We start from the raw sequence: 72,089 nt of genomic DNA on the forward strand, positions 1-72,089 counted from the left end.
ATTTTAGTTAGCGTGGAAGAAGATAAAAATTGAAAAAATTCCGCTTTCTAATGATAAAGTATCAAGGCCAATCGATGACGTGGTTGTTAATGTTCGCGATCAAATTATTCAACAAGTGAGCTCAAGAGAATTTTTTAGTATTCAATTTGATGAATCAACAGATGTAGCAAACATTTCTCAGTTTTCATATTCTGTGATATATGAATGCGACAGGGACAGTTCAGTCAAAGAAAATTTATGGTTTTGCAAATCAATACCTGGCCATGCAACTGAACAATGTCTTTTTGATTATTTTTTTTTGAAGCTACTAAAACCTGTAATATAAATTGGACAAAAACTATTGCAGTTTGTATACAAAGTATGATGGTGCAAAGGTGATAGCAAGAAAGAACAGTGGATTTCTAAAAAATTAAAAGATCGTCTTATATTAAGGGCGAAATCGACTTTCTTCATAGATATGCTCTTGTCACAAAAAATATGCTGGAAAATCTCAAACAAGTTCTTAGAAAAGCTTTAAAAATTGTTAATTTTATTAAAAGGGTACCATTATAAAATAGGCTGTTTGCTAAACTAAGCGATGAATTGGGGGGAGAAGAAAAATATCTCTTCTTTTCCATACAGAAGTCAGATGGTTATCGCAGGGAAAAAGTATTAACCCGGTTATTGGAATTGCGAGATGAATTAACAATATATTTTTAGGTTAAATAAACGTCAATCTTAATGTTTTTACAAAAAAATGAGAGTACATGTTACTGTTGGCATAATTAGCTGATGTAATTTCGCATTTAAACGACTTGAATATGAATTTGAAAGGATGTGATAAAAACAATTTAATAAGACAGACAAAATTCATGCTTTCATTAAGAAGTTTTATATCTCGATTATTCGCCTTCAAACAATAATTTTAATGTTTCCACTCACTTCCGAGAAAAATTTGGAGGAAGAAGACACTAGTATTCACCACAATTTGGATAGGATGAGGATATATTTGTGTGAGATAGAAATTCAGTTGGTGGAGTATTTACCGAAAGATAAAAATTATTTCTCGAAGAGATGGGTACTGAATCCATTTAGTGAAAACGTTGTTGCAGTTGCTAAGTTACCAGTTGAGATTCACGACCAGCACGTCGAAATGTTTTCCGATAAAACTACCATTCTCATTTGAAGATTTAGGTATGTTTTTCCTTGCCGTCGAAGTGAATGTGGAAATTTAGTTGCAGCAGCAATGAAAATATTATTCCCTTTCAACATGTCATACCTCTGTATGAAAAGGGTTTTTCATCTATGTTGCGCTAAAACTAAATATAGAATTATCTTTTATCATCTGTAAAAAATTGCTTTTGTGTGTTTCTAAATGTTTTTAACATAGTATGCAGAAGATCTCCACGTATGCAGAAACTTTTAAATAAAAATCATAGGCAACCACTCATTAGATAATCTTCTTTAGATGTGTACTTTATTATACTTTTCATAATACGCCTCCGAAACGTAAGGTATTACTTCAGAGGATGAATGAGGATGATATGTATGAGTGTAAATAAAGAATCTCAGATCGACCATTCCAGAGATGTGTGGTTAATTGAAATCCAACTACCAAAGAACACTGGTATTATCCATGATGTAGTATTCAAATCCGTATAAATTACATGTGTACTTATAAATGTTTATAATAAATGATTTCATTTATATTTACTTGTAAAGTTTTAGGCTAATTTCGGGGATTACAAATCCCAGGTTACGAAACCCCGGTGTAAGAAGTGGCAGGAATTTTTTTGTTTTTAACCGAGTCCACTGTTAGGTGATATTGCTTCAGAGGAGGAGATAAATGCTTTACAGCGTGTGTGAAAATGCCATGCCTGACCGGGATTCGAACCTGAGACCTCCGGATGAAAGGCCGAGACGCTACCACTCGCGTCACGGAGGCCGGCGCGAATTAAATTGATGATTTAATTTATATGATTTTTATAGTATCTGTGGGTTATTAACATAAAATATTCGGAATTATTGCTTTTTTTCTATTGCTGAAGCCATAACTTTAATGATTTTAGAAGAAAAATAGCATAACTATTAAGAATAACAATTTCTATGCCTTAATAATTATAAAAATGTGAGGTTTTAATTAATTTTTCGCTCTTTCTTTCAACAATTCATAAAAATAAATATTTATCTTCAAGCTAACTAAAACACAGAATCTGCTCAATAAGTGACTTGACCATCAGAGATTAAAAAAATGAGCAGTGTCTCTTTTTCATTCAAAAGTCTCCAGATTTCACTATAATATTTTCCTTTGTTTTCTTATTTGTGCTGTGTAAATTTAAAAAAAAAATCAATTTGAGTGCGGTTTTAATGAAATAGTTTTATCCATCTTTGACTTTGTTTCTGGATTTTGAAATAATACTTATCTTTATCTTAGAGCTTTCTTTTAATATATTTGGAAGTGTGATATACATTTAATTTACAGTGAAGTCAGCCCGCTTTGATGATCAACCTGCTTACACGTACATATTAATTTTTCAAGTTTTTAAATGTTATTTTTACGTAATATATTTTTAAATAATCACTTCGTGTCTATTATTCTTTTATCGTCAGGGTGTTCTAATTATTTTTGTATTTTCTAATTTGACCTTTATTTTAAAGTTATTAAAAAAAAGAACTGAATTTAAACTTTGTTAATTATTATTTAAATAATATTTTTATGAAACATATTTTGAACATAATTCAAGAGCAAGTGAAATAATTTAATAAAACTACTAGCTAAAGAATTTGCTGATGTATAAATTAATTTAAAAGATATGTTCTATTCGTATTGATGGATTAACTTGTCACGTAACAATTAAATCCACTGCACTAATTTAAAATTAAAATTCTCTGAAGAGATTATGTTTGTCACCTTTCATCATTATCATAAAAATCAATATTAAATTATCTGCTCAAACTAGGTCTTGCATCAATTCCGTCTTCGTTTCCTTCTAATTTCTTAAATAATTCATCTCCTCTCATTATATGTCATAGCAATTAGTTTTATTTTGCATTCTGAATTGTTCTGATTAAATTTTATAATTTTTAAAATTTTTTACCATTATATAGTAAGTATTCTGTCTGATTTGACTTAAATAATATAAATTTTAAGAAAAATTTATTAAAAAGTTTACAACAATTTAGAAAAATTGAAATCAGAATTCATTTGAGTTGCTGTTGTGTTTCCTTAGATTCTAATAGTGATATATCTTTGGTCTAATTTGTCTGAAATTAAATGAAATCAACCTTTTAATTTAAATTATGATTGAGATAGCATACAACAAAGTAAAATTATAAATAAAAAAAAATTAATGGGTAACGTAAATAGATATGTAGTTTCCAGCCCTAGAGGTATACGAAAATAATTTACCACCGGTACTCTTGTACTAAAGTTTTTAGTTGTAATATTAATTCTAAATTTGGGTATTATTCTTTATGTATTTTATTAGGCATGTTGTCGTAGATGTCATTTGGATCCATCTAAAAATGTATTCGAGTTATTTTCATTATATTAAGGAATACCATAACTCAAATTTTGGAGCCTTTTTTTTTCTTCTATCCTGACAGATCTCAATTCGATAAAGGAACACTGTCAACCAAAAAAAAGTTGTTTTCTAGATATCAGTTTAGATATCAGTTTTTTAAATTTTAAGAGATTATTTTCTATTAAGTCTTCTAATGTGGAGGAATATAAGGTATAAATCCTTTTGTCAGTACTCTACCCTGATCAAAAACTTTTTGATTTGATCGTTCTCATCCATTTTCTTTCTTATAACCTTTATTTCATCTTTTTTGGGTGAGCTTTGGGAATTGAGTAAGTAGCCGCCCAGTTTTCAATTTCTATTAGTGGTGTTTTTTTTGGAGGGTGAAATCTAGTATTTCTAGTATTTCTTTCCCGTTATCATAGTAGTAGTAGTAGTCCGATGATAGTAGTGTTCTACCTGCACCTAGTAACTGGAAAGGACACACATTTTAAGGAACTAAATTTGGAAGCGATCATCTGCTCTTATCGAACTGCAAAAAGAATCCTATATTCTATTCCGTGAGTTGTAAAACAAGGCTAAATTAGAGGATAATGACTTACTGCATGAATTATCTCTCCTATTCTTAAAAAAAAAACCTAATTTAAAGAAAGAAAATAACCTAATTTTTTCTTTTGAAGACTGCATGCGATTATTCTGTTTCCTTGACATGGATTTATGAAGATTTAGTTAATTTAGTAGTTTGTCTATTTTGATAATATAATTATGAATAATACACAAATAATATTATTATTATCTGAGATACCATTCAATATTTCTCTCACTCTTTTCCAGTTTACTCTCCGGAACCACCATAAGGTATTACTTCAGAGGATGAATGAGGATGATATGTATGAATGCAAGCGAATTGTAATCTTGTACAGTCTCTGGTCGACCGTTTCTGACATGTGTGGATAACTGAAACCCAACCACCAAAGAACACCGATATCCACGATCTAGTATTCAAATCCGTATAAAAGTTTAGTAAGATTTGAACTTTAGAACTGTCGACTTTAAAATCTGCTGATTTGTGATGACGAATTCACCACTAGACAACCCGGTGTGTTAATCATTCTTTATTTGAAGAATTTTTTTATTTTAATTTTAACGAGGTTTTTTCTGAAATATCCAATATATCTTTATTTTATTTAAGTGTTTTCTAAACATTTTAATTAAAATAAAGATTTTAAGCAACTATTTTACTACTAGATCTCTAATCCATAACAATCCACGTATTTTATTAGCAATAAAAATTGCATAACACAATGAAATATTTTGTATTAATTTAATAAAATCAGATTATATATGAAATTTCTACATGAATTTAATAAATTAAATTCTGTATGTAAACAATCTAACTTTAAACTAAGACCTTAATATGCAAAATTTGCATAGCTAAAATAAATTTCCAGAATATACAGCTGTCTCATAACCGTTGAAATTCTTTTGTAAATCACTTACCCAGCAGTTAATATAGCGATTGTTTTTTATTTTTTAATTTTCTGTTTAACCTTCGGGACAACCGTTAGGTACTACTTCACAGGATGAGATGAATAATTTGTAGCGTATGTGAAAATGCCATGCCTGACCGGGATTTTAGCGATTTTTTAAATTATTATTCCTCTTCTCCACTGGGCCGGACCTACAGTTAAATATAACACAGTCCAGGGGAGTGTCCTGTACTCCAACGAGCCTCCCCGACTACCGGCTTAACATCCAGCATGACAGGTCGGCCCGCCAGTCGGATTTTACTTTGCGCCCGTCTCAAACCCACAGAGTAGGATCCACCAGGTCCGGCTATGCCATCCCTGGGTCCCCTCTCCGGGAGCCGGGACTCGATCTTTAAGCCAGTGCCTCTAACGGGAACACCTTGAATGGGGCATCCCCGCCAGGACCCGGTCTTCTTCGCTCGGGAGTTCGAGAGTTTTCGTGCCTCATCGCTACCGCCTACCCGAGCAAGCATGAGCGAGCGGCAGCTCCGCAGGGGACTGTTCTTCATTCCCGAGCCCTCCGATCCTTAAACTGAAGAACCCTCGTCACGAATCCTACGACGATATCAAAATTCCTGGAGCTCCGCAACATGGTGTCGATGATGTTATCCACGCTGAGCGATCCGGTAATCGTCGAGCAAGCTAGGCGATATTCTTCCCAGTGAGAGTACCAGAACACCACGTGTTCCGGGGTATCCGGGTCGCCACAGTAGGGGCAGTAGGAGTTATCCACCTTTCTCCTACCACACAGGTAAGCGCAGAAGACCCTATGACCGGTCAGGAATTGCGTAAACCGGTAGTTCAGCTCACCAAACCCCTGACTGGCCCACGGCTTTATATCCGCGATAAGGCGGTGCGTCTCCTGTCCATGGTGGATACATCCCTTCTAGCTTGCCAATCTCGGAACAGGGCCACATTATGTTCCCCCTGGGCACTTCCCAGTGGCCTAATACTCAAGCCTCTGCCAGTTGCTGAAGAGGTGATTGCCCCGTGATCACCAGCACCGCCTCAGTCGACACCGAAGCATATGCTGATGCCACCTTGATAGCCATGCGACGCTGTACCCCCTCTAGAATCCCCCTGTTACGCCCCACGGCCATGGCTCTCTTCCAATTTTAGCGATTAGAAGATTGCTAAATAACCCAACCTAATTGGGTTAGAAAGCTTTTGTAACAATGTTCTTCCATCCCTTCAATATTTTGATTCTGTTCATTAATAAAGGATTACAATCAAAATATCTATTTTCCCGGCTAATAAAGCTAGAATAGCAATATTAAAGGCAAAAGTGTGATGATTACAAAAAGAGGGAACCCTGGGTTTTGCAAATATTTATATTTCTGGGTACAAATAGTTCACTTAGACAAAAAAACCATATTTATTTATATATGTCGCACTGCTTTTGGACATATATTTCAGGATTGGCAAAACGATTTTCTTCAAATTTGGCTCAAATATTTCTATATATGGGGCGTTGATCATATTAATATTTTTTTCAAAATTCGTCATATCACGAAAAATCCAATTTTTTATTTTCCTCAAAAGTATTTTAGAGAACATTTTATTGAAGCAAACTTATTTACCTTCAATAGATAAATAAATAATTCAAAACTTTTTTTTAATCAACCCCGCTTCTTAAAAATTGAAGTATATATTTTTTATTTACTCTATTTTTCTTCAGTTTAAATATTTTTCAAAAAGTTTTTGAAAATAAATACTTCATGAATAGAGCTACAAAAAGGCTACACATTTTAAAAAATATACATCCCAGACATATAATGTAAAAAAAATCTTAAAAATTATCTCTTTCTTCTATTGAAGGGGTTGTTAGATTTAGAGAAAATCTTACTTAAGCAAATTTGTTATAGGTTTTTCTGTATATGAATATTCTTTAGAAAAAGTTTTCTTAAAATTTATTCCCCAGCTATAAAATAAATATATTTTTGTTTTTTGGTTCTTTTAATTTCTATTATTCAAACTTTTTTCTTTTTTTATTATTTTTCATCACTTAAAGGGCTATTAAAATTAAAGTAGCTCTGGCACCTTTGTAACATTCCGTACCCAAATTAGTATAAATTCTTTTCGTTTCTTTCATATACTTTATTTTTTTCTAAAGTTATAAAGTTCAAAGTTATACTTAATTTTTTCTATTTTTTTTTATTAATTCTGTTTTAAATCTTTTTTTTAGGATCACTTCCTTAGAAATAAATTTTTCCATAAAATAAGAAAATCCCTGAAATAAAAATAAAAATTATTCGGAATTTGGGAACTTTGATGCTTAGTATTATTATTTTAGTAATTATATTTTCTATATATTTTCGAGACACTTCGTTTCTTCATATTAACTATTTCCTAAACATGTTAAAGCTTCGTTTAAAAATTACTAGGGTAGTTATGAAATTAAAGACCAAAAATAAATTAATTTTGAAATGTGTACATATTTAAAAAAAAACCTTCCAGAAAACTACTTACAAATATGTATGTAGCCTATGATTTTTTTTTAATAAAGGAAAATAAAATAAATGAACAAAAACGTGAAATTTACAACTTTCTGAAATTACACGGAAAAGAATACTTTATTGATACTAATATGGTTAAACACATGCCAAAACAAAAATCATGATGATTATTTTGTGCGTGACATTTAAGATAATTATCATGAAAATTAAATAATAAACGAAGGTTAAATAAAAATACAGATTAAGAATTTTTTTTTTAATGATATAAATGATAAAAATGAAATTATCAAAGGTATTCGTGATTTCAAAAGAAACAATTCATCCATATAAATTGACTGGGATACCTATAATAGGTACACTTGATTTCAGTTGTGGTAGTAACACACAATCGAAATGTCTTGTTTATTTGTATTTCTTGCCATCGCCCTTCAGGTAATATAAATAATACATATTATTTTTCAGTTTTTAAAACAAACATTTTTTTTTTAATTGCCTATTTATTTTTTGAGTAATAAAAAATTATTTTAAACTTTTTAACATATACATATATATCTATTCAAATAAATATTTACTGCTTACTTAATTATATTTCTTTTAATAATAAAAATAAAATATTATATAAGTTTTTATTAAAAAAAAGTATGTATTATATATATATATATATATATATATATATATATATATATATAGAGAGAGAGAGAGAGAGAGAGAGAGAGATAGAGAGGAGAGAGTTTTAACAAGTGTACTATGACAATAGAATCATTCACGTTTAATTTTTCTAGAAAAAATATTACCAATATTTGACAAACATTTATTTTTTCTGTATTATTTCAACATTGGTCAAAACAGTATACGAAACCATCGGATTCATATGAGATGTTAACTGTTTTGACAGCTGTGGAATAAAACTAGAATATAAAACTTAATCTTATTGTAACTGCTAAATTTTTTTTCTTCCTATTTTTATTTTTTATTTATTTATTTATTTTTTTTTTTTTTTGAGAAAAGGACTGTGCAATAATATTATAGAATTTGGAAATTAAATTGTTCTCAAAATATTTCAATTTCATTTTTTGAAATCAAAAAAGTCGTAATGATATTTTTTAATGAAAAGTATAATAATTTTCTTTAATAACAAATAAAAAAGAAATATATATATATATATATATATATATATATATATGTTGAAATAATTTTATTTTTTAAATGACACAAATTTTTCGTTAAATACAACTTAAAAAACTAGTAAGTAAGTGGTTAATTTTGTTATCGACGTAAAAATATATATATATATATGTATATTTATTTATTGAAACTTTTCGATCACCATTAAGAGTTAAAACTAATGCAGTTCTAAATTGACCTGAAGTCAAAATTTTAACATTTTATTCAACGTTCAGAGATAGTGTATTTTGTATTACTTTGATATCACATATATAAGTTAACGAAGAATATGTGAAATGAAATATTTCGGTTTGACGAATGTTTTTCAATAAATGCCAGAGAATGTAGATTTTATATTTAATAAAGGAAACAAAAATGCTTGTATTATTCTTGAAAGAAATTCTGAAATATTAATTAAAAATACAAGTAAAATCAGCCTGAACAATATAATAAATTTAAAAAAAAATTGTTTTAATTTATTTTTATTATTTACAAAGTAATTCAATTCCAAAAATCATTTTTTTTAATCAAAGAACTTTCCGTTTAATATTATATACTAACTTTTCTAAAATTAATAATTTGTAAAAATGTTAAGTGTTAAATTATTTTTAGCCACAATTTTAAAAGTAAATTCTGAGTGACATAATGATGATGAAGTATCAAACACTTAATACAAAAATCATTTTAAAAAATACCTTTTTTGATATCGTCAAAATAACTAGTAAAAAAAAAATCATATATAAATTTTAAAATGCATTCAAAGAAATACAGTCCTCCAAGGAGATTCCCTAAAATTTAATTGTTAATCTTTTTCAAAATAGAGTAATTTCTATTAATATAATGTAATATAAATCACTTCTTATCGTGGTATTTAACATTCTTATTAGTTCAGTAAGGAAGGAAAAGATAAACAAACTCAGTCATTAAACTTTCAAGGTAAATCTGGAATATGAACCAGAAATTAAGAATACTTATACTATTTTGAGCACGAGTGAATTGTATCAGGTGTCAAATCAATTATAATCTTCTCTTACAACACATAAAAGATTGACATTAAATAAAATGTTAATAATATCTAATTATGAAATCATAACCAGCAATAATAATAATGTATAGGGTGCAGATTTTCATAAGTTACTACGAAAAAACTTTTCTTTTGATAAGGTGATACGGCACTTTAATAATATATTCAACGTTGTGATAAGGAGAAAATAAAGGTTTTTGTCTATGAATTGCCACATCCTTTAAAAAAAAGTATTTAGATTTTTAAGTTGATAAGCATAATTTATAATAAATAACTGGAAAATTATAAGCTAATAAAACATTTTTTTCACATTACAGGTAGCTTGCTCATGCTCCTTCCCAGCATATGGCGGCTGTGGCTATAGCGGATATGGTGGATATGGCGGATTTGGCGGATATGGCGGATATGGAGGATATGGCGGATATGGCGGATATGGCGGATATGGCGGATATGGCGGATATGGCGGATATGGCGGATATGGTGACTACGGTTATGGCTTAGGCGGCTACGGTTACGGTGGATTAGGCTACGGTTATGGCGGTCTTGGCTATGGTTATGGCGGTCTTGGCTATGGTTATGGCGGTCTTGGCTATGGTTATGGCGGTCTTGGCTACGGTTATGGCGGTTACGGAGGTTTTGGCGGTTACGGAGGTTTTGGCGGTTACGGAGGTTATGGTGGTTTCGGAGGTTATGGATTCAGACCATTATGTGAAGAAATTGTTATCAAAGAAAAACCAAACGATTTAAGAAAAGTCGTTGTAGAAGAAGAATTCATCGTTCCAGTACGTAAACAATCTCGTCCAAGACCAATTGAAGTCATCGCTAACAGACCATACCTCTGCCACCCACCAGCATTAAGACCAAGAACAGTATGCAGACCAGTTGTTGTCCCAGCTTGCGCCCCAGCACCATGCGGATGCGCATAACAATATTAAACAAAAATTAATAAATCAAAAAGTAAACGATTTATAAACGGTCCATAAAAACAATCCATGTGTTTATAAAAAAAAAATTTTCAAAATTTTAACAAAATTTAATTTTGTTGGTAATTTATAAATAAATACACAATATTTCAATCAATAATTTACGTCTTCTCATTTTTTACACAAAAATGCCATCTATCACTTTATTTCTTTTATTATTCATCAGCAAACAAAAAAGCTTTGCAGGTGATTACTTTTTAATACAATCCAAAAGCTGAAATTATAATTTTTGAAAACCTTAAATTGGCAGCTAAATAAATTTCTTCGTGTAATTAATTGATTTAAACTGTCCTTATTCCGAATGTTATAACGCGCAAAAATTATGAATTTTTAATCATTTTTTTATAATTATATTTTATAAATATATATGAAATTTATAAATATATAAAAAATTATTAAAATTTTATTTCGAAAGTATTTTTGCGAGTAGAAATATTACATATAGTATAAAATTTATTTTTACAAAACGATTGTGTTGAAATATAATATTTGTTAAATATTCATTTATTCATTTAACCGTGATGGTACTTACAATTGATACAATCCATATCATTTCGTTGAATAAGGACAAGAATAAGGACATAAATAAATACCTACGAAGTCATATTTACAAAATGTTAATTTATTAATAACCCACCGGTCTAGTGGTTAACAGCTGATTTTTGAAGTCGAAAGTTCTATGATTCAAATCCTAAAAAAAGTTCGTTACTCTTATATGTATTTAAATACTAGACAGCGGATACTGGTGTACTTTAGTGGTTGGGGCTCAATTAACAGCACATCTCAGGAATGGTCGCCCTAAGTACGTACAAGACTACATCTCATTTACATATGATAAATATCATCCTCATCTCACTGGGTTGAGGCGGGGTTGCTTATTGTTCACTAGTTGAACAGATTGCAACGCACATATTAGAAAAAAAAAATTATTGATAACTTATCTACAAAATATGTAGTTTAAAAGCCTGCAGATCTCCGCGGGAGAGTGGCAGCGTCTCGGCCTTTCATCCGAGTTCGAATCCCAGTCAGGCATGACGTTTCTCATAATCTACTGGAATATGGGATTCCATTTCCATATTCCCATGTACAAGGTTCTCTGTATGTGGTGAATTAATGTATTAAGTAAAAAAGATTTATTCATATCTTTTAAATGATGATATTACATTATACATGACATTTATTAACCCGTATCATTAATACTTATAATTTACCCGTAATGAGATGGCCTGTAAATTACTAAGATTGATGGACGGTGTTCATTATTATAATTTAAAATTTGCTCATTAATTCCTTTAAATACGTTAACATAAAAAAATTGTTATATTTCTTATAAAAAATTAAAAGATTTGTTAAATATATAAATGCATAACCATAGATTACATTTTTTTTTGTTGAATTTATTATGTAAATAAAATTGATTTAAAAACATTCTATTTTAATATAATTATCCTACTTAAAATGCTTTTAGTTTCGTATATCTATTACAATCAGCGTGCTCCATATTATATCTCTTACTATTATTATAAATATTAATACATAATTTTTCGTAAATTACGAACCTGTTTGCTACGTAATAAAGAAAAGGGATTAAAAACAAGGAATATATTTTTATTTTAATAATTGGACAAAAAATAAAAGAAATACTCTAAGTTCATGATAATAACTTAGTGGAAATTTTGACAAAATATTAGTAATTATGAGCCATTGATTCGAATATTAACGATTATATTGCTTTTAAAATAATTATTTGATGTAATTAAATAATATAGTTACCCTTTGGGAATACCTTTTAATTATGTCGAAAGAAAGAAATATCAAATTTCAGTCATACGTTATAATCTGTTACAATCAATAATCTGAGATAGTTAATTTGGTTTTAACTTTTGGCGAGATACTAGTATTTTTCGGAAAAAGTTGAGGAATGCCAAAAATGAACTTGTTCATTTACACTTACAATTCAGAATAATAACTAGATTACACATAAATATTTTTATGAACTAATTTTCTTGATAAGAAAAGCAATGATTATTAATAAGATCTTACAGAAGAATTTGTTTATAGAAAAATTAAGAATAATGGGTATACGTCATCTATGTGTTCTATAAATTATTACGTAATAAACCACGTGTTTTATTAACCTACATTTATTTTAATAATCAAAGACTTTTCCTACTTTTATAGCAGGTATAATACCAAACAATACTGAATAATTACTTTTAAATAATTATTTAAAAGACAATATAACCGTAAGATTTTTAGGTTTAACCAAACAAAAATCTAGAAAAACTCACGACAGTGTTTTCTTATTTTATTTATAAAATAATATAACATATTATTTTATAACAGTTTGATATACAAACAGTTTAGTACTGAACAATTACAAAACAGTTTCGTATAGAGCACGTATAAAGGGATCTCAGACTTATTAAAATCCTTATCTATTCAATATAACAAAATCTTATATTTAAAAAAAAATTGGCTAAAACTATATTTTCAGTTTATTTAGGCGTTCTACTTGACGGATCGAGATGATTTCTTTTTTATTCCACTCGGAATGACCCACAAATATTTTATCAAGCGTCATCAGACCCCAAACTTGAGTCTCCTCTGAGAAATCTTCAAAAAATCGTCATTTATCCCTTAATTGAGGAAATTTCTGAAGTTATTACTCGCACGAAAATCACTTTAAAAGTCCGTCGAAAGGTTGATGACATATCTGCGGGGCATTCCGAGCAGAATAATGAAAAATCAGCCCGATCCGTCTAATAGGTCTATATAGTCTATTTCCCGAACGTCTGGAAATAGGTTTTTACCACGCATTTACCTGTAGTAGGAAAGGAAAGAGAAAAAAGGGAATTGGTGGTGAGATGTGTTTTAAATGAAATAGGGTCCGAACTACATTTTTTTAAAATTTTATTATTAATTTTACAAGTTGCGCGTCCTTATTCCCTTTAAAGTACTCGCCTCCTTATTTACACCCTTTTCTCAGCAGTGTTTCCACTTTTCGAAGCAGTCCTGGATAGATTCATTTGAAATAGCCTTTAAGTTCCTTGACAAATTTGCTTTAATGTCATCAATAGCCTCAAAACGGCATCCTTTCATCACTGATTTTAATTTTGGAAGTAAGAAAAAAATCGCAAGGAGCCAGATCTGGCGAATAGGGAGGCTGATGGAGGACAGTCATTTGAATTTTGGTGCAAAACTGACGAATTGACTAAGTTGAGTGTGCGGGCGCACTGGCTAGGTGAAGGAACCATGAGGTGTCTCGCCACAACGCTGGCCACATTTTTTTGGATTTCACGTAACAGAGATCATAACTTTGACATTGGGTCGAGACTGATGTGCTTTCTTGGGGCTTGGAGATCCTATGGCAATTCATTGTGACGATTGAGCCGAAATTGAACCGTCTCAGTGGCGTAGCCGTAAACCCAGCTTTTTTCTCCCGTTATGATCCTTTGCATGAATGTTTCATCCTAATCGACTTGTTCAACAAGTTACCAACAAATGTCCAATCAATCTTCTTTCTGCTGTTTTGTCATCAAACGAGGAACAAACTTAGCTGCAACTCGATTCACGTTCAAATTTTCACTCAAAATGTCATGACACGATCTAATCGAGAAGTTAGTTCACAAGTTTTGCAAGTTCACTGACCAATCGATCGGGGATTTGGACACATCAGATTGTTGATTTTCTGAACGTGTGTGTCATTAATTGAAGTCGAAGGCCTTCCTGGTCGAGGGTCATCTTCAATTGATTGACGATCAGTTTTAAATAGTGAAAACCATTCATAACATGGCGTACGACCCAGAGCATCATTTTTGTAAGCTTGTTTCAAAATTTGAAAAGTATCTGTGAAGGGTTTCCCCAGTTTCACCCAAAATTTTACGTTGTATCGTTGCTTCCGAAAATAGCACATTACAAAAATCACTACTAACACGTAAACACGTTGCATTTAAATAACTATAACATGAAAATTAAACGAGATACCAACAATCCAAGAACACATGGTTACAGAAGAGATTGTGCGGAACACAATGCTGCCAACCGAACGTCACTAAATATATCCGTGGGCGGGTAATTAAATATTTTCGTTTATTTTTTGAACAGACCTGGTAGTTATTACATTAGTTCGTAATAATAACTCCGCGGAGCAGCAAGGGGGCACTACTTAAGTTTTAAAACAGATGGTTGTACTACTTGTGTTTATAGACTTCAAATTACTCTTTTTCAATTTACCACAAATTGTTCAACTTTATAATGGTTGATACGACTTTGAACGTGCAGACCGTAATTCAGTGAGCAGCAACAGAAGCTTGTTTCATTTTCTATAAAAATATATCAAGACGAAGAGTATAGTTCCGACCGTCATTACAATCAAAGTAATGTAGTTTTCGTCAAATCAAAGTTAGTAGTTTTCGTCGTTTAAAGATTTTAAATAATGGCGAAATCGATTCATCAGGAGAACTGCGATATAATACAGATTCATAAATGTTAAGTTCTATTTTAAATACTGTAAAAATTATTTTATTTCATCGAAAAAATAATGAAATTGGCCGTAGGATTAGTTGAGTTGTCAAAACATAGTTAACTGATACATACAGTTTTGGATTATGTTTCAAAATATCTTTTAATTTTTATTGATTCCTTATGGGAAATATAAAACTTTTTATAAATTACTAAAATTTTTTTTTCTACAAGTTTTGAAACATATAAAATATGTTTTGTTATATAATGTGGACACAGCTCAAGAAGATTCTATGCTTTATTAATATATTAGGATAATGTTTTTAATTGAATGAATTATTCTGATTGTATTTTATTCTACATATACATTTCTTTATGCTTATCTTTATGTGATTAAAAATATTACTAAAAATGTTAGAATTGCAATTTTAGAATGGAATAATATTTTGTTTTATGCTTGTTTAATGACTTAATTGAGCGTAACTTAACAAATTAATTTATTATAGTTTTTTATTCAGTATTTTTCGATGAATATGGACGGCAAAAAACGAACTGCCAACTTTCTGATCGATTATTTTCATTTAAAAAAAATACTAAAAATATTTGCATCCCATGAGTTACTTTTGCATAATTTGTACACACGTACATATTTTCTTTTCCCCCTCACTCTTACTCACTTTGTTTATCTTATTCTATATATACCGGGTGATATTAAAATATGGTAACAAATTTATACTACATATCTGAGAGGTATTTGGAAGTAGAAAGAAATGGGGTTGTACGTAGTTAAAAATAATCTACATTATGTGGGTTTTTAATTTCTGTCCGTTATCTTTGATCCGCCAATTGAATCAAACTTAAATTATTTAATAGGAAGGTGGACAGACATATGATATATGATTTCGGTTTAAAATTTAACAAGAAAAACAATGGTGAAACCCTTTTTCTGTTAATGTCTTTGTTATTGAGCTATAAGCTTTCAGAGTTACAATGACGGAAAAATTGTGTTAACAATAAAATGAGGTAAAACGCGTTGCATGAACAATTTTATTTCATTTTACATCCATAATGCATACAATAACAAATTACAGTGTTATAATATCGATAATAATAAACAATAACAATAATTAACAACAAATTAAACGGCTATATCAACTGATATTATTTACTTTAAATATTACAATATTTATTTAAAAATTTTAAATAAATGTTTACGATCGTAAATTACTAATTAAATAAATTATGAAAGCATACCATACCATTCTACAATAAACGTTCAAAATGCTTCTCCTTTACAGCTTGGCAATATGCTAACCTCAAGTAATATCCGTCTATAACTTGTTGTATCATGTCTAGTGGTACACGAGCAGATTCGTCAATTATTCTTCTTTTCAATTCGTCAAAGGTTGCAGGTCTTGTTTTGTAAATATTATGTTTCAGGTATCTCCTCTAATCCAGAGGAGACAGGTCTGGAGACCTGGCAGATCTTCTACGGCTCCTCTACGACCTATCAAGCGATTTGGAAATTGCTCATTTAAAATTTGTCCTTAGATAATAATGAGGTGGTATCCCATCTTGCTGAAACCATATTTTATTATTTAATTCTTGCCCAAAATTTTCCCGGATATTTGGTTAAATCCTATCGATTAACAAGTTGCAGTAAGCATCTCCTATAAAACCGTCATTTAAAATAAAAGGCCCTACAATACAATGACCAACGATTCCCGCCCAAACGTTCAATTTCTAACGTGTTTTGTATGAGCTTCCAACATCCATCTGGTATTACTATCGCGCCAACATCGACAGTTTTACTTACTCACATGGCCATTTAACATAAAAGTTGCTTCATCAGTAAATATTATTGATTTAGAAAAATTTGTTTCTACGTTTACTTTTGCATTATAAATATCACAATACTCAATTTAGCGGTCAAAATCGTTTTCTGAAAGTTCTTGTACCAGGTGTAGCTTATAAGGGTAAAATTCATGTGTTTTAAGAATCTTTTGAACTGAAAGATAACTAATGTCATGTTGAAAAATAGCTTTCTGAATCGATGAATGAAAGTCCTCAATAAAGATCTGCGATACAACTAATGACTTTGCATCAGTTGTGGCATTGTTGGTCTACTCGTACGAGGAAAATTCATTAAAGTACCGGTTACTTCAAATCGCTGTTCTGTCTTGATCATAGTCGATTTACTTATTGGTTCTCTGTTTGAAAATCTATTATTAAATAAAACACATACCTCTTGTAAAGACCGAACTCTTTCACCGTACCCGAACATCATCAACAGAGTTATTCTTGCGATTTCACTTATAGAAGGCATTGTTATTTAAAGACTTAATCTTACCCTAATAAAGGGCGTATGTATGTGGGTCTGTGTGTGTATCTTTAGCTCAGGACCAGAAAGTACCGATCACTAGCGTAAAATCCCAATTCGTTAGTACATGTCTCGTAGTGGTCAGGTGTATACTTGTTATATTATTATATATCGATATATATGCGAAATATGTATTAATAATATATTTTTTATTTATGTAATTGTTTTTCTTCATAAAATTATGAAGTATAATCAAAAAGTAGGAACCAGAATGTACCGATCACTACCGGAAAATCTCGATTCGTATCAATCTCAAGAATTAAATTTCTAATTTAACTTTCCTTATATCGATTTTCGTCATTCAAAAAAAACATATTTTTACACAAGAGGTAATCAATTTTGGACACCTAATAATCCCATTCTGAGACGCCACCTGCCAGGGCAACCCGCCCGGAGGCCCTAGCTACGGAGGGCGTGCCTATGACATGCCTCTGCAACTAGTGTTTAATAAAACTAAATAAATGAAATTTTCATCAAAAAACAGATTTGATCCGTTAGGTACACAACGTAATTTATACTAGCACTATCAAATTTTACCATTACAAGTAAATTGAAGTAAAAAGGTGAAATGAGGAGTTAATGAGTTGCATCGTTTCAGCGTAATACAAACTGCATTGTAAATTTATTCAACATAATAACTGCATTGATTTATTCAACTAAATTTATAATACATTTTTAAGTATTTCCAGCTGATTTAAGTCATTTACGATAAGTAACAGATATCAACTGATATTAACACTGGAAATTAATTTTTAATTAGAAAATAAAATCAGCTAATATAGCCGAATAATTTGTTGTTGTTTAGTTAATTATTAATTATTATCAATGTTACAGCACTGTTAAAAGTTTGTTATTATATGCATTATGAATGTAAAATGCAATAAAATTGTTTATGCAGCGCTTTTTACTTCTTTTTATTGTTAACACGATTTTTCCTTCATTGTAAATTTGAATTCTTATAACTCGATAACGAAGACATTAACAGAAAAAGGGTAACATCATTGTTTTTCTAAAATTTTAAATTGAAATCATGTGTCATATGTCTCTCCTGTTTAAAAAAATTAAGTTTGATTCAATATGGTGCATTCAAGATAACGGACAAAAATTAATAACCCACCATAATGTATATATTTTTTTTAACTATGTAGAATCTCATTTTTTCTACCTCCAAATACCTCCCAGATATGTAGTATAAATCTGCTTCCATACTTAAATATCACCCGGTGTATGTATGTATATATATATATATATATATATATATATATATATATATATCCATTAAAAGGAAATTATCGTAAGATATATTCAATCACTAAAAGCGTATCAGAGATTAGTATCAGCAGATTATAAGAGTATTATAATCTAAATCATATAATCAAATTTGTTTTGATCAGTTCTCTTTTTTGTTTGGAAATTGCTGCATAAATATTTAATAAATAGTAACAGGGATAAGATAATTAATCAATTTATTTTTTTCTGAAATTAATGATGTCAATCATAAAATTAGTTTATAAATTAAACAGATTGAAGGTGTCCCTGCATTTTTTTAGCTTAAAATCCTATTAATTATGTTTGTGGGATTAACCTTTACTAATAAATATGGAGACGGAGATGTTTTTTATTCTTGTGAATTACTGTGTTATTTCAGGAGTGCCTTATGACTCATGACAAGCATTTTACAACCATTGATATTATGACAATTTACCTACAATTACAATGATTTCGCTAATATTTGATTAGCATCCAATAAGAGCAAAAAAATAAATAAAAACGTTTGCCACAACATAAAATTTTCACCTCTTCTCAAAATTTTTCTTCATGTAATTTTTTTAACGGTTAAAATTAGGAAATCTTGTTAAAACCTTTGAAAAACAGTTTAAAGAATGACTCATTCTAAATACCTTACATGAAAATATGGTTTCAGTAAATCTTCCTAGATCGATCAAAATAACTCATTTAGAGAAAAAAATTGTTACCTGGACTTCTATAAGTGAAAATGGTAAAGGGTCTTATAATAAACATAAAAAAAAATGCGTGAGCGAGGATAGTGGAGGGTTGATTTGAGTGTTTGAAAAAGGGTGAAAAATGGTATTATTGCGATTACCGGCGAAAGTTGACGTCAAAAAAATTTTTGGTTATTTAAGACCGAAAAGGTATACTATCGTCAAGCTTCGTCAAAATGAAATTACTTTTGTGAAAATTAAAAATAAAAAACGAAAAAACAAAAGATTTTTCTCGAAAATTTTGAGATTATGTTAAAAAGTGGCCTTTACAAAAGTTGTAGATTTTTGCATGATCTACAAATTTTCTATTGCAAAACTTTTTTTCAACTCTTAATCCCTAACCACCCAAACCAGCCCTGCACCACTTCCGCTCACGCATTTATTTTTTTTTTACGTTTATTATAAGCCCCTTTACCATTTCCACTTATAAAATTCCAGGTAAAAATTCTTTTTAAGTGTTATTTGGTTGGACTATTCTTTAACTTTATTGCAATTCTTTTATTAACAGTGCGTAGTTACTACATGATACTTTTAGCACTATTTAATAAATAACTGGACAAATAGATCTACTTAAATCTCAGCTTTATATTTTTACTAAGTGAGTAATCCCTTTTTATTAAGAAAAAATAAAATTAGTCAAGCGATTATCAAAATTTTAATTTCTTTTTGTGATGTCACAGTACAGTAAAAAAATGAATATTAAAAATAATTTTGTAAATATATTAAAAAAAGTAAATTATGTATATAATATATACAATATTATAATTTAAATTAAATATATATATATATATTTTTTTTTATATTTTAAAGGAAATAGCTCCAATATTCGGATTAAAAAATGTATTTTTAAAAGACAGAAATTATGATTAAAGATAAAAAGTATAATTTCAGGAGGATAAAAATAAAAATGGAAAAATTAGAAGAGTTGACAAAATTAAATATCTTAAAGAATGATTGAAAGCAATAGGAAAACGTAATATATTTTAAAACAAACATAAAAAATGAAAGTTAATTTATCAGATCTTCCAAAATACATGTAATTAATTAAAAAGTACTATCCATCAGTGCCAAGATATGAAACTGTAGTTAAAGCAGAAGCATTGCACTACAAAGAAAGAAATTGGCGATGAAGATGATTGAAAAAAGAAAGGAAAATTCTGAGGAAGATTCTAGAACTATTTAGAATAAATGTAAAATATAAAGAAAGAAGCAATAAAAATCTATTAAATTGAAGGAATACGAACAAATTTCAAGAAGAGAAGGTTAATGTTGTAGTTCACATTAATACAATGAATAAAGATAGATTAGTGAAGAAACTAGAAAACTAATTTTGAAAAACAGAAAATGGAGAATTTTGAAAAACAGAAAAGAGAAATCATCAAATCTGAATTAAAATAGAATAAAGAAAGAAAGAACATGTACTTAGAATGATAAAATATTGGGAAGAAAGGAAAAAATAACACCATAAGGAGAAATCGTAATTGCAAGCTTATACGTAGTATTATGAGACTAGAACGAATCCATAAAAAAAAGTATATTTGTTTTAAATAAAACTTAATTAATTAATAAAATAAAATTAAATAAAATTTACGATATATAATCAAATATGTAATTTTTTATTATTTTTTATTCCAAATTACATACTTTTACAATTTTTTTTCTATTAGGTAACATTTATGAAACAAATTGTTTAGTTAGTTACGTCAAAAAAAAAAATTATTTTCGTTATTATGTTACATAATAATTGAAATATAATACATAAATACAAATTTTTTGTTCTATTAATTAAAATAAGAAAAAAATAAGAGAAATAAGAAAAATGTATCACAAAATATTAACATTTCTAAAGTCGACTACAACATAACTATTTTTTCTATAATATGTAATAAATAATTTTAATAACAAGAAACATCTGGACAAGGGTTAATTACAGCAGAATATGGGTAATGGTAAGTGATTGGAGTGCTTGGAGTGTAAGGATATGTCATGCACGGAAAACATGGTGGTTTACATGGTTTACGGTATTCATCATTTACAATATCTTTTTCATTATATTTTTTATAATTTTGATTATAATCACAATCGCAACCATCATTGTCATCAACAACTACTGTTACTGTTTTACCAGGGGCTTGTTTACCATAATCTGGTTTTCGTGAAGATTTATACGATTTAAAACTTGATTTACCATCTGATTTACCTGATGGTTTTTTATAATATGGTTTAGGATATTGGTTATAACCTGGTTTCATCGGTCTAAGTGGTTTATATGGTTTTAATATTGACGGGCAAGAAGCTTGTTCTTCAACTACGAAGGTTTTGTAACATTTTTGTTCAGAGTCACAGTCGTCATCAGAATAATCTGCTTCACTATATTTTGGATAATTGGAGACGTAGACTTCATCATCATCGTCATCATCATCGTCATCATAATAGTCGCATGGTCGTGGTCGTGGTAGTGGTAGAGGTGGTGGTGGTGGTAGAGGATGTCTTATCAATTTTTCTTTGCACTTAAAGCAGCAAGAGGTAGAAACCTGAAGAAAAAAAAGACAGAAAATTAATGCTAAATGACTATACGGTTATGTTATTATATGATTCTATTACTATTTTAAGAGTAATTATTCGATCTGGCTTTACTGATAGGCACATCCACAAATAAGCATACTGTATGTTCACTAAAAGGACCCTTGGTAACTTTTTGGGTCCTAACCGGATAATACCGTAGGATGTACAAGAATAATTCATGATATCCTTAATATGATTTAACTAGGATCTTTTCAAACCAACAGAACAAAAAATTGGAAAAAGGGAATAAAGATACAGTCCAAGCGACAATCTATTCATCTAGGAACCACAGTACGAAATCTTCGGGTAAAATTTCAGCCAAAGATCTTTCCAGATGACAGTCGGTATCCCAATCCCAATCTCAGTAAAATCATGATTTTTCAAAAAAGTTTCCGGCCTGACAAAAACCATAAGATTTTTCAGAATTTTTTTTGTAAATGCAGTTGAAAAGAGCAATTTTTTTAAACCGCCAATTCGATACATTTAGATCTACGATTTTTAATACTCTTATCATTATGAGATTTGTCCAACTTTGGAATATAAGTGATTGTTTCAACTTTGATCTCATCATTGAAAGTGAATCTTCGTCCAGTAAACTATTTTTCCATGTTTCAGAAGAGGAAGTAATCGTTGTGAGCCAAATCCTACTAATAGTGCATTGAGAGCACTATAAAGCGTATTTTATGGAGTTTTGTAGCAATTACCCGAGACGTGTGGGCAAGCGCATTATGTAGTGAAAGAGCACTTTCTTTTTGGACAGATATGGACGTTTAGCCTGAATAACATCCTTTAATTGGTTCAGGAGTGAAGCGATCTGGTCTTATATTTTTCCGGATAATCTGTGAGTACCACACAATTTGAATTCCAAAAAAAACCTTAGAAATGGCTTTTCCTCCAGATGGACTCTTTTCACTTTCTTTGGCGCACTTTCGCCTGCTTCCATCCCTTTTTTAGTCTCTGGCATGTGATTGTGATCCAATTTTTATCTATTGTTATAAGACGTTGAAGAAAATCATCCCAACCCCATAGGGGAAGATAGGGCCTTGTGACGCTTTTTTCGCCACACCCTCCCCCCATTCCAAGCCCTGATGGGCTTTAACGGAAATAGAAGAAAATCAGTAGAATTATGTTTAAATAACTCAAAACATCCTTCAGAAATATTCAATTGATCGCGTTTCTGATCAACTGTTAACAAATGCGGTAGCCATCCAGCAGAAAGATTTTTCACAACGAAAACTTTGTGTAAAATGTAGAGGAAACGTCTATCGAGATGTTTGTGCTGGAAGCAAGTTCGCATACCTTAGCTAGGAAATCAATTAATAAGGCATTGTGGATTTTTGTGACGATTTCGTCTGTTTTTGGGCAACCTGAGCGTTCATCACGTTGAATTGATGTAAGACCAAATTCAGCAGTTCATTATTTTTTCGTCGAAAACAAAGGAAAAGAGAAGACTTTAAAGTGGAATTTAATTCTTTTTTTGTCCATCGTGATTAAACCTTTTAAAATAAAGTACTTTTAACAACTCGAATTTCAATCTTTTCCATTTTTCAGAAAATGCCAAAACTTGTATTCTTTACTCGATCGCGATAAACAAGTAACTAAATGCACGAGTTAGAAACATCTCAGCACGCCATCTGACGGGTCACCACTTGACAAATATCAAAGTGATTTGGTCAGTTTTGCACCATATCTATGTTAGCCCTGTTATTTGAAATTTTTTTTAATCGGAACAGACAAAGCTGATCAATGATTTACGTTGAGAAAATTAAACGTTAACAACAACAAAAACTGTTTTATTCACAATAATTATTGAACAATCATAAAATAGGCTGAAGTTTCATTGAAGATATTTTTTTAGAATTATGTGGTGTTTAGAAGTGTTAGCCTTTATAGCAATTCAGTCAAATCTCTATTAGAAGTAATTTAAAATGTATGTAAGTTACAAAAATTTTAAAGTAACTATTGTTAATTATGTATATATATATATATATATATATATTCGTATTTTTTGTGAAGCTAATCTCTGAGTTCAATATATATACTTAAATCTAACATTCAATACTGCCAAATTATAATGCAGCTGTTATATTTTAACTATTACTATAACAAAATATAATCCTCGTACCTTAATAATCTATCACGTTACAATTAACCTATTTATATGAAGACGGAAATTTATTATCTGAATTTAATACTCTATATCCATAAAAAATTGTACTTAATCATCTTTTGAATGATTTTCATTTCGTATTGTGGATTATTTATTCTATTTATCATTTTTGAATTACTTTAAATTTCCATACGTATAAGGTATTTTAAAATTAATATAAATTATATTGTGAATTATTGGTAAGCATATATTAATTACAAACTAGCTGAAAATTGTTAATATTAACCTAATTTAAATGTCTATATCACCCTTTACTTTGGTAACTGAGGTGCAATAAACAATAATATGTAAGGAAATAGGGAAAATCCTTTTAATTTTCCTCCCCTCCCATTAACACCCCTCACTCACACAATCTCTCTTTCTCACTCTCTCTCTCTCTCTCTCTCTCTCTCTCTCTCTCTCTCTATATATATATATATATATATATATATATATATATATATATATATACACGAGCTCTGCTCAAAAAATAATTATTCTTTTTTTAATTACGCGTCAACGGAGATATTTAGTGACGTGCGGTTGGCAGTATTGTATTTCGCATAACCTCCTCTGTAACCACATGTTCTTGGATTGTTGATATCTCGTTTAGTTTTTGTTGTTTGAGAACGACATGTTTAAGTGTTACTAGCGATTTTTTGATGATTGAACTTTTGTCTCGATATCATAGCCATAAACCCGGCTTTCATCTCCCGTTAGGAAACTTTGCAAGAATGTTTCATCGTCATGGGCTTGTTTAAAGAGTTGCCGACAATTGTCCACTCGATGTTCTTTCTGCTGTTCGGTCATCAAACGAGGAACAAACTTTGCTGCAAGTCGGTATATGTCCAGTGTTTCAGTCAAAATTTCATGGCTTGATCCAATCGAGATGCTAACCCTTTCTGCAAGTTCTGTGACAGTCAATCGGCGATTTGCACGCACCAGATCGTTGATTTTATGAACGTGTGTCATCATTTGAAGTCGAAGGCCTTCTTGGTCGAGGATCATCTTCAATTGACTGAGGATCACTTTTAAATTGTGAAAACCCATAACCTATTATGTATGTGACAATGAGTGGATGTGCTCCTACGCTCGGTTTAGTTCTTTAGTTTATTTAATTCGATTTTGTTCTTTGTTTTCGTTTACGTTAGTCGGTGTTTTTATTTCGTTTTATTTAATTTAATATAATTTGTTTTATTTAGACTGTTTTACTGTTTGACTCTCTTGCCCGGCGGTTGCTTAGCGACGTAGGTGAAGTGAACTTTGTGATTGTTTTGATAATTTAATTATATTTTGGCTCATGTGTGATTTTGGAATGAACTCTAGTTGCGATAATATTGTTTCAGTGGAACCACATCACATTTAAGCCTTTTCATTGTGTCTTACGGAATTTTTTGTTGTGTCGGCTGTTTATACCGGCACAGCTGTTTCCACTTGATTACATTGCCTTTGTTTTTTTAACTATTCTGTCATGCCACATTTTGCTGGGTCGCGAGGCGTAACCTTGCATCGTGCCTGCTTTAGGTGAGGTGGACTTGGTCACCATAAGGCAGACTGTAAGGAGAAACCGAGGTGTGTTCTACTTGGCAAAGCTGGTCACAGGATGCGTAGCTGAGAGTGTGAGCGCAACAACTGAGGTGCTTGTATGTGAATGAAAATAGGTGCTCGGCTGCTCATGGTATGATTTGAGCGGTGACAGTGGAGTGTGGAATAAACTTTCTCCTGGTATCAGAACCGAATAAAGAATGGATGCTCAAAATATTTGATATGTAGATAAATTCCAGGAATAAGACCTCCAAGGCTGTAGAGAAGAAATCGACCGGAGAGCGAAGGGATGACGAGAGCCTCCTGTGCTCCACAGGATAGCGGATGCGTGATAGCTCCTATCACGCGTCCGCGCTTGCGTGGATGGACGACGATAATGATGCACAGGGACTCTCAATCCCCTGAACTCGAAAGCACCTCCCAGGGCTGAATTATATTTAATTGCGGGTCCGGCCCCTGGAGGGGAGTTGATGAGATAGGAAATTTAATCGGTAGGGCGTAGGCACACATACGCACTTTAATAACATCTTGCGTAACCTGTTAGCGAGCCCGACACTTCGCCCTTAACCGGGGTTTCGCCGACTCATAAAAAAAAAAGACGTAAAAACCAATCGCAGTATTGCGTACGACCCAGAATATCATCTTCGTAAGCTTGTTTCAAAACATGAAAAGTTTCTGTGAAAGTTTTCCCCAGTTTCACGCAAAGGTTTACGTTGTATCGTTATCCCGAAAAACGCACATTACAAAAATCACTACTAACACTTAAATACGTAGCACTCAAATAACAACAAGAAAACTAAACGGTATATCAACAATCCAAGAGCACGTGGTTATAAAGGAATATGTTTATTGACATGTTTTTAGTTACATGTTCTTACTTCTTAAAAAATAAGTTGTCAACTTTTTGTACATTACATTCTTCGTAGTTAAAATTTATAATCTTTGCATTTTTTTTTTCTAATATTATTATTATTATGCATTAAATTTTGTTTGTTTCATTTTTAAATAAATACAATTTATCAGATTTAATTCAAATTTCAATATAATCAGGAAATGTTTACAATTTTTATTTTTTCCTAATTGTTAATCTGCTTTAAATAATTTTCTTTCTATTACTTTATATAAATAAAATATATTTTATTTATATTTTACTCGTCTCCATGTTATAATTTGAATTCTTAGACTTGAACTGATATCATAAATAGTTCGTAATATAGATTAAATACAAAAAAAATCTTTTTTATTTCCAATATTTCAAAATTATATAAAATTTAATAAAACCATTCTAAGATTTAAACAAAAGTGAAGTTCGTGGGGGGATTATCAGAACTTTTTATTATTAAAATTGGAGTCAGCCAGGACGATGGACTTTCCCTTTGTATTCATCAACTATGCACTTGAGAAAGTTTTTGAGGAAATAAACAAGTACTTAGACACAAATCCTTGAACCGAAATAGGAATAAAAAATTGAAGTGTAATTGTAATTGTCTCGTGTTTGAAGATGAGTTCTTGTAGCTAAGTAGTGATGTGAAGCCGAGATTTTAATCACAAAACAATAGAAACGATTAGGTAAAATAAGACATAAAATCCCCTTCGAAAAAAATTAAATCATGACCTAGATTAAGAACGCACTACAAAAACTAGAAGTTAATGATCAGAATATTGAGAAAATAATACATTTTAAATATCTAAAAGAATGGATCGGTTGGAATATTCTGGAAAAGTGTATAATCGAATCCAAAATATAGAAGACGAAATTCTCATTTCAATTAACCATTTTTACACTATAATTAAACATTACAATACAGTAATAAAATCAATAGTCTTGAACATAGTGGAAAGGTTAGCCATAAATAAAAAAGGAATAACGGATAAAATAGAAGTAAGGAAAGATATTAGGAAAATATTAGTTCCAAAATTTCAAAAGATAAATTAATTTTCAATAATGATCTAATAAAAAAAAAAAAAAATAATAATAATAGAAAATTAGCTTCTACAATCGTCTTTCCATCTCTCCAGAATAAATAACATATTAATAAAACAATTATGACTTGCTCAATTTTAAAAAAACAATAATTCAAACTGGTTTCAACAAGAAATAAAGATTCCAGAAGAAACCGAAATCAAAGGAACGAACAAAACAATAAAACAGAAGAATAAAAGAAAGCCATGTCCAAAAAAATAAAAATTTACCAGCAAAAACAAAAGAAAACTAGAACTTATAAGAAGTAATTGATATAACGTACCCTACCCTTAAGGTGGATGAAAAAAAAATCTATATATACTTTTTATTACAAAAAAAAAGTATTAAATAAATGTAAAAGGTTTCTTACATAAATTACAAAAAAATAAATAAATAAATAAAAATTGTAATAGCAATTAAATGGATTAAATCAAATAATAATAATGTAATAAATTTTGTTTATTACTGGTATTAAATATCATGGAGTTCGTTAAAACTTCCACAATAAGAGGCGACGAAGTCAACGAACCACGTTTACAGTCCTAAACATGACCTAATCTAACAGTAAAATGAAAATTGGAAACCATTAAGCATGAAAACATTATAAAATTAGATTAGTAATAAAGAATACTTTCAAAAAATAGATCGAATTATGTTTGATTTTTTTTTCGATTTGATGAACCGTGGGACTAGAATATGTTATTTTATTCATTTCTTTAATGTACCTTTACGAATCGCGCCGCTAGATAGCAGTACTTGATAGTACTGGGTAGCGTACAAAAACTTTATAATGAAATTAAAAAAAAAAAAATACTACAGCTTATTTTAATAGTAAATGCTGTTATCTAAATGAAAGTACTGAAAAGGAAACAATTTTTTTTAATTCCCATCATTTCTTAAAAAAAAAAAAAATAGTATTAATTTACAAGTGATTATACTGATTTTATTAAAAAAAAGAGTAAATAAAACAGAAATAAATTCGATTGGTAAAATCGAATTTAACGATAAAAATCGACATACTAAGTAATAAGTGCAGCATTACATCATGGATTTTCTATTCGTAAAGGTCATTATAATAGTTTTATTAAAAAAGGAAAAATATGGTATGAATTGAATGATATCACCACTATTAACAAAAAAAAAAATCGGTCGTAAAATTCAGTTTGTTTGTTCTAAGGCAATAAATTTGAATAATAAATCCATAAGATACTCAGTAATTCATAAAAAAATAAAAGAATAATCTAACAAAACTCAGTGACGATATCTCTCTCTTTTTCCTGTTTAGCCTTCGGTAACTACCGTTCAGATAATACTTCAGAGGATGAATGAGGATGATATGTATGAGTGTAAATGAAGTGTAGTCTTGTACATTCTCAGTTCGACCATTCCTGAGATGTGTGGTTAATTGAGTGACGATATCTGCGAGACTCTTACCGTACGGTTTACAATTTCATTGTAATTTTTTTTTATTATTTATTTAGGGTATTTTTAACAAACATAATGAAAAATAGTTAACCCATTCATAATTATTTAAATATTTCATTTATCAGTACTCGTAAAAATTAGTTTAATTTCCATGCAAAAATAAAATCGATCAAATACTCGAGTTTACTTTATTTTTTAAAAGGTCAAAAGAGGATCTATTAGAGAAATAAATTTACAAAAAATTTATAATAATAATTAATTGAATTATCTTATTAAGGGATGAACTTTTGAAAATCTGGTCGCAATAAAATGGATAGAATAATAAGGGCCTAAAATATTTCATAGAACAATATGAATTAAAAAGTTGAAGAAAAAATTAATTTACGCGATTAGGGATTTTAAAAAGAGAAGAAAATAATAAATTATAGGTTCAAATTGAGGAAGAAAACTAAATATAATTCTTTATTAACTACGTCATATTTAGAGCCAAAACAGACTTTCATTGTTAACATTTTTAATTTAACAAATAAAGGTCAATAAAGTTTTATCAGTAGTTTCGCAATCTCACGTTAAAAAAACTTTATAATTTTCACGTACGTTTAAAATATTACTAATCAGATATTAATCAACCATTGTTTAATAAAATGTTTACAAACCACCTTGAAATGATAGAAAAATATTTAAATAAATATTTTGTAATCGTTGTGAAATATTATGTTTTTTCCTAAATATATTTCAAATATTTATTGTCTAAATACATATTCATTTACGCTGAATTTAATAACTCCACATTCAAGTCTAAATAGTATTAACAATTTATCTTGAGACTTTTTTAAAAAATTCACAATTCGTCAGAAGGGTCGTTCTATTAATGTGAATCATTTTAGTCAATAATGATTAACTTAAAAATTATAACATTTTCAATCGTTTATATATATGTAACTACGATAAGGCTGCAAAATGAAGGAACTTTTCTTTTTTTTTCTAATTAAGTAAATTATTGTACCAATTTTAATAAATCAATCAAAAGATTTATTTCTCTTTTACAAAAAATAAGTATGCTATTGTTTCTAATATTTTTTTTTTTTATTATTATATGAATTTTAACGTTTTGAATAACATTTTTAGATAAATTTATCCAGTATTAGATTAAAAAATTTTATAATAAAAATACAATAGTATTACATAAATGGAATTATAATAATTTTATACTACTTGTGTGTGTACTGTACACACACAGATATATATATATAGTACATATATGTTTCCATGAAAGACCGAAATTAGAGAATGTCAATATTTTCCGGTTAATGTCTACACATACCAAATACGTCGGTGAAAGACCGAAATATTTGCTTGTATTATTCATTCGGACCTTTGCAGGCATATGTCGACAGACACAGATAAGTTTTGGTGGGGTCAAAACGATAAATAGAAATTACAAAAAAAATTAACCAAAACCAATCTCTAAGGTAAATAGATTAAGAGAAATCCTCGTAAAAAAGGAAGTTTAAATTTATGTCAAATATAACTTTAACCTTTTCTTTCTTTCTCCTGTTTAGCCTCTAGGAATTACCGTTCAGGTATTACTTCAGAGGATGAATGAGGATGATATGTATGAGTGTAAATGAAATGTAGTCTTGGTCAAACATAACCTACGTTCGCTAACCACGTCAAATTAAAAATTATATATGTTATTTTCAAACAATGGGAGCGATTATTAAATTTTCAGCATTGTATAATTGAAGAGCCAATCACGATATACAGAATATGTTAACGATAACATATGGATGAACGATAACGAACAAATACATGTTCAGATGGTTGGCCCTTTGTTCAATTTTTTTTTAATTTTTTTTTTTTCAACTTTCACCATCGTGCATGCTGGATTTGGGCGATGAATTTGATTAATCGTATCCAATGTTAGAGAATAATCTATGTAATTTGTGTATTTAATGTTAATTAGACGAGGTTATCGAGTGAAGCGAGCGTAGATTATGTTCGGCTGCAATTTAAACTTCTTTGTTTTACAAGGATTTCTCGTAATCCATTTAACTTAGAAATTTGTATTGGGTGACTTTTTTTTAATTGTCTATGGTTTCGACCCCTACCAGAACTTGTGTGTCTGTGTTGTTGACAAATACCAGCGAAAGTGAAATAATACACACACACACACACACACACACACACACACACACACACACACACACAGAGAGAGAGAGAGAGAGAGAGAGAGAGAGAGAGAGTTAAATAAGTAGTATAAAATTATTTATTAACATTATAATTTTCTAATGTTAACGTTCAAAGAATATGTTGCTTTATCAATATCACGTGAATATCCTCAAAATCTTATAAAACATTAATTCGTCAGTGAAAAAATATCATCTTTAGAAAATTCTAAAAAAACTATTCATTTATTCTTCAGCTTTTGCGAATGTATATTTTTTGTCTGACTAAATATTCATTATGTGTTACCTTTATTTTAGTAAAACAAGACAAAGGATTACATAATTAAATGCATAAAACTATTTTTTTTTTTAAATGTTTATCTTATTATAAAAAGTTTCTAAAAACGCCATGCAAGAATTATTAAATAAACTGATCTAAGATTACTTCTTCATTACACAGAGAATTATTTATAATGCTAAAATCTAGAAATCTAGTCCATTTAATTTATTGCAAAAAGTGCTTACATTAAAACATTTTCTGCTATTCAGCTTGAACATATGAAGTAATAATTGCAACGTTCATTAAACATTTCTGTTGTTCTTTTTTTTAATTTAAATGTACACACACACACAACATATCTACATCATAAACATATTATTTTTTAATTATGAAAATTATTCTATTTTTAGTAAAAAGATAGACTAAAAAAATTTTCTTAATGTTATAAAATTACTGTTTCAAATGAAGAAATAATATAATTTCAAAGAAAAAATATTTAAAAATAAAGAAAACTTTTAAACTTTAATTAAAATTAAAAAAATATAATTTTTTTGTGTGTATTGCTTTATTTACAATCATTTTTTGAACAATTAAACTATAAGTAAATATAATTTAAAAACAAAAATAATAAAAACCGAAATAAAAATCATAATTGGCTGTACCAAGTATTATTTTAATATAAAACGGTAATATAAAAATAAATATAACTTTATAAATATTAGAACTAATCCTAAATAATATATTTAAAAATATTTTGAACAAATTTCATTAATTAGAGATCTATTAAAAAAAATCCATAGTAGTCACAATGAGAAAAAATTAATAAGAAAATTATAATTTTTTTATGGACACCTAATCTTCCTAAAACCTACTGATTCTAAAAAAAAGAAAGGATATTAAGTGGCAGTGGTGATCTCCATTGTGGAGCGGTAGCGCCACGGTTTTTCATCCGCAGGTCCCGGGTTAGAATCCCGATCAGGCATGTCATTTTCTATACGCTACAAAATTCCATATCTATATTCCCAAGTACAAGCTTCTGTGGAGAATTAATTCATCAAGCAAAGGAAAAAAGTATATTATAAACAGCGTAAGTCATATTAATACATTAGGTTCGATAGATTACCAAATTTAAAGAATACAAAATATATTGCTAATAATAATCAAAAATTTATACAAAATAAAAGTTAAAAATGAGACTACCAATATAGGTAAAGAAAATAATAAATAAGATTATTTACCATATCTATAAAAATCTCGTCAATAATAATATAATATATAACAATAATAATATAAAGCTCATAAAGTTAGTTTTTCCCTTTTTTGTCAAAAATGATATTGGAAAATACTTTATATAACTTTCAAAATGATTAAATAACTCTAAAACAATTTTATGTTTTACGATTTAAATAAACGGAAAATTGGTTCACAAACAAAAAAGAAAATAAAGAAACCAAAATCAAAATAGACAAAAATCAAGAAATCCAAAGAATTGTAATATGTAAAAACCTCGGTGAAATCATAAGCCCTAACTTTTTAGAAAAGAAATAATGAGAGAAAGACTCAAAAAAATGAATCTCGCCTTTATGTCAAAAAGAAACATCTACAATAAAAAATCCCTATCTTATAACACTAAACTAAAACACTACAACACGATCATTTTACCCTAAGCCGTATACGCAACTGAATGCCTCCAAACATATTCAGATAAAAAAAACTTTCAAAGTGGAAAAAAGAATCCTAAGAAATATTTACAAACTTTAAAAACATAATCCACAAAATCAAAAGCGAAAACGAAATTTACAGAAACAGATAAAATCTACAATACAATAAGAAAAATAAAATTACAATTTTACGGCCACGTACAGATTGAATCCACGAAGACTTACAAAACAAATCTGTAGTAGATTTAATGCAGAAAAAATTAAACTCACCTGGTTTTCCAAGTCGATAAAGACATTAAAAAATTAAATATAAACGAAAACAGTACAATATCGAGATCAATTTAGAAAACTTATAAAAAAACGGTAGACTCCCAGAGAAAGTCAAAAGACTAGGCATAAAATGGATTGAAGAAAAAATCGGGAACAAAGTAGCAGAATGAGACAATACTGGAAGAACAAAAAATCATAATTCTTTTTGACTTTATGTGTGCATGGTCACTAGAGGCCTAATCGAAAAAATGAAAATTATGATAATAAACATTTTTTAACATAATAAAAATATCATTTTATTTTTTTAATGGTTTTATTTATAGTCGTATCAACAATTATAGACATTAGCGACTACAGTAACACTACAAGGGTAGTATAAAACAACAAAAATCATAAAGAACAAAAATAAACAATAAAGAAATAGGAACAATAAACTTGATGTAATCACATCTAAATAAAAATTTTAATTTCAAAATATTAAAATTCAGTCAGAATTTTATATATTAAAATATTTTTAATTTCAAATCGTTACATTGTAGATTATTTATTTAATAGTTCAATTACATTTCTGATTTTTTATTAAATCTTTAGTAATTTTTAATTTTATAAAATTGATTTATTTTTGTTTTAAATTTAAAAAAGAATTGTTACCATACGTTTATGGTCACTGAATTTATTTAATAAAATAAATACATTATAAAATGTAATTCTTACACATACGTATCAGTATTCTATATTTATATAGATGAACGTGTGCGTCGATACAATTCTAGAAGCTTAATCTTAGCTGATAATGGAAAAAATGATTTAAATAAATAAATAAATAATTAAATAAAACTTACCTGTACGCTCGCTAAAAAAGCGACAAAACAAAAAATATACTTCATAGTAATTGCCATGCAAAATAATTAATTTTACTGGTATTATATATATTATGTTCTGAATAATAAATGAAGTACATGTACATATATCCCATTATTTTGATTGTTTTATCAAACGATCTGTTATTTTAAATATCACGTATTGTATTAAAATAAATTAAAAGATAATTTCGATCCTTCTTTGCAGTAAAACAACTACTTGTTTAATATCATCACGTTTACGTATATTTGAATTATCTAATTTATATAATTATTACTATTGATGCAATAAATTAATTTTATTATGTTTTTTATTTTTTTAATAAAAAAACAAACCATACTAAATTTTTAATTTATTTATTTATTTATTTTTTTTAATTTCAACCATAAAATTGATATATTTTTATTAAAATACCAAATGTTTATTTACAATTTTGTTTCATTTTAGACAATTATCCTTGAGTAAATAAATGATTTTACTTTATGTTTTTTGTAAACAAAAGTAAAGACAATTTGTTTGTTTTTGTTTTTACTTCCTTGTACGAAGTAAAGGAAGTAAAAATGAAAATAAACAAACATGTGATAGCGAAAAAATTTTAGTTTTCAAATTTCAACGGAAATATCCATTTCGAACATCCCTGAATTCATTTTTACTAGTTTCAGCGCGACGTCTGTACGTATGTGTACGTATCTCGCATAACCCAAACACGATTAGCGATTGATGTAATTGAAATTGAATGGATGTTGAAATTTTGGATTTAGGACTAACATAGTTTAGGAATAACATCTAGTTGTTTGCACCTTCCCTTTTGACAGCAATTGACTGGAAAAAAATTGTCCAAAAAAGCCCAAAATCGAAAAAAGTATTTTGAACCTTTTCTTAACTGCAGTAATAAGCCCTCGCTGAGAGCTTTTCAACGGTATACTTTAATAAGTAGTAGTTATTTTCATTGGTTCCAGAGTTATAGTCAAATAAAATTTTAATTAATGAAATAATTGGATCTTACAGGGGAAAGACACATCGGTTCGAACCAGACTTAATCTCCTTTTTTTAACTTTTTTTTATTTAAATATTGATTTATTAATTTATAATTATTAACCTCTAAGTAAAAAAAATTACGATAAATAATAATTCAATAATAACAATTAAAAAAATATCTGAATCAATGAAATGAAATTTTATGTTCTTCCCATTTAAAAAAAATGTATATATGTAATTTAATAGGCGTACAAGGAAGTCATGTAGTACCCACATCAGATTTAAAAAAAATAATAATAATTACAGGTTACAGTACATTCAAATCACTTCCGATGTACACAGTTTACCTTTATTTCCTAGTGTTAATGAAGAATTTATCTATTAAAATATTACATAATGAAATATTTTGTTATTTTTCCTTCTACATAATGAATAAATTTTGGCAGCACCGTACAAATGAAAAAGGGGATCTGACATAAAACTCCTTTTACATCCTAAAATATCATAGATTTTTCCAAAAATAACTATATCCCACATCATTCTCACCAAGTAAAGTAAGATTAGCTACCGGGTTGGTCTAGTGGTGAACTCGTCACCGCAAATCAGCTAATTTCGAAATCGGGAGTTCTAAGGTTCAAAACCTATTACTTTTATACGGATTTGAATACTAGATCGTGGATACCGAGGTTCTTTAGTGGTTGGGTTTCAATTAATCGCACATCTCAGAAATGGTCAACCTGAGACTGTACAAGACTACACTTCATTTACATTCATACATATTCTCATTCATCCTCTGAAATAATACATTACGGTGGTTCCAGAGGCTAATCAAAAAAAGAAAAATTCAAGTAAGATTTTGAAGTAGTTTTCCATTTCTTCACCCGGCAAAATATAGTATATCACCGTATAATTCAATTCTATTGATGACATTTTCTCTTTGTTCACAGTAAAGTTGACTATCTTTTAAAGATCATTATTTGTAGTAAGAAGCTCTGACGCATGTATCCGAGGTGCTTTATATGTATCAGTCATAAGAAATACTGAGGTTGAAACTATAAAGCAGCAAATAAAGGTGGCAACAAAGTATTAAATTTTACATCGGATCCTACCACTGGGAGAACACATAGTAGTAACAAAATAATTCTTCTAAAAATCAATATATTTTGTTTTCGGCAAAAAATAGAATTTCACGTTAAAAGTTAAGTGAAAATAGCAGACTAATAAAATTTAACTTCAAAACAAAAAGAAGAAAGAATAACAGCTAGTTCTTTTTTAAAGAAACCTTTTCCAAAAGAATACGTATAAGTTTAGCTAATAATAGATTCGTTCGGCATCTAAAATAAAACGAATATCACACAACATACCTTCACTGTAATCTAACTGGTGGTCCATGTTCATCTCATATTTATACCAAATGTGAAATAAGGAAGTAAGATAATAAAATTAATGTTCTCGAATTAAATTATTATACCATTAATAAGTTATTGTTCATGTCTTTATATATTTTTTGAAAACATTTATCGTAAATTGTGGTGAAACATATATATTTATCTAACTCATTGAAAACAATGACATTGTGTAACCTAATGCCTCAAACACGAAAGTATTTTTTATTGTTTTAAATAATATATTGAAGTTATCAAAATTACATTTAACTAACTGTTCATTCAATGATTGTTAAAAGAAAAACAATATTACTCGAGAATAAGGTTTTGACTAAAAATAAGTTTTTAAGAAAATTGTAACCGTTAAAATATTTTTGCTAGCTCTCAAAAATATTTAAGCTATTCAGCAGTGCTTTTGTAAAAATAGTTAAACTAGTGCATCGGTGCGTGGACACACTACGGAAGCGAAGCTTACGCAATATTATATGAATTATTAATGGAGCAAAATAACGTATACGCAATATACACAAATGATAATTTTTTTTATTAATAAGAAATATGAACTAACAATGAAATCCAGTCTGTTAAATCTGTTAACGGTTAAATCCAATCTATGATTAAAATATGTAAATATGAGCGTGATGAAAAACTAAAACAGTAACAGTATCATTCTTTGAATACGATTCTGAATGACTGTGTTAATAGCTAGCGCGTGACGCCTTTTCGTGACGCTCGTTTTTTCTCAGTTGACTCTCCCATCCCGAAGCCTACGTTAACAAGCTTCGCTACAAATGGTTAGAAAATCCATTTCTAAACACATTTTATATAGAAAATAAAAATATAATCAGTTAGAAAAATGTCTTATTTCAGCCGTTTTACCAGGCATATTTTAATAATTCGTTGATTAATATTGTTATGTCTACAATAGAAAAAAAAAAACATTATAACTAATTAATTTTTACTATTTATTTAACTAATAAAGATGATTTTTACAGTAAGGAAAACTGCAGTATGATACGAGAAAAAACTTTTACTATTTATAATTAGTTAATTTGATAAAAATTTGACAATTTTGTTTTAAATACCTTAAATTATTACTATCTCTTTCTCAGTTCTATTTTATCCAATTTATTTTTGATTCAAAGTTTTTCAATTTTTATATTCAGACACGATTTAATTTTTTTTTTTAGTAAGAATTATTGCTGTAAACAACAGCCTATTAACAGAACGGGAAAAAGATGGTATCTAAATTCGTTTAAGATCCTAAAAAAAAAATCTGATGTGGACACTACATGACTTTCTTGTACCCCTATTAAATTACATATACATATTTTTTTTAAATGAAAAATACATATAATTTTATTTCAGTAATAACTTCTAATACTTTTACGTTTTATTTTATTTTATTTTTTTATTTTTTTGTTAATGAATTATAATTTATCGGAAATTTATTTTACAATCAGAGGTTAATAATTATTAATAAATCAATGTATATAAAATAAAAACAAAAGTTAAAAAAAAGGAGATGAAGTCTGATTCGAATCGATGCGCCCTTGTAAGATCAAAATATTTCATTAATTAAAATTTTATTTGGCTATAACTCTGGAACCATTCAAAATAAGTACCACTTATGATACATCGTTGAAAAGCTATCAATAAAGGCTTATTACTGAAGTTAAGAAAACGTCCAAAATCCAATTTTTGTTTTGGATTTTAGGCCTTTTGAACACTTTTGGTTCAGTCGATTGCAATCAGAAGGGGAGTCCTAAATCCAAAATTAAATTTAATTCATAAACGATTAACCTACGGCTAATTGTATCTACGTACATACTTACGTACGTACAGACGTCACGCCAAAACTAATCAAAGCGGATTCAGGGATGGTCAAGATGGATATTTCCGTTGAAATTTCAAAACCGAAATTTTTCGCGATCACAATACTTCCTTTACTTCGTACAACGAAGTAAAAATCATATTAACCTCGTATTTTTCTGAGGTAAAATATTCAATATAATCTTAATTAAAAACAAATTGACTAATTTTAAACGAGATTTATCAAGTATTAAATCACACAACACTTACTTTTCACGTGAGAGAAACAATCTTCCCTGTCAAACTTTATAGACTGTTCATAAGACTTATAATAGATCTGGATTAGAAGAAATAGGTTATAATTAATTTTATTTCTTCGTTAAGATAAAAAGAAGAAATTAGAAGTAGGATTTGATAATCCGCCGTAGTTTGAATGTTAGCGACCACATCCTACGGTACAGAATGTTAACCTTTGTTCCTTATAGATGACTGATGAAATTTTCATTTTTAGTACATTAATATTAAATCAGAATATACTACTTTAATAAAATTTTACTACTTTAATTAATTGCATAAAAAGAAAAACTGAGGAAAGTTTTAAAAATATTTCAGTATTTTCGAAAAGCGAGTGTTTTAAAAAGAATACCTAATTAGGTTATCCGATATATTAGGTATGAAAAATCCTTTCAACATACTTTATAATTTTAGTGTAAATATTCTAACAAAAATTTAGGGTTGTACTACAACAGGTTTGAAAAATCGCTATTTCTTTTCATTCATATTTGAATGTTGAAAATATTTTTTCATCTCTGTACTAAACAGCTATCTAAGGTAGTAGGAAAATCAAATAACAGTGAAAATCTTGGATATCTTTTAGAATAAAAAATTTTATTTTTAGATAAAATATCTTTTGCGCCCACGATGAAGTATTAACTGAAAAGGTTAAACAATATTTATAGACTTTTTTCTGGTGGTAAATAGAATGAGTGTTTTATATTGAAATGGATACTTTAACGTACTACAAGGTGTCCCATATAAAACGCAACCAGTCTATGTCAGCAGGTACATTTAAATAAAAAAAGGCATTTTTAAGTTATTAAATTAAATATTTTATTTCCAAACTTCCTAATAATACCTTAAATTCTAGAGTAAAGCTGAAAGTGGCCGTCATCTTCATGAATTCATACTTCCATCCCTTTCACTGCGTTTCTTGCAACTTTTTTCAGAGTTTGAGGAATGATATTTAAAGCTGCTTGTTCGATTTTGAACTTCAGTTATTAATTTTATTCAGTTATATCTTATAAGTGTTCGTGGTTTGTTGCTGTAGGCTTTTCCTTAGGTAATCCCAAATAAAAAAATCTGGCGCAGTCAAATCTGGAGATCTTGGTGACCATAAGTCACGACCAATAACGCGATCTTCAAACAAAATCAGAAGTTGAATGGGGGTAGTGTGATGTTACACCGTCATGTTGGAACCACCAGTGTCGATCTTCCTTTTCCAAGAGTGCAACCAATTGCAATAAAATATTCTAATATCGTTCTGTAGTAATGGTGTACTCAAAAAAAAGGAACCAATAATTTTTTTCGTGATATCGCGCACAAAACGCCCATCTTCTACGGGTGTAATTGTTTTTCATGATATGCGGGGGGGGATTTTCAGCACTCCAAATCCTACTGTTATGTCTGTTTACGTAAACGTCCAGATGAGACCACGCCTCATCTGTGAAAAACTCCAGTCCATGTATGAATACCCTCACGAACGAATCGACATAACAGATAAAGTATTCTAGTCGTTTTTCTTTATCTGGAACAAGAAGTTGATGAACTGTTTGAATTCGATGTGGTCGTAAGATTCATTCTTTTGCTGCCCGATGAACGGTTAATTTTAGTAAATTAATTTTAGTTCTCAAGCGTCTTATTGATTTTTTTTTGGCGAGACAGTTAATCGGTTTTTGATTTCAGCGACGATGTCTACATTCAACACTGTCATCGATCTTTTGTGTCTCTTATTATTGACAGAACCTGTCCCTCTAAATTTTGCCACTAACCTCAAACTGATGTCTTGTTAGGTGCTAGTTTATCACCGTACTGACGGCAAAAATATTCTTACACAACTACAGATTACGTGTTAAAGTACGACTCAAGAATAAAAACACGGTTCGTCTCGTGAAAACACCATCTTCTCTCTAACAATGCTCTGAGCATTAAAATAGCTTTGTTACGGCTATCAGTAGCCGTTTACTGCGTCGGCGCGATGTTCACTTGTTGGACGAGTCCATTCCAGTAAGGAAGTAAGGAAGTAGGACAGTCAATTCAAATATTATGGAAGGTTGTTTGGTGGGTTACGTTTTAAATGGGACCTCAGTATATAATTCTAAGGATCAGGAAAGAAGGTTTTCCCTAAGGATGACTTTTACTCTCTTAGTATCTGGAGAAAAATCAATCTGTTACAAGATGTATTTTAGTTGAATGAACATTAAAATACTTCTTGAACTGAATATCTTTATCTCGTATAGCGATTTCTGTTTGGGTAAATCATTCTTTTCTCATTATTTACATTTGTTTGTTCTTCCCTGGAATATTCTGTTGCTTTCATCTATATTCTTTCCAGGTTTATAACGGTTATATATGGTTTTTTTTAGTTCAGCTTATTTTATGCATTTATCCCAAAATTACATAATCATATGTAAATATAAAAAAACCTGACGTATGATAGATAGACAGTAAAACTATTAATTGAAACATCAAAAATTAGTTTTGTTAAAAATTAAAAAAGTGGATATTTTAATTTCTTGATAACCTTCAAATTCGTTTCAAAATTAATAGGTCCTTTACTATTTATAAGGTTAACTTAAGCCTTCAAAAACGAAGAACATTTTAACAATTTGGTAGATTTAGATTACTAAGATACTAGCACAGTTAATATCTAACAAATACTGTTTTGGATTTTATTTTTTTACTAAAGTTTCAAATAAAAGTACAGTATTATTACGGTCGTACAGTGGAATTTGGGATGAAATTGAATTTTCTTTACGTTATGAGGGATGAGGAGTAAGAGAATATCATTCCCTTAAAATGCAATTTCTTTAGATATACTCGCGCGCGCGCGCGCGCGTGTATATATATATATATATATATAATGCCTATGTATAGAATTTGCGGCTCAAAAATATCCAAAACTACTAAATAAATTTTATTTTAATTCAGATATACTGTAGTAGTGTATCTGAAGTTGTAGATTTTATGAAGTTTGGAACCTCAATTTGAAGTTATTTTGATTTTGTATTAGTGTATTTTTCATATGCGCTTATGTAGTGAGTCACAGTGGTCAGTGAAAAAAATAATTATACAAAAAAATGATACAAAATAAAATAATGAAAAGTCGGATTTCTTATGCAGAACTGCGCAAGAAAAATCTAATTTTTAAAATTTTATTTGGAATTAGCTGCATTTTGATCCTTTCGTTAACTATTATAATTTATTTTTATGTTCTTATTAATATATATATATATATATATATATATATATATATAGACAAAAATAAAAAAAGACAATCCCTTTTTTCTAATTATTTAAATGACTATCTAAAGAAAACATTGTTTCGTATCAACCTTTCAGCTCATTACTCTTATTGTTGAAGAGTCGTCAGTGACTAAGATGCGTTTATTACGTATATATTCATAGGTTAATTATTGTATTTTATGATTTTCTTTTTTTGAGTATACAAAACAAAAAGAAAGTTTTTGTTTTGTAGTATAATTAAACGAGATTGTTTTAACAGTAACATATTAAAATATAAATAAAGAAAGAGTTTTAAGAACAAAGAATTATTAATAACATGTAAGATATTTATGAATCACATTAGTTTTAAAACCATCATTCAGGAAGCAATGGTAAAGAAGATACAAAATTAAAATTTTATATAAATATGTAAACGTAATTTTTTATAGACAGTATAGAATTTATTTCTTTAGAAACTAAAACTAATAATAATGAGTATTTTAGTAAAATTACTTTTAATTTCATTCATCATTTTAATTGCATTTCAGGTAACTATTTTTTAATAAATAATATAGAAATTTTATTTTATTTTTTTACTGAAATTATTTGTAGATTTATACATTTCAAAAAGTTTATTAAATAAGTAATCATTTTTACTAAAGAATTAAGCTTATTTCAAATTAATTCATATTTATAAAAACACATGTATGATGTTTCTTCTTTCCATTAAGTAATAAAACATTACCTACTTGTGAATTAAAAATTTTTTATAAAACATTAAGTTAAATAATTTGTTTAAACTAGTTTTTTAGTTTAGTGTGTCATATCAATTAGTTTAAATGTAAATGTTAGTTAATTGCAAAAAACAATCTTAAACAGTAAAAATATCAATCACCCAGCGAGTTAATTTGTATTCTTTTAGTTTTAAGTTTCTAGTTTACAATTAAATTTGTTTCGTTTTCTGTTAACTAATTTTTCAGTTCTCATACTTGGTAATTTTGGGTATCAAAATTGTTATGTCTAAAAACTATTGAAAATCCATTATGGGAATTAAAGTACTATTTTAACCAATAATCCTAAAAACGAAAAAATCTGATGTGGGTACTACATGACTTCCTTGTACACCTATTAAATTGCATATAACATATTTATGAAATGAAAAGTATAGAAAATTTTATTTCATTAATAACATCTGATATTTTTACATGTTTTTATTATTATTGAATTATTACTTATCGTATTGTTTTTACAATCAAAGCTTAATAAATTATTAATAAATCAATATATTTAAATTAGAAAAATAAATAAAAGAAAAAAGGAGATGAAGACTGATTCAAACCGATGTGCCTTCTTTCCCCCTCTACCCAAATTTTCATTAATTAATTTTTCATTTGGCTATAACTCTGGAATAAGTACTGTTTATGATATAACGTTGAAAAGCTATATCGTTGAAAAGCTCTCAATGAGAACTTATTACTACAGTTAAGAAAATTTCCAAAATCAATTTTTTTTTGGATTTTGGGCTTTTATGGACACTTTTGGTTCAGTCGATTGCAATCAAAAAGGAAGGTGCACAACTAGATCTTACAACAGGTCCTAAATCCAAAATTTCAACATCCTACAGCTAATCGTTTTTGAGTTATGCGAGATATATACGTACGTACATACATGCATACATACATAGATATGTACGTACAGACGTCACGCCGAAACTAGTCAAAACGGATTCAGGGATGGTAAAAATGGATATTTCCGTTGAAATCTGAAAATTGGAATTTTTCGGATCACAATACTTCCTTTACTTCGTACAAGAAAGTAAAAAGAAATTAATTTTTCAATAAGTCGAAAATAACCAGTTATATTTTAATAAAAAATTCATTTTACGAACGAATATGAACAGTTTTTTAATAAGGAAATTTTTTTAAAAGATTATTAACATTATTTTACGGATAAAAATCTGTACAGTCGTTGATTAATGTTGAAAAAAATATTTTTCGGTATAAAAATTAGAATAAACAACGCAATTAAAAATTTTGATTTTTTTCTGAATTAAAGATAATGAAACAATAATAATAACTACAACATATTTTACTGGAACATGTTAGCTAAATTTTAGTATTGCAAACTTACAAGTTATTAGTCTTCTCAAAAAGCATTGTATATTTTTTTCGTTCCGACCACTACGGATCACGTTTGCATAGTTTTTATTTCTTTTTCTTTTTTCAAAAGATTTTCATTCTTTTGCTTTGTTGTTATTACCCTTCTTCCATCCATTCATCTATTCAGATTTATACCAATTTTTTTCTTTGTCTTAGAAACTTAAATTCTCGAATCAATGTTCTTAATTCATCTCTGTCTTTACTAACGTCCTTAGAAATATTTAATGTTTTTAGAGCTGTTTCTATTTTTTTAAATCATTTGGTTTTTTGTGGCTCTGTTTATGTAGAAATTAAATATTTATTTTGTCAATTTTTGTCTATTTTTTAATTATTTTTTTTTACTATTAAATTTTATAATGTCTAGCTGTAATCTACTATTAAAGATTGTATTATATACAAATAAAAATCTTGTTACATTTGTTAATTTAGTAAAGCAGGGTACTCGAAAATATTTACTAGTTTATAAAATAATAAGTAAATTAAAAAAGTGCTGATTAATTTTAGCAGAAATGAAAATTGAAAGTTATATAATTAATTAAACAATTTTCCTTAGTTTTTGAATAAAATAATATTTCTTTATAAACGAAACAGAAATTTTAATTCAAACCTTACAAACAATTTTTTAATCAAACAATTAGTACATTAAAAATTATTTTTTAATTCCCTAACAATTTATCCTGATACAATGACAACTGAATCCTATCGTATTTAATAAATTTGTCTCATAAAAATTCCAGTTAGTTCTAATTTATAACTGGATTTGAATGAATAACTTCAACATTTCAGAACATCTATAATAAAAAATTACAATAATAATCCAACTTATAATTATAATAGGGTAGGAATAATTTAGGTTGATCGGAGAATGACGAGCATACGAAAATTAAATTCCGTAATTTTGGGATACTAAAATTATAGACTAAAGGATGAATTAAATAAAAACAAGATCAATTAAACAAAGAAGAGACTGAACAAATAAGTAAAACGAGCAAGATATCATTTCACTCTACATAATGTTTATTGTTCTGCTTTACACTTGACAACACAGTTTTGTCTTTGTAATTCGTCAGCAGTTAGAACGGTCACGACAAGCTGTATTATTATGTTTATAAATTTCCTACATTAATAATAAAAGTTGCATTTTCCTAATTTTACATAAAATTGTTTTTTTCCAGTAAGTAACTTTACTTTAAATTGGTAAATTTGATTATTTCAACTAATTGGTATTGCTCTAATCAGTTGCTTATTCATTATGATTATAATACGATGAAATAAATAAATAAAACTTTTTTAATTTAATATCAATTATTAGATGTTGTAAATTATTATTTTTTTTTAGAAAATACTTAGAGAATTTTCTACAAAATATTTGAGTATTCTCATAAATGAACAACTCTCCTGGAAACTCCACATAGACAGCTTAACGAAAAAATTAAATAAAATCACAAGAATTTTTTACTTCCTAACTAATCTCTGCCCTCAAAAGATCAGTAGAAAGCTCTATTTTTCTTTGGTACAAAGTAGATAAGATTATGGATTAACTTTTTAAGGAGCGGCTTTTGACACAAACTTAACTGCTATTGCTAACATACAAAAAAATTATTCGAATAATTGCAAAAAAGCTCAAACTGAACGTTCGGGACAAATCTTTTTTAATCTAAACATCTTCCCACTACATCTGTATGTATATAAAGTTTTAAATTTGTTTTACAAAAGAAGTGGTAGCAAACCAAAAGAAATTAATATATACCGACAACAATTGAGGTCTAGACTTCAGGTCTGTGACACTTTTACATGCCAAAATAAAATTTTACTACATTTAATAAATTTTACAAAAGAATCTTTAATAAATTACCTGTATTTATAAAAAACTCTCTTAACATTAAATTATTTAAAATAAATTTGAAAAACTGGTTATCAAAACTGTACAGTGTAAAGAGTTTACAGTGTTTATCATTAATATTTGTATTCTAAAGTTATGTATTTAATTTTGTATTTTTATTAGTAGCTTTTATCTTTATTATTACTTGTTGTTGTACGACAGGTTTTTTAAATTATAGAATTCATGCTGGTAGATCCATTATTATTTTTTTTTCCTAAAATATTTTTTATTTGTCTGCTCTGCTATAAATGATTAATTATTAGTTTTAATTAACTAGTTTTAATTCTCTATTAACTCAATTACTAATTTTTAAATGTCATGGTAGCCTTGACACAGGCAATGCCAAAGTAAGGTACCTAGTTCTTTTAAACTATTTAAAGTTAATTTTAATTATTTAATGTACATATTTAATTTTAATTTTTGCTTTTTTACTGTTTTTATTTTTTTATATATTAAGTGCCTAATAACGTTTACTGTTTGTATAAAAATGTTGTGTACTGTACATTGCAGTGGTTGAAAGAATAAGATGATTTGATTTTTCAGACAAAAGTACTTTTATTATTAATAGGTAATAAAACAAGCTACAAATCATCATGATTCATCTTTTATTGAAACCATCTTTTTAATATTAAAAAAGATTTTTTTAAAAATATTCCTTAAATTAACTACGTTATTCGGTAAAATAGATTATAATTTTTTATTAGTCGTACTATTCCTCAGTCATATTAAAAAAAATTATAGAAAATTCTAAGTTAAAAATTAGATTTATCATTAATTATTCAAAATTTGGGATTTTTTTATAGGTTTTAAAATATTTATTATTCCAAAAATATCTCATTTCTATAAAAAAAAATTTCAAATTTTCATCAGGGCTTTACTCCAGTTTAAAATTCAAAAAAGATTTAGCGGTCTAAAAAATCAGAATGATTAAGGAAGATAAAGATGAACTGATATTATCATCATTATAAGAGAATGTAAGATGTTACCCCCTCCCTAACAATATCTTAAAATTAAAGTTCTAACTTAAGTAAATATTTTTGCTTTTTTACAGGTAACAATCGCATTTGATAGCAAAGATAACCTTCAACAAATTGAACAATGTGGTTCATGTAGAGGTGCTGAAATGGAAAAAGTTCCCCTCGTCGATAAACTTTTAAATATTAAATGAAATTTCTATGAAAGTTATGAAAATGTATATTGTATGGTAGTACTGAAAAATATTAATAAATTTTAGAAAAGAAAACTATAGAATTGTGCCTATCAAAATATGGATAAAAAACAATAACATATAGGCATGTATAAATATGAAATAATAAAAAAAGGTAAAAAAAAAATCTTTCTGACTTTTTTATTTTTATTTCCTGAGCTTATTCATTTAAATGCTTTAGTTTTAATTGAAAAGAATATTCTAAGACAAAAAAAGGGATAAAAGGGTAAAACGTTAATATGATTTTCATTTTGTTTACTAACAAGAATGCCAATCAATAAAGGAAATATTTTTATCGAAGAATTAATGAAAAAGATATATAATAAATTACTATATCACTTATAACAAATTTTTAGAAAAAAGTATACCATAAATTTTATTTGGTATAAAGACATCCGTTATTAAGACATGACACAAAATAAAATCGCTCGCTTCCAAAAATGGCAAAACTTTTCCTAAGAATATCAAGCATTCTATGTTCCATTTCCTAACAAAGTAGATTCATGTTTCCTTCCACACTCTTGTAAATATATTATTATATTATTGCTATATATTATTATACCAAACGTTATATTAACGTTTGGTATATTATTGCTTATAAACATACCAAACGTTACAGAGTTACAAGTGATATATACAGACACCCGTATAGTGATACATTCTGTTTACTATACGGGTTGGTAGAATAATGAACATCATTACTTTCAGAAAGATATTATTTACTGAATATTCATGCAACAATTTTCATAAAAAAGAAGAAAGGAACTGACCAACAAAATATTATAAATTATTCAACTGTATTTAATAGTTAGAATTTTTGTCATTTCAAAATAAAATCAAGAAAATCCGCAATAAATTCATACAGGTTCTATTATGAGAATCAGAACTATATCTACTTGAACCATTACAATACCAAAAATAAATAAAACAAAATAAATGAATAATCACGTACATTTGTGAACTTAGTATGAAGTTCTTAAAATATCAGTGTTAAAAAAAATTAACATATATTAAAAATATATTTCAGATGATTATTTTTATAAAGTATCGCCATTTCAATATTGTAATGTGTCTAAAATAGATTTAAAAAGATATATCCTTAAATAAAGATAAAGAAAACGTGACGTTCAAAATAATTTGTTCGGAAATTTAAAATGAACGGATTTAATTCTGTTAATTAGGATTATACTAAAGATTTTACAGTTATTTACAATTTCAAGTCAATCAAAACAAAAAATCATTGTCCCTTTCTAATTTCTAAGTAACAACAGAGTTGTTACCTTTGAAAACTAAGAATAATACTAAAACAGGGAATTCTCATCGATTTTTATTTATAGAAAATAATTTTTTTTCGATTAAAAAAACCTTAATTACATAATATATAATATATATAATTTTTACTTAATAATATCACTACATAAGCTTGAAGCTTGTGCGTAGGATTTTTGTAGCGTATTAAAAGTGCTATGCCTGATCGGGATTCTAACCCGGAACTTCCGGATGAAAGGCCGAGACGTTACCACTCCGCCACGGAGATCATCATATATTAGAATATGAATACTTTTGTATTTAACCTTAAGGATGGTTTGATTATCTAGTTCTATAATTAATAAATTACTAAATAAAGGGTAGAAATCATTAAACAAATATTTTTTAAAAAATGTATTTCTTTGTTTTTGTTAGTTTGACAGTATCATCCAATAAGCTTGAAGCTTGGGCGTGGGATATGGAAATGGAATTTTTTAGCGTATGAAAAATGCAATACCTGACCGGGATTCGAACCCGGGACCTCTTGATGAAAGACCGAGACCCTACCATTCTGCCAAGGAGATCGGTAAAAATTATTCTCAGAAAAAATAAAAATACAGTTGTGTTATTCTCATCGATGAATTACATACATAATTTACCGTACTTGGAACACGTCCTAACTAAACAAGCATTAGTCAGCCAGGTTCATGGCCGGCAAGGAGTTAATTATCTTTATAAATTTAACGTTTCAGTGATAATAAAATGAAAAAAAGTTGAATAAACAAACGAACATAGAATAATAATGGTGATGATAATAATATTTTGATATTTTTTAAATACTTTATCAAATCATGAAGCTTCATAAATGTAATAACAAAGTAAATGGAAGTGATTCAGATTTCAGTTCCTATATTTATTTAGCAGTCTTTGTTTTAAAATAGGAATGAAACGATAAATGTTAGCTAGCTTATCGTTTTTCTATTAATACAAACATTTATTAAAAATTTTGGAGAATTTAAGAATGTAATTTAAAAATCCGTAGTCGAATTATGTGTTGGGATTTAAATAAAAATGTTACAATTTTTGTAGAAAATATTAATATAAAATAATAAATAACATAAGTTTTCTAAAACTATTTTATTAGAAACGTTTTCAGAAATGTAAGTTTAGAGTGTATTTCTATGTATGTGAAACGTAGACACTAACAGAAAGGGAAAAAGAAAAGCTGAGGGAATATAGAATGTGGGAATAGATGCTTGTATAAGATTAAATGAACAAAGTGAAAAAATAAAGTAGAGATGAAAGTGAAAGAGAATAAAAAATTAAACAGAAAAAAAAGTCTATTGGTTGGAACTTATCATGAGAGGAGAAAGGCTGATTACAACGTTAGAAGGATCAGTAGAAAGTAAAAAGAAGCGAAGCCGAAAAAAAATTTAAAATGATAGACGATTACAAAGGAAATGGGTGTTACTAAGAAGTTTAAGTTTAGTTGATAATAGATGAGAATGATAGGAAAACATGATTGAAGGAACTCGATTCAGGGTAGAAAATATTTTGATGAATTGTCTATTTAAAAATTAAGACAAACAAGGAAGAAAAACTGATTAAAGAAAGAACATTTTTATTTATAAAAATAGAATGTATTACAAAATATGCTAGTTATCAATGTTTTTATTGTATTTTTCTGTGTTAAATATTTACATCCACCACTTCAATGCTACATATTGCAATTATAACAGCACAAATGGGATTCTATAACCAGATTATTTATCTTTTAGCTGTTGCAACGTTGAGGAAAAATATAATTTCACATTTCCCTTTTTGTGCTGTCTCAATTATAATTAAATTTTGGTAACGGGAAAAGTGAAGTAATCGATACAGACTTTGAAAAACAATAATAAAGATAATTAATTGTTGTGCCCAATACAACAAGCATCGAGAAAACTATAGAAATTGAAAAATAAAAATACAAAAATTTGGTGATAAAGAACCAAAAATAGGCCAACTCAGTAGCTATTATACCAGTGGTAATATCGGCAACAGATGTCATAGTACAGAAGACAATCAAAATCCTTAATAGAGTAATAGAAAAAATAATTGCGTTGTTGAAGAGGTGCAAAGCCTCACTCTTTGCCACAGCCAGAATTATACTTAAGACACTCACCAAAGATTTGTACACATTATCTACGTTTTTGGTCACAGAAGTATGCACGCTGTAGGTTAAAACAGTGCCTGTTACCAGGGCGTGCGATTTGGATGTACTAATAATAACCTCGCAACCAAGCTACCGAAATTCAATGAACAAAAACATAAATGATCAGTCGGTTTTCCATACCTATTTGACGTATGGTTCTCTAATTCAGGTCGTCATATTTCGGCTCTGATCACTTAGCTTATTATGAACTACCATTTTTAAAAAATGCCTTCATTCTGAAGGATTTTATTATTAATAATGTACTTGGCTTCTTCTTCAAAATGTTTTATACTTTTGTGTAATTTGTAATTTTTACCTTAGTTAAAAAATCGTATTTCACACAATACTAGTGATTAAAATTAAATATACACAAAAACCAGTAAATTATAAATAAATTATTAAAAAAAACTGAACTAGTAACTAAGTAAATATAAAAAATAAAATAAAATGGTAACAGCGTAGTCTTGCTAGGAAAGAAATAACAACTGTGCTGTCTGAAATATTTAATTTTTGCGTAGATCGAATTTGTGGCTGCTCCAGCCATATTCCAGATGTAAACGATTAATATGAACTATTTTATCAGGAAAATTATGGGAATGATTTAAAATTAATTTATATATGATAAATTTCTCTTTTATAAAAAAAAACCCATCATCAGAATCAAAGACATATATACACAAATGTATATAGTCTAATTTTTTTTCACACTTTTTAAGGAAACATTACAGGGATTCTTATTTAAAAAAATATAATGTTCCCGAAAATTAGACCGCTAAACAAAAATAAAGAAAATTAACATATTTTAAAGTGAAAATACATCTATAGAAATTTACGAATCTAGTTTATCCATTAAAAATTAAAAACTAAAGTTGCATTTTAAAGCAGCTGTGCAGCGTATCGTATATACTGGTGAGAAAAATTCTCTGCCAATTGTAAAAGTAAATTTTATTTAGATTCAATAATCTACATAGCATGGCAATTTCAGTTCAGTTTATTTATAAAAAAATAAATTGTTGGAATCAGGTGTTAGTATTGCCAACTTATGAAATTATTGCAAAGAAATAGTGGAAAAAAATTAATTTTTAAATGTCTTTAAAAAAGCATATTTAATTGTTTTATTTAATTTTTCATTAAAACAAATTTTTATTATTATTTTTAACCCACCGGATTAGTCTAGTGATAAATTCGTCTTCGTAAATCAGCTGATTTCAAAGTCTAAGTTCTCGGGTTAAAATCCTAATAAAGGTAGTTACTTTTATTTGTATTTGAGTATTAAATCGTGGAGACCGGTGTTGTTTGATGGTTGGGTTTCAATTAACCGCATGTCTCGGCAATGGTTGTTGACCTGAGTTTGTTCAGGACTGCAAGTTTACCGGTACAGTTACATTACACTGATAAGTCGCTAATTACTTCAATTGTTGATGCGACTATAAATAAAAGATTAAAAAAATAACAGTGGATATACAACTCTTGTAGTAAAAAAAAAAATATGCTTTTAATTTTAATGCTTAAATTTTTTTAAGTAGTAGATTTAATATATTAATGAAATGATAACTTAATTAATAAAGAAAATCTTAATAATTCTTTTGTAAAGTCCATCAACCTAATCTGTTGAAGAAAAACTGTTTTCTATGGAATTCCGGAGGATGTGGAAAAATAAGAAATCCCTGATTTATCCAGGTAACGGATTATCCAAAAAGTACTTCAGCCCTAGGTTGGATTTTTATACAATTTTCGAATAGCTAAAAAGCTTCCTTGGGCAGGAATACAGATAAACCTCTCAAATATCAAACATTTGTTATTTGATATACTGAATTTGATGCGTATAGATTTTCCCACGGATAAAACCATTCAGAAATACCAAAGGATGTTTTAAATCAAAGAGCGAATCGATTGTTGACTATTAAAGACTCATAGAAAAGCAATCGATATGAAAGAATCGTGAAAAATAATGGAAAATGATGAAAAGGAATAAGATAAACAATGCTACTGAAATAACTAACATTAGCCATCCATGCCACCAAAATCAACTAGCAAAATTCATTCATCAAAGATGGATTATCTCATCTCTAATCCAACAATTTTGAGTAAACAGCTTAAATAAACGCTAAAAATTTTTTACACCCACACACACACACACACAAACACACACTAATATATATATATATATATATATATATATATATATATATATATATATATATATATATATATATATATATATCAGAACTTTTACTGCTAATAATATCCACTATAATATTATGCTTTTATTTATTTATTCATTTCGATAGATTATTGCAATAATTATATTGTAAATTATTATGCTGAATTATTTACACACACACGCACACACACACCCACACACACACACATATATATATATACATAAATTACGTTTGAATATCTGATGAAATTATTTATATAGGTTAGAAGGCAAAAAACCGCTGAATATACTCGTAGCTAAAAAAAAGATCATTTCCTGTGTTGCCAATGTTATAAAGCATTATAAAATTTAATTAATAGGTTTCATCTTTAATGACAGAAAAAATGAAATAATTTTACATGAACGAAAAATGCTGATTACATATTTTATTACTAAGAAAAATATTTCATTACATTAAATGAATATATTTTTAGTAGCAAATGTCTCTCTTTCTCAGTACAAAAAAAAATCTGGTCATATGAAATAATAGTTTATTAATTTTATCTCATTTCTATAAAATAAAATTAAAAATGTCTATTTAAGTACAGATATTTGTTATTCATATTACATGAAAAATATTAGTGAAAAAAAAATGTGTGCGCTGTGTAGATAATTAAGAAAACATTTTTTTTTGAAAGATAAATAATGTTACTAGTTCTTAAATTATAAATATACTATTAATTGTGTACGTATTTGAGATTTTGAAGCTTTAGGATTTTATTATTATTGTCATCATCATTCTATCATTATAATAGTTAAGAAATTATACAAAGTTTTACCTAAAACTTCATAATGCAATAACAAGAATAGAAATATCTCTTAATTTTATACAATTTTGTACGTATAAACGTATAGTAACTGCTAAATTTTTTATCAAAGATGATGTGACGTTCATAATTTTTTTTACTCTATCATTTCTGATGCTATCCATCAGTATAACTTGTCAACATCTCCTCCTGTACATCACCTGTAAGCTTCTGTTTCATTTCATGAAGAGTTCTTGGCTCAGATCCATACGCTACACTGTTTTCAACTAAAGTTTTAAAAATATTACGTTTATTTTTTATTTAGATATGATTATTTCACAAAACCGAATGCAACCTTCTTACAATTTCCTTCCCCTTTATAATCTTATTCATAATATCGTAGTATCTCTTCCATCAGAAAGATGGGATGTTATCCCAAGATATTTAAATTCATCAGAATTCTTCACAGTTCCTAAGGACGTTTCTAAATCCTCTCCTGTTCCTCCGACCACCATGTATCGTGTTTTATCTACATTAATTTCCAGTCCTCAATTCTTCTATTCAGTAATTAAGCTTTCTATCATTTACCATATATCATCCTTATCCTCTGCCAAAATAACCTGATCATCTACAAAAAAATAAATTGTAAATATAGTTTTCCTCCATCAGAACTTCCATTTTACCACATTTAAGAGTCGGTGAATCAAACATAATTAAATACACTGGTAAGAAGAGTATATAATAAGTTTATATAAAGTGTGGGAAAATTGTTGATAGTAAGAAATGTCCATAAATTTAAATACTTCTGAAGAAGAGAAAAAAAGTTACCCAAAGGAGAATCCAACGGGATCTCCTTTATCCAAAGGGATCTCGTTATCCAAAGGGATCTCCCAACTAGTGATTTACTTGATCGTAATATTTAAGATAATAGTAAAATTTATCCAGCTGATCATTTATGATCAAAGCAAAATATATTTTCTAACAAATTTATTATTTTCTAAAGATTAATAAATCAAGTAAAATTAGAATTTCCTACACACAAACGTAATTTATTCTTAGAACCGTGAGATTGGAAAAAATATCTAATCAAACTAAAAACTATTTAAGCAGACATTAAAACCTTTAAGTCTCAAAACATAAATATTTCATTTTTCAATTTTACTTAACCCACATTTATGGACTTACTCTTGATTATTCTTTTAAAAGTGAACGTCATTATTAAAAGCCGGTTTCCTAATTGTTATATACTCGTTAATTTCCAAATATTTCCAGATTTAAACTTGAAATTTCCCAACAAATGTTAACTTTTAAATTTTTCCGAAAAAAATACTTTCTCTTAAGTTATTCTTTCAAAAATTATTGAGATTAATTAATTATCTACAAGATGAACAAAATTCAATGTACCGTAGAAAATGATCTCCACAATTATCTGGCCAAAATTAAAAATTAAAAATAAATAAATAAAAAGATTTTGGGAAAAATTAACCAATAAAAAAATAAAAATTAACGTTCGTTATTATGATACTTTCATCAAAGGAATGATTCTTTTTTTATTGTTAGACTAATTATTTCAAGATATTGATACCGAGTGGTAGTAGTAGTAGTAGTAGTCATTTTAACAACTAATGAGTTTCGAAAATGCCTAAAAACATCTTCCCGAACAAAATTTATTAAAATCTACGTAGTAAAGAGTTATTTTTTTCAATAAAAAAATATTTTTTACGAATTAAAAGTAAAGAACGTGTTAAAAAGTGTTAAACTAGGTAAGAACAAGGTCTCTTTATTGTTATTTACAAAACGAAATACATCCGCAAAAATATAATTTTTAAAAAATACAAAATATATATATATAAATAGGCTAATTATGATACAATCTAAATTGACACGTTTCCACATTTCTTCAAAATGTAATTAAGCGTTATCAAAAATTGGTATTATTAGTAGTGAAATTTTTATAAATAATAAAAAGGAAATAAATCGTAAAAAGAATAATACTAACATAAATAATTTAAAATCGTAGTAAAAAAATCATAACAACACCTGACCTTTTTGATAAAATTAAAAAAAATATTAAATTACCACGTCATACTTCCTTTATATTGTTACTACAATTTCTATTACACTTTTTTTTTTCTATGTGCATGACTGCCCAAAAAGGAGTGTAATGTATTCAGGGTGTATGTAAGTATGTTTGTTTTCATATGCTATAATATGTATATATAAATATATTTATTTATATATATACGTGCAGATGATTCAAATGAAAATGGAAATAATCTGGAAAGTGATTCTCAAGCCTGAAATAAGGAAAAACATATATATATACGAACACATGTCCGAAAACGCTTTGATATCGAGTTATGGCTAGCGAAAAATTTCACGCGGATTTCACTTTCCCCGGTGAAATTTCAGTATATTGGAAGTAAACTTGATGATTTCTTATGTTTTCTGACCTGAAAAATGGAATAAATTAGTCCCCAGAACTGTGTTTCCCGTAGTTTTCATGATATCCAACGTAAAACAGAAAAACGTTTTTTAGGTTTGAAGTACAATAACTTTGTTAAACGACTTATAAATGCGTAAATTTTATTATCATGTGTAGAAAATATTATTTTAAGAAAATTCATTTAATAAAGTCTATGAAAAACAAAAATATGAAAACAGAATTATACTATATACAAAATTGCCACCCGCACGCTCTTTAATTATCCTATAATTTTTAAAGAGTAATGTTTGTCAGAAATGGTTTTTTAAATTTTAATATTTATATCTTGTCATTGATTTTTCAATAGAATTAAAAAAAAAATCCCTTTCGGCACGCCGAAACACGGAGGTAGATTTTACCGGTGCTAAGTAGGGGATAAAAAAGATTTCCACTTTAAAGTTAGGAAAAACTTCAAATTTACTCAATACGACAATGGTTGTATGTGAACAAAATTTCACAAGTTTAGCATACGACAAGCTCCACCATCTTATTACAATTCCAGCAACATTTTGGTCATCCCTTGCTGTAACAGTTGGTCATATGAAAAAGTGTTTCAGACAAAAGTTTTAGGTAATGTTTAGAGGACTAACGACCACTTTCACCGATTCAGTACTGTGCCTATTAAGGAAGGTATGATTCTTTTTGTCATCAAAACACCATTTTCTTAACCCCCTGGCCATGGTTGATGATTTAAAAAAAATTACTTACATAAGTTTTAAGCCCTTATTCAAAGAGTAGTAGGAACTTTAAATGAATTCTATATTTTACTTAATAACAAAGTAATAGCAAAATTTTGTTTTTTTCGAAAAAGCCCCCCCCCCCCATTTCCACCCCCATGGTCCGATTTTGGCCCTTAACAAACTCGACCGAGATTTTGAAACGAGTTATTTTTAAGGAACAATTTGATTGGCGCAAAATTACAACAGTTTTTCATGTCCATAAGAAAGTGAAATATATATATAAACCTTGAACTGACGGTGGTTTTGGGGTCTGGGAGATGTAAAACGCGAAGATATGTCAACATTTTCCGGAAGTCGAATCATGGTACCCATTACAATAGGTAGCTTTCTCATGAAATCTTTCTTTTTTTTCCTGTTTAGCCTCCGATAATTACCTTCACACAATACTTCGGAGGATGAATAAGGGTGATATGTATGAGTGTAAATGAAGTGTAGTCTTGTACAGTGTCATGTAAAAATCATCGGATTTGAATACTAGATGGTGAATACCGGTGTTCTTTGGTCCTAAGAGCCGTCTTTCACCGAAGAGGCCGGTGGGACCGCCTACAGCGACCGTTGTCGTGTAGGCGGCGGGGAGGTCTTATGCAGATTTCCTGCGAACAATGAAGGACAACGTACCCCCGGGTGAGTCTGGTGTCCTCTCGGCCCGTCAGGACCAGGGGGAAGGCCTTCTCCTTCGAGTGCAGGCGGAGGGAGACGATGCTGAACGGCTCCGTAAGGAGATTGCATAGATGGTGTTACGACGGTGTTGGGAGGAAAAGAAGGTAGGTAGGTCCATGTCCTTAATAAGAATGTGGATCCCTCAACTTCAGAAAAAGGGTTCATGAGAGATCTTCGTCGTGTTACCGGTGACTCTGTTACGATTGATGTGCTTTTGATGAGATCTTCCTATGGAGCCACTCAAGTAGTGACGCTAGCTTTGCCAATCACCGTGGCGGATAGATTGCTACACGACGGACGGGTCCGGATTGGACGTATGGCCTGCAGAGTAATACGCCGATCGCTGGAAGAGCGGTGCTTCCGTTGTTGGGATACGGGGCACCGGGCGAAGCTGTGTAATGGTACTGACAGAACCGGCCAATATTTTAACTGCGCGGAGGTTGGCTATGTCAAGATGAATTGCCAGAAGGACGCCCGCTGCACTTCCTGCAAAACGTCTGGTCACGCTTTGCGGGGCCGAGTTTGCAGAAATGTACACCGGAAATGAGGTGTTATTCGCTTTGGAGTATAGAATTATGGTGGCTCCGGCGCGGGATAGCCTCGTCCAGGAAGAGTGGGAGTCTCCGGCGTCTCGTCACTGATGACTGGACGGGGACTCCTGGTGTACCCAGAGGGGTAAATAAGGCCGTAGTCCCGATGGGAGATCCCTTCGGGGGTTTTCGATTAAAGGCAAAGCGGGGGGAATGTAGAACCGTAGTCCCGGTGAGGGATCCTTCTGTGGGTTCCTCACTAGAAGCGAGCCGTAAAGACTGGAGACCCGGTGGGCGTTCCCTTCGGGGTCCCCTCATTTTAGACATGGCGACTAATCGGAAGACCGGGTCACGGCTACCTGAGTGGAATCTTGAGTTCTGCCAAGGTAGTTTGAGGCGATGGCAACCCGCGAATCTGTATTTATGCTTAATTGCTGATTGGGCTCAGGGAAGCGGGAAAAAAACAACGTATATACGCGAGATATAGTAATTCCACAAAGCCGAATGCCACCTTCTTAGAATTTCCTTCCCCTTTATAACCTTATCCATAATATCCGTAGTAGCTCTTCTATCAGATGTTAATGTTATCCCAAGATATTTAAATTCATCAGATTTCTTCACAGTTCCTAACGACCTTTCTTAATCCTCTTCTTTTACATCACTTATTACTGATTCCTTACTCTTAATGGAAGTAATCAGTAATAAGTATTGTTAATATCGAGTTATAATTAACATCTAAAACTCTTTGGGAGAAAAAGTTTCATTAATCTGAAAAAAATTCGTTTAAAATTTAATAAGTTTAAAATAAATATTTTATATTTACTGCCCTGAGTGAAACAGTAAAAAAATATATTAAAATTAAAAAAATCCGCTACAGGAGAGAAAAATTATACTAATTTATTAAATATTAAAATAGAAGAACATATCCTAAGATAAAATGTCTAATTATGTTATTTATGAATTAAAAACAAATATTTGGATATCTCTAAGATGATAAGAATAAAGAAACACAACGTTTGATTTGTGAAAAAAGCTACCAAAAATTAGGATCGGTCTGGTCTGGAAAATAGTTTTGTCAAACAAAAATTTAGGAATTGGAATGAAATTTTTAATAACACTCGTGTTTCTAAGGGGTCTTTCAAAATGAGCACAAAATTTGACAGATCGTGGTGGCGACATTGATTTTTTTTTAATTTTCCAAGAGTCATTTGTTACCAGTAGTTAATGACAAATCATTATTTAAAGCTACACGCTTCAACAACGTTTACAAATCATACAAATTTATTATCGAAATGTGGAATCGATTACAGCTACGTATCGTGCACTTCGCGTTATTTGTGGTGTGCATAATCGGCCAAACAATAGCTCAATTCATCGTTTGGTTACAAACTTAGAAAAGAATTTGGTATACTTGATGTTAAAACACAAAGAAATGCAAGGAGTCAAGAGAATATTACTATTGTAATATATGCAATTGTTCGTAAAAGTCGAAATTTATCGGAATCAAATCGAGATCGATTTTACAAGAATTTGGCTTCTCTTCAGCTACACGGCAAATTTTACCTAAGATCATTTTTTACGTAGACGGTTTGCTGACTGGACTCTACAGCAGCTCAAAGTGGATTCAAATTTTCATTAAAAAGAAATAATTTTTTTCAGATGAGGCTCATTTTTGGATTGTTGGCTTTTTAAACAACCAAAATTATCGGTTTTGGGATGATTCCAATCCACAAATAATTCAACAGCCACCATTACATACAAAAATATCACTATTTGGTGTGAACTTTTATCGAGGTACGATTCGTGATTTTTTGTTTGAAAATTTGGAAACTCATGATTCGAATGACAAGTGGTTTCAACTAATGGTGCCACATGCCATACAGCTATTGAGAAAATTCAGTTATACGCGTCAAAGTTTACAATAATTTCACAAAATGTCAATTGGCCACAAAAATTGTGTTATTGACTCCCTTATAATTTTTTCTCTAGGGTTATGTTAAGTCACAAGTCTATAGCAACAAACCTCTAATGATTAACGATTTGAAAGCAAATATTCGACCCGTTATTAGTGGAATTCAAGCTGATTTGTGCAAAACAATCAAGCAAATCTTTGTTGATAGACTTGGTTACGTCAAGCAAAGCCGTACAGGCATATGAATGTTATTTCTTTTTCGAATATAAATGTTATAAGCTTCAAATTAAAAAAAAAAAAAATGGTTGATATTACACATATTTTTTGGTTTTATTGCAATTTTATTTTTTGCGCTGAAAATGAAAGACCCATTACAAATACTTTTAAATATAAAAAAAATTCCGTTTGGCACGCCGGATGACGTAGGTAGATTTCACCAATGCTAAGTACGGGATAAAAAAGATTTCAACCTTAAAGTTAAGAAAAACTTAAAATTGACTCAATACCACAATGGTTGCATATGAAAAAAGGTTTCACATACTTAGCATAGGACAAGCTCCAACTTCTTACAATACCAGCTGGTCATTCCTTCCCGTAAGGGTTGGTCATATCAAAAATTGTTTCAGGCAAAAGCTTTAGGTAATTTTTAGAGGACTAACGACCACTTTAAACCGATTCGATACTGTGCCTATTAAGGAAGGTATGATTTTTGTGAAAAAAAAAATTATTTCACCCCCTGGGCCAATGGTTGGTGATATTAAAAACCTCTACTTAGATAAGTTTTAAGCCCTTATCCAAAGAATAGTAGGAAATTTAAATGAATTCGATATTTTACTTAATAGGAAAGTTATAGCAATAGTTTGTTTTTTTCGAAAAAGCCCTACCATTTCCACCTCGATGGTCCGATTTTGCCCATTAACGAACTTGACCGACATTTTAGGTCATTATATTTTATATATCAATTTGAAAATGATTGGCTCAAAATTACGGCAGTTATCGTCTCCACAAGAAAGTGAAATATATATATATAAATGTTTTGAACTGACGGTGGTTTTGGGGTCTGAGGGATGTGAAACCCGAAGATATGTACAAATTTTCCGGAAGTCGAATGATGATATCCTTTACAATAGGTAGCTTTCATAAGAAAGCTAATAATAGCAATATTATGTTACTGTAATCGAAATTGTGTAATATAATGCAAAAGAAATATATTCAGTTAGCAATATTGTAAAACGAATACCATTATTCTGAAAAAATTTAAAGTAGAACTTTTTAAAATCATTTCATATAAATATGATAAAATACTACACATATGCAATTATTGTTACCGTCAAAGAAAAAGATATTAAATCTCATAGTGTCATATCTAATGCAATCCAAAGAACTTTTATGTATTTTTAATACGTCTATTGTTATGTATAAAACCAAACATTTTCATATTTTTTAGCAAATTTCACACAATTCATGAGGAAATAAAAACACTTTTTTCAGTTAATGTCCTTTACACTATCGGCTATAATTATAGAAATAATGACCAAAGGGAAATTTTTTAAATTAGTGCAATATTTGATTAATTTTTTTTTCAAAATAGTTTTAAAAAAATTTCTATACGATTTGTTTCATGCATTTATATTTCACAATAAAGTACATAACGCAACTACACAAATGCTCTAACATTTAAAAAAAAAATATTTTTCATTAGCCTCAAGATTTATAAGAAATTTTTCTTGATAAGTATTACTTATTAAAACAGAACAAATGCTATAAAAAACCTAATCTTAGGTTTATAATTTTAATATATAAAGTAAAAATTAAATTACGAAAATTTTCTTAAAAATTATTATTATAATGTTAATTTTTCAAAATTAAATTATAAATTATTTACTTTAAATTAAAATAAAAATAATTTCCCATAAAAACATATATAGTAATTTTACTGGTAAGAAATTTTATATCATAAAATTTTTAAAATAGAATATTATAATAAAATCTTTAGACTAATTTTTCAAGGTTTTCCCATCATCTAAAAACAATCTTTAAAGCTCTAATTAACAAATTAAAATGCTATAATTTTCCTTATTAAACATAAAAGCTTCAATTACATTTCCTTTAAAATAAACATTTCACAGCTAGACAATTAGTATAAATTATTAAATTACGATACAAAAATTATTTTAAAAAATAGCTGGAAAATGCAGAAAAATCCTTTTGCTTGCTATTTCAACTTCTCATAAACTAAACGTGAATTTTTTAATATTTAGTACAGATTTTTGTAAAATTAGTTGAACTTACAATGTATGTTTCTTATTAGTAGAAAAAAATGGACACAAACATGCCAGAATATTTTTCATATCCAAGACTTTTATTAATTTTTTCTTTTTCTTTTTTTTTAATAAAAGTGATTTTCGAAATCGAAGGTTCTGAGGTTCGAATCTTAGTAAACTTTAGTTGCTTTTATACGGATTCGAATACTAGACAGTGGACACTGGTATACTTTGGTGGTTGAGGTTCAATTAACGACATGTCTCGGTAACGGTCGCCATGAATCTATACAAGACTACGTTTCATTTATATGTCATACATATCATTTTCATCTCATTGAGCCGTTGGTGGGGGGTTGCTTATTGTTCACTAGTTGAACAGATTGTAACGTACGCAGAAATAAAGAGTCAAAATAGTAACGTTTTATTAGTCGTCATATTTTGTTAATGATAATTAAATTTATTTTCATTATTTTTTTGTAATATTTTACTATATAAAATAAACAATTTTTTAAAATTATTTATAAATACTATTATTCTGGAAAAATTGTATTTAAAATTCTTTATTTTATTATATCACTTTATAGTTATAATAATTTTGTTTTTCAAATTATATACGGAGCACTAGAAATCAAGACGAATAGTTTTGTATGTATCATTGGAAAGCCGTTGTGTAGTCTTATAAACATGTATAAAAAAATATTCAAACACAATATCATCCTTTTGCAAATGAGTAATAGTTGTTTAAAGTAATATTTTCAAATACAGAATAACGTGTAATTGTATTCTAGTACCGAACATATTTAGGATTTCTTTTATGGAACGTTGTTTTGCAAAATATTAGTCTACAATGAACAAAATAAGTTTATAATGAAAATAGATCTGTGGTAAACATAAATAAAAAAAACCGCATGCAAATGTTTATTTTTATTTTTCAAGAATGATAATATACTACAATTTTAGTAATTAAGTAAAACTTGGTATTGCTCATCTAAATTAATTGTTCAAATTTCAGAAAAATCAACATGGGTAATTTAAAAAAAATATTTTCAGCTTATTATTATTATTATTATTATTTTATCTTGAAGTAAAATGTCATCAATAAAATAAAATAAAAAAAATTATAATCTTTTCAAATTACATATATTTAGGAGTCTTGAGATATTGATATTATTTTACCAGTACAAAAATAAAAATAAGTAAATTAGTTGATAACAATGTTTCTGACTTTTCCAATTTTTGCAGTTATTAAAATTCTGCCCTCTCACAGTGATAAAATTACAAATTTTATTCATAATCTTTCTTAATAAAAAAATTATTACTATTATTATTATTATTAAAAATAAAAATTTTAATTGTTATATTATGATAGTAACATTTTATAGCTGACATCCGTGTTTGAGTAGATAGCGTCTCGGCATTTTGTGCGGAGACCCCTGATTCGAATCCCGGTCAAGAATGGCATTTTTCATACGCTACCAATTTCCACCGGGCTATAATTCCTTGATGCCCGCTCTTTCATAGAAAAAAAAAACTTTTAAATACAATAGTTACGGTTATAAAAATAAAGTAATACTTAATTTTTGTTATGGTAAAAATACTGAAAACTATTCCCGCCTTGAAGAGGTTTTATACTACAAATTATTTATTAAAAACAAAAACAAATTCTAAATCAATGGTTGAAGCGTTAGAAAGATTAAAGAAAATGCATAACATTTCGATTTTTAGGATCCCGGACTGTAGTACCATCAGGTAAATATTCAATCCTTGGTAATGTTACATATATAAAAAAATAATAAATCAAGTCAAAAAAATTAAATTAATTAGTTAAAAAATTTAATTATTTTAATTTTTAAATTAAAAATTAAAATTTATTATTTGGATATTAGTTGGTTTTTAAAAATATATTTCACTAATTTTTTTAAGCGATATTTTTAATCATCTTTTAATATTCATTCAACCAATTTTTATAAAAAATTGGTTAAAAATTTAATAAAATTAACCTCCCTAATATACAAGTTAAAAAATATAAAGTTTTATTATACGTGTTGAACTATGAGATGTTAAAATAAATTTGTTTCCTATAAATACATATATACCTATATATTATATATATATATATATATATATATATATATATATATTATATATATATATATATAAACACACACGTGCGGGTGCGCATTCGCACGCGCACATACCCAGACCCACCCACACAATATCACGGAATTTTTTAAAGTAATTTTCTAACTCAAAGAAACTTAAAATTTCAAAAACAAAAAAAATTCCTGGTTATAACTTTTTAAAGTATAGAAATATATTTTTTTTACAGTAAAACAATACTTTTACTAAAACTTTACGAAAAATAAAAAAAAAGAATTTTTTTTACAAGTAATGTTTAGTTTCGTCGATGATTCACAGCATAACTGAAAAATACTCACCTTAAACGTTTCTATTAATATAGATAAATTTTATTATAATTTATGATAAAAATAAGGTAACAGGTATTCCTAATCAAAACTCGTGACTTATTATTTATTGATAATGTACACAATCAACAGCAATCATATATTTGAAAACATAAAATATTATATTTTCACTTTTATACATTATCAGATATTTCGTGATGATGGTTTAAACAAATTTTATATGATGTGCATTAATTTTAGTATAAAAACGAAATCAGAAATAGAGTCAGCATCATTCAGCATCATTGAATAAAGAAATTATTCAACATGCAAGTTTTCGCTGGACTTTTAATCCTCCAGGTAATAATTATTTTATACTACTTATTTATATACATCCTGTTACGCTAAAATCGTATAATTTCATTATATTAACGATATAATTTTATTTTAAAAGAAATTACAAATTTTATTTTTTCATTAACCTTTCCCCAAAATGATCTGATTTCCAAATTTTGATTTTTGTAGTTTTTTCTCATACAATAATTAAAAGAATATTTCTTTATAATTAATTAAGAAAAAAAAGATTTCTTATATTTTTATGATTAAAAAATAAATTTTTAAATAACCGAGTCAATTTGTTTTTATAGATGTACCAAATAAGAAAGATGAAAAGCCTCATTTGAGACTTTACCGCAAATTTTTTTAAAAGTTATTTTGAGTTAATTTAATAAGTTCAAAATTATTAATTAAATTTACATTATAAAAAAAAGTTGCAGTAATAAAAGTTTGCGTTATAAAAAAAGTTATTAGAAAATATTTAATATTTTCTTCTTTAAATCCAATTTGAGATCAGGATTAATAAAAAAAAACTAGAAAATTTTTAATTAAAATATTTTTTTTTTTAATTTAAAAATGTTATTTATAAACATTATTAAAATATAATAAGTTATTTTATGCTTTCTAATATACACATTTATTATATTTATTGAAACACCAAAAATGTGCTTCCACAAGGGACAAACCCTATAATATCCATACAATCTTCATACTCTAAGTTCAACCTCAGTTCCTTTTTTTCATAACTCACTAAAAGTTTAATATAAACCCACAGTATAAGGTAATAATTACGCATTCATCCTTAGATTTTTCTACTCTTCTGGTAATTTAATGAATTTTTCATTTACTAATTCACAGATTATACATTTTATTTTAATAACTTTTTCTAGTTTTTTATATAAAATTTTTACTTTTAATTTTACGTGATTTAATTTTTCCATAGTTTAAATAAATATTTAAAACTTGATATACTTTAATCAGTCGACTCATTTCAAATTCCTATCTTATTTTAATAATTTAGAATTTCAAAAATCATTAATATTCTTTTTTTTCTTAGAAGTTCGACGTAATACTTTTCTTATTTATTAAATTCCAATTATTTTCTTCCAAATAATTTTCATTCTGTCAATTTTATAACATGATTAATTTAATTAAAACAAATTTCACCAAATTTGAATCGATAAAAAATTTCTTTGAGTTTATTTTTTTTTAACTATTGTAAATTACATAAAACATTTTTTGTAGTATTACATTAAATTACCAAAATATAAAAAAAATTATAAAATTATCAAAAACATATTCTTTCCAATTTTGGATTTCTGTTTTAATTATATTAGTAATTTATCCTCAAAATTAAATTACTACCATAAAAAAAATTATTGAAATGGTTAAAGATTTTTATAGAATCCATTACTTTTTTGAAAAAGTTATTCAATTTAAAATCAATGTTAAAAATTATTCTTTTTTTAATTTTTTTTAATGAAAAAGCGGGCATCAACCGCTTCTCTTCTTTTTCTGTTTGGCCTCCAGAATCACCGTAACGTATTACTTCAGAGGATGATACATACGAATGTAAATGAATTGTAGTCATGTACAGTCTCAGGTCAACCATTCCTGGGATGTGTGGTTAATTGAAATCCAACCACCAAAGAACATCGGTATATACGATATAATATTCAAATCCGTATAAAAGTACCTTAACTAGAATTTAAACCTTACTACTCTCGACTTCAAAATCAGCTGATTTGCGATGATACTTTTTCAGTCTGGCGGGTTTGACAAACAGCTACGGACATTGCCGGTTTGAAATCAAAAGGGTATGAAAAGATGCCATGCCTAAACGGAATTCGTGGTTGCCAACTTTACTGATGTCCGTAGCTGAGTAGGTAATGTCTCGGCATTTCGTGCGGAGATCCCGGGATAAAACCCCGGATATGGCTTCTTTTCATACGTTACAATTTCCACCGCGCTAATGTCTGTCTATACCTGTTAATGCCCGCTCTTTCATAACAAAAACAATTTTAAAAAAATTATTTTTTTTTTCTATAACCTTAAAAAATATCATTAATTAAAAAAATTAAATTAAAAATAATATAAAGCTGATTCGTTAAGATAAAAAATATTTGTCAAAGTTTATACAGATCTGTCACAATGTAATTATAGAAATGTAAATAAAATTTGTTTTTTTTCATCATCCAAACTCAAGAATTTTTTGCACGAGAAGGCTATGAATCTTTTTCTGAAGAATTCAAAAAAAAGGATAAAATGTATAATTTGGTAAATAGTCGTAAAAAACATTTTACAAAATAGTAATAAATAACGGTAAATTATTATTTATTAAAAGCTATAAACTATTAATTAGTAAGTTATTTGATGTTTAAGTAAATTAAAGAAAGTATTAAAGTATAAAACGAGAAATACATATATATTTTTTTAATCCATTGTAATAGTTAGAAAATTTAAAAAAACAAATATCCATTTTTTTGGTGTAAACAATAAAATATCCGTTTTATGTTCGCTAAAGTTTTTTTTTTTTTTTTTTTTTTTGTATTAAATAGCAATTTTTGTAATATATTTGAAAACAGCGTACAATTATTAAATAAAATAATGTTTAAAAAAATATATATTTTTATTTAGAAACTAAATTTTATAATTTTTAAAATTATTTTTCCTTTTTTTTATTAAAAAAAAATAATAATAATAATAAACGTGATCATTGGTCATTTACATAAAGAATATATATTATGTACCCGTATCTTTATTGTCAAAGAATACTATTCATATTTAATCATTAACGAATAAAATACAGATATTATATTTATTAAAAAGTAATATAAACTTAAATATCCATTATCAAAAAAAGCGTTATTTTTGTTTCAGAAATCACAAATTATTTTTATACAATTATGCACAAAAATAAATATGCGTACTTTTATCTGTAAAAAATAATACATATATAATTGATACGTAAATAAATCTCCATTTTTCATTATGTTTTTTTTAGGCCCTCATTGCCTCCTGCCTCGCCATCGGCTGCGGCTGCGGTGTTGGTGGTTACCAAAGAGCAACTGGTAAAATTGGAGATTACTGCTATTATCCAAGCCGTACTGAATACGTTGTTGATGGAGTATTCAAAGGACCAATCGCTCCATACAGCGCTCCATGGGAATTCTCAAGCAATGTAGTCAATACCGGTGACTATTCCGGATACGGATACGGATTATTCGGAGGCTACGGAGGATACGGAGGCTACGGAGGCTACGGAGGCTACGGAGGCTACGGAGGCTACGGAGGCTACGGAGGCTTCGGAGGCTACGGAGGCTACGGAGGCTTCGGAGGCTACGGAGGCTACGGTTGTGGAGGTTACGGATACGGATACCCATACTACGGACTTGGTTACGGATACGGCGGTTACGGATCAGGTTTTGGTTACGGCGGTTTCGGAGGTTACGGAGGCTACGGAGGCTACGGAGGCTACGGATTCCCAGGTTATGGATACGGCGGATACGGTGGATACGGTGGATACGGTGGATACGGTGGATACGGTGGATACGGCGGATACGGATACGATTTCCCATGTGGTCCAGAAAAAGTTATTGTTGAAAACGACATCATCACCCCACAACCAAAAGTACCAAAATGTGGAAACTGCAGAAGACCAGTCAACGTATGCGTTTAAATTCAGCCACGTAAATTAATAGAACGATGACTAACATATATATGAATAATATTTATTATTGTATTAAAAATAAAATTTCCGATAATATCTGTTGCAAAAAAAATTACATTAAAAAATTTCAGAATATAATTTTTTAATTTAAACCAAATCTTGATTTCTGTCATTAACAGTTTTTGTTACTAACTGTTAAAAAAATGTAAAATTTGTACAACAAATTTTAATCAAAATTAATTGTTTAAAATTGTTTACATTTAATAATTCAAAATCCAAACTGATTTACTTAAAATTGTATTTCGTTTACAACAGAAAAACACATGGGTTGCAATATTATAAATAAAAAGCATTACATTTCATATATAGTTTAATTAATTTATTTAATTTTTTTAACTATGTATTTACCCCTATATTCCCTTTATCCTTTTTTTTATCCTTAAGGTTTTTGAATTTTTCAATAAAGAAACCAGAGGCCAACTTATGAATCTTATTGAAACCGGTACCAACCCCCGATCCAGCTTTTTTCGCGGCCTTTTATGTATTATTTCGAAGCATAATTTTTGACACCGATTTTTTTAAAGTATTTTTAAAAAAATAAACACATTATTAAAAAAAATATATATATTCATATAAGAATACTATTAAAAAATAAATAAAACACGTATTTAAAATTTTCATTTCTAAAAAGTGTAACATTACCTTTTCCAATAAGTTTTTCCAGCCTGCTGCCAGATTTGGCTGTGTGTGTATAAACAATTGCGATCACTGCTATCGGCTTGCCAGGCCTGTAATTTTTTCCTGTTTAGCCTCCGGAAATCACCGTCATGTATTATTTCAGAGGATGAATGAGGATGATATATACGAATGTAAGTGAACTGTTGTCTGTAAAAACATGTAGTCGATCTGACCAGACTCAGGTCGACCACTCCTGAGACTTGTGATTAATTGGAACCCAACCACCAATGGATACCGGTATCCACATTCTAGTATTCAAATCCATGTAAAGGTCTAACCTTTACAAAGATTCGAACCTTAGAACTCTCACTTATAAAATCAGCTGAATTTGGAATGAGGAGTTTAACCATTAGACTAAACCGGCGGGTAATAATAATAATAATAAAAAGATTATTCGATTGAACTAAGTATTAAAACATTTTGTCCTCACTCTTTTTTACAAAATCTCTTATAAGTTCTTTGAAATATAACTCATGTTCGGTAGCTATCGTAGCCAATTCACTTAACCTTTCTTGTCATTGTTGATCTCAAAGAGTTTTTAATTATTTTTAGTTTAGGAAAACTTCTTTCACCACTTGCTACGGATAGTGGCAAAGTTAGTATAATTCTAAGGGCAATATTAATATTCGGCCCGAAATTTAATGATACAATGAATTTTTAATTTTTTTTAAATTAGGCAGAATAACCATCTTGCCTATGTCGTTAGGTCTAATATTACCATCTGCGCTAATCGCATCTTGTAGATGAATGTAATTTTCAGCTCGTAATTTCGTCTGGTTTATAGAAATGTAACGAAGGCGTCTACTTTAACATACATATCTACCAAGAATTGATGAAAGAGTTGCCTTGACCGCGAAAAGTCGTGCTCTCGAAGCATCATGTGATACGCATAAAAATCCATGCAGGAAACTTTTTTATTGGGAACTGGCTGTCTTGTTGGATTAATGATTGGAATATTGAAATGATATCCTGGCTCACCTTTACTAAAAATTAACGGGTACTGCAAAGCATCATAAAATTTATGAGTATCGGCTACGCGTTTCAGCGTATTATCATGTACCCGTAACACTATGTCTTGTGGAGAGCATGGGTCACCAGTAAACAAAACAGCAACTTCATTGATCATCGGCGCATTATAACGCCTCTCATGTTCGCCACTTGGAGTCCGATCAGTATGAATGACCACTATGTAATTATCTGAAGGCCAGTTTTCTATTGCACTTTTAAAGGTAATTACCAACAAATTGTGGCTGAATTTTCAATACTGTATCTCTTTCGACTCCTTCAATATACTGACAACAACGGTTTACTTCATTTCTTCATCACCCATAAATACACCTGCAAAAATTTATGCTGTTCATTATCTGCTGGAAAAAGTGATCCAATTTGATGATATATCTGTCCTTGTACAGAAAAGGTTGTGAAAATCCAGGCATTCTTATCACTTTATCTACTCGAAAGGATGTCATTTGGAAGCAAGAGTTATACTTTCTGATTTTACTTAAAAATTGCTTCGACTCATCTGTAAAACTTAAATATAGAGTTTTCAAAGGCTCGTCTTCACCTTCACCAAGTAAAGGAAGCGAAACTTTACCACTGAAACAGCACATTTCATCAGTTTCATCTTTCAATTTCAAAGCATCGCATGCTGACATTTTCTATTCATTGAGCCAATACCAATTAAAGAATGCTTACGGTATTCAAGTGAAGGATCATATGGAAATCCAGAATTATTAAATGTAGACCAATTGTTACGCATGAAATTTCGACAGCGCGCGATTTGGATTTCTGCATGAACGATTTTTCTCGCCTGCGATTGTTTTGGAATTTCTTTCGCTCTTATGTTCGCCTGCTGTTCAGCTTGTCTTTCTAAACGAATTTGTGTTTGAATTGGCGTTTCAGCTGCTCTTAAGGTAGCTTGCTCATTTAACCTTTCTTGTCTCTGAGAAGTTGTTTCACCAGCCCTCAAAGCACATTGTCGCCTCGCTTGTTGTTCTTAGTTCTGCGTGAGTGGAAGATTCTTGAGTTCGAGCAACTTTTACCGCCGGGGCCCGTGATGAATCCCTGGACAGGTTAGATTTGCGCTTCAGAGGCATTTTAGAAAAAGAACTGCAAAAGTTTTAGTATTACTTAGAAGTGACAGAAGAATAACAATAAATATAGAAGGATTCAAAACAGCAGAAGCACTTACTTGGAACGCCAGATGGCGTTGAATTTGGTCAAATTTTTTGTCGGAAAATCATACCTACCAATATAAATTTTTTTACTGTCCCGAAAAAATATTGTTTTTTTTTTTTTACTAAAAAGTGTTCTATGTCCTTCGCAATACCTTTGAGAATATGTGTACAAAGTTTCATGATGATCGGTTGTGTACAAAGTTTCTGCGTGAAAGCGTAACAAACAAACTCACATTCACGTTCATAATATTAGTAAGGATTTTGGGGATTCTATTGAAACTCTCAGAATTCATGCTGGCCCCACTTGCTTCCATTTAACGCATTAAAGGGTTGCCTAACTTCGTAAGTACCTGCAGCGTGTTGAAAATGTAGGACACGTTCGTATTTTTAAAATTTTTTATTTGTTTTTATAAAGGTTTTCTCTACAACTATTTTTGCCACCCCCACCCCAAAAATCTGCTCCTCTG

General features: G+C 28.7%; 3 protein-coding genes across 3 annotated transcripts; 2 read left to right on the forward strand and 1 right to left on the reverse strand.

Annotated features, from left to right (window-relative positions):
• Positions 1–7,848: 7,848 nt before the first annotated feature.
• Positions 7,849–10,756, forward strand: LOC142328158 (uncharacterized). The gene is made up of 2 exons (XM_075371701.1): positions 7,849–7,917; positions 9,991–10,756. The coding sequence occupies exons 1-2, from the start codon at positions 7,879–7,881 to the stop codon at positions 10,597–10,599; spliced, it is 648 nt and encodes a 215-aa protein (XP_075227816.1). The 5' UTR covers positions 7,849–7,878; the 3' UTR covers positions 10,600–10,756.
• A 10,485-nt stretch (positions 10,757–21,241) lies between these two features.
• Positions 21,242–34,458, reverse strand: LOC142328088 (uncharacterized). The gene is made up of 2 exons (XM_075371577.1): positions 34,372–34,458; positions 21,242–22,037 (listed from the first exon to the last, which is right to left on the reverse strand). Exons 1-2 carry the CDS (start codon positions 34,426–34,428, stop codon positions 21,399–21,401), a joined length of 696 nt encoding a protein of 231 aa, XP_075227692.1. The 5' UTR covers positions 34,429–34,458; the 3' UTR covers positions 21,242–21,398.
• A 30,553-nt stretch (positions 34,459–65,011) lies between these two features.
• Positions 65,012–69,069, forward strand: LOC142328071 (uncharacterized). The gene is made up of 2 exons (XM_075371543.1): positions 65,012–65,061; positions 68,042–69,069. The coding sequence occupies exons 1-2, from the start codon at positions 65,029–65,031 to the stop codon at positions 68,714–68,716; spliced, it is 708 nt and encodes a 235-aa protein (XP_075227658.1). The 5' UTR covers positions 65,012–65,028; the 3' UTR covers positions 68,717–69,069.
• Positions 69,070–72,089: the final 3,020 nt, after the last annotated feature.

Source organism: Lycorma delicatula, chromosome 7, assembly GCF_047948215.1.
Source record: "Lycorma delicatula isolate Av1 chromosome 7, ASM4794821v1, whole genome shotgun sequence".
NCBI lineage: Eukaryota > Metazoa > Arthropoda > Insecta > Hemiptera > Fulgoridae > Lycorma > Lycorma delicatula.

Excerpts from the sequence above, each read along its gene's own strand:
- LOC142328158 (XM_075371701.1), top strand. The coding sequence starts at position 7,879 with ATGTCTTGTTTATTTGTATTTCTTGCCATCGCCCTTCAG. Across the intron at positions 7,918-9,990 it reads TTCTTGCCATCGCCCTTCAG|GTAGCTTGCTCATGCTCCTT; the intron begins GTAATATAAATA and ends TTCACATTACAG.
- LOC142328088 (XM_075371577.1), bottom strand. The coding sequence starts at position 34,428 with ATGGCAATTACTATGAAGTATATTTTTTGTTTTGTCGCTTTTTTAGCG. Across the intron at positions 22,038-34,371 it reads CTTTTTTAGCGAGCGTACAG|GTTTCTACCTCTTGCTGCTT; the intron begins GTAAGTTTTATT and ends TTTTTTCTTCAG.
- LOC142328071 (XM_075371543.1), top strand. The coding sequence starts at position 65,029 with ATGCAAGTTTTCGCTGGACTTTTAATCCTCCAG. Across the intron at positions 65,062-68,041 it reads CTGGACTTTTAATCCTCCAG|GCCCTCATTGCCTCCTGCCT; the intron begins GTAATAATTATT and ends TGTTTTTTTTAG.